The sequence below is a fragment of the Piliocolobus tephrosceles genome, chromosome 1 (assembly GCF_002776525.5).
Source record: "Piliocolobus tephrosceles isolate RC106 chromosome 1, ASM277652v3, whole genome shotgun sequence".
NCBI lineage: Eukaryota > Metazoa > Chordata > Mammalia > Primates > Cercopithecidae > Piliocolobus > Piliocolobus tephrosceles.
In genome coordinates, this window is record NC_045434.1 from 194,331,678 (window position 1) to 194,401,957 (window position 70,280).

General features: G+C 45.9%; 3 protein-coding genes across 4 annotated transcripts; 1 reads left to right on the forward strand and 2 right to left on the reverse strand.

The window, feature by feature from the left end:
* Positions 1-18,693: 18,693 nt before the first annotated feature.
* On the reverse strand, positions 18,694-20,745 carry ATP5IF1 (ATP synthase inhibitory factor subunit 1). Its single transcript, XM_023219467.1, has 3 exons — positions 20,543-20,745; positions 20,363-20,454; positions 18,694-18,957 (listed from the first exon to the last, which is right to left on the reverse strand). The coding sequence occupies exons 1-3, from the start codon at positions 20,627-20,629 to the stop codon at positions 18,816-18,818; spliced, it is 321 nt and encodes a 106-aa protein (XP_023075235.1). The 5' UTR covers positions 20,630-20,745; the 3' UTR covers positions 18,694-18,815.
* Positions 20,746-25,521: 4,776 nt separating this feature from the next.
* On the forward strand, positions 25,522-55,989 carry DNAJC8 (DnaJ heat shock protein family (Hsp40) member C8). Of its 2 annotated transcripts, XM_023219468.2 has the most exons (9): positions 25,522-25,642; positions 29,946-30,047; positions 39,924-39,980; positions 44,592-44,658; positions 45,168-45,262; positions 46,853-46,924; positions 50,548-50,639; positions 52,403-52,478; positions 55,169-55,989. In XM_023219468.2, the coding sequence occupies exons 1-9, from the start codon at positions 25,565-25,567 to the stop codon at positions 55,289-55,291; spliced, it is 762 nt and encodes a 253-aa protein (XP_023075236.1). In that variant the 5' UTR covers positions 25,522-25,564; the 3' UTR covers positions 55,292-55,989. The 2 variants fall into 2 exon arrangements, with proteins under 2 accessions (XP_023075236.1, XP_023075237.1); XM_023219469.2 differs by lacking the exon at positions 39,924-39,980 and having other exon boundaries at positions 25,530-25,642.
* Positions 28,103-28,390, reverse strand: LOC111547610 (40S ribosomal protein S27-like). Its single transcript, XM_023219470.3, has one exon. The coding sequence runs from the start codon at positions 28,355-28,357 to the stop codon at positions 28,103-28,105; it is 255 nt and encodes an 84-aa protein (XP_023075238.2). The 5' UTR covers positions 28,358-28,390.
* Positions 55,990-70,280: the final 14,291 nt, after the last annotated feature.

Here is a 70,280-nt window from a genome sequence, read left to right on the forward strand (position 1 = left end):
GAGTCAGTCTGTGCTTTGAAACTTGGAAACTAGGTATTGGCTTCTCTCTCTTTTTTTTTTTTTTTGAGATGAAGTCTCACTCTGTCACCAGGCTGGAGTGCAGTGGCATGATCTCAGCTCACTGCAACCTCCATCTCCTGGGTTCAAGCAAGTCTTCTGCCTCAGCCTCCCAAGTAGCTGGGACTACAGGCACATGTGACACGCTCAGCTAATTTTTGTATTTTTAGTAGAGATGGGGTTTCACTATGTTGGCCAGGATGGTCTCGATCTCTTGACCTTGTGATCTGCCCATCTCAGCCTCCCAAAGTCCTGGGATTACAGGCATGAGCCACTATTCCCAGCCTGGCTTCTTTTGTTTTGTTTTTTTTTTTGAGACAGAGTCTCATTCTCTGTTGCCCAGGTTGGAGTGCAGTGGCACGATCTCAGCTCACTGCAAGCTCCGCCTCTTGGTTTCACCCCGTTCTCCTGCCTCAGCCTCCCGAGTAGCTGGGACTCCAGGTGCCCGCCACCACACCTGGCTAATTTTTGGATTTTTGTAGTAGAGACGGGGTTTCACCGTGTTAGCCAGGATGGTCTCAATCTCCTGACCTCGTGATCCGCCCGCCTCGGCCTCCCAAAGTGCTAGGATTACAGGCGTGAGCCACTGTGACCGGCCCTGGCTTCTCTTTAGCTATGAAAGTCTTAGATGGCATCTTCTTCCAATAGAAGGCTGTTTGTCTACATGGCAAATCTGTTGTTTAGTGTATCCACCTTCATCAGTTATCTTAGCTAGCTCTTCCAGATAACTCACTGCAGCAGCTTGTCCATAAGCATGTGCTGCTTCGCCTTGCATTTTTCTGTTATTGAGAAGGTTTCTTTCTTTCAACCTCATGAAGCAAACTATGCTAGGTTTAAACTTTAGTACTGCAGCTTCCTCATGTCTCTCAGCTTTCCTAGAATTGAGGAGAGTTAGGGTCTTGCTCTGGATCAGGTTTTGGTTTAAGGGAATATTGTGGATGGTTTGATCTTCTATCAAAGTTTGAGACCGCTCAAACTTTCTTCCTATCAGCAATAAGGCTGTTTGCTTTCTTATCATTCGTGTGTTTATTGGAGTAGCATTTAAAATTATTCTTTAAGAATGTTTCCTTTGCATGCACAACTTGGCTATTTGGCTCAAGAGACCTAGCTTTTGGCCTATGTTGGCTTTCGGCATGCGTTCTTCACTAAGCTTAATGATTTCTAGGTTTTGATTTAAAGTGAAAGGCATGTAGCTGGGCTTAGTGGCTTATACCTACAATCCCAGCACTTTGAGGGGCCACGGCAGGAGCACCGCTTGAGCCCAGGAGTTTGAGATCAGCCTGGGCAACATAGCGAGACTCTGTCTCTACAAAAAATCAGAAAATTGGCCGGGCGCAGTGGCTCACACCTGTAATCCCAGCACTTTGGGAGGCCGAGGAGGGTGGATCACGAGGACAGGAGTTCAAGACCAGCCTGGCCAAGAGACCAGCCTGGCAAATTTGATGAAACCCCATCTCTACTAAAAATACAAAAATTAGCTGGGTGTGGTGGTGGGTCCCTGTAATCTCCGCTACTCGGGAGGCTGAGGCAGGAGAATTGCTTGAACCCGGGAGCAGAGGTTGCAGTGAGCCGAAGATTGTGCCATCACACTCCACCCTGGGGGACACAGCGAGACTCCGACCCAAAAAAAAAAAGAAAGAAAATTAGCTGGGCTTGGTGGTGCATGTCTGTAATCCCAGCTACTTGGAAAGCTGAAGCAGGAGGATTGTTTGAGCGAGGCACTCCAGCCTGAGCGACAGAGCAACACTCTGTCTAAAATAAATAAAGTGGGCCGGGCTTGATTGATTGCTTGAGCAATGCACTCCAGTCTTGGCAACAGAGTGAGACTCAATCTCAAAAAAAAAAAAAAAAAAAAAAAAATATGCAGTATCTACAAAGCATGATAAAGTGCAGTGCAATAAAACAAGATATGCTGGCCAGGCGCGGTGGCTCACGCCTGTAATCCCAGCACTTTGTGAGGCCGGCTGAGGCGGGTGGATCACAAGGTTGAGATCAAGACCATCCCGGCCAACATGGTGAACCCCGTCTCTACTAAAAATACAAAAAAAAAATTAGTTGGGCGTGGTGGCATATGCCTGTAATCCCAGCTACTCAGAAGGCTGAGGCAGGAGAATTGCTTGAACCAGAGTCTGAGTTTGCAGTGAGCCAAGATCGTGTCACTGCACTCCAGCCTGGTGACAGAGCAAGACTCCATCTCAAAACAAAAAGACAAAAAAACAAGATATACCTGTAGTGAGTTCTTTAGTGAATATTTTTGAATGAATGTGTATCAGTTACTCTCCTCTGTTGAATAACTCCTTAGAATCTTTAAGGCACTCACTAAATCATTCCCAAAGCTTCACTTACATAGTAACTTTGTGAGAAGAAAAAGCCAAAAATTATTGGATTTTGTTTTTTTCTTTTTTGAGACAGTCTCCCTCTACTCACTCTGTCACCCAGGCTGGAGTGCAGTGGTGTGATTATAGCTGACTGTAACCTCAAACTCTTGGGCTCAAACTATCCTCCCAAGTAGCTACAGGTGTGTACTATGCTGTCCGGCCAATTTATTTTTATTTTTTGCAGAGACAGGGGTCTCAGTATGTTACCCAGGCTGGTCTCAAATTCCCAGTCTCAACTTCCTAAAGTGCTGGGATTACAGGTGTGAGCCACTGAACCTGACCCAAAATTCTAATTTTTTTTTTTTTTTGAGACAGAGTCTTGCTGTGTTGCCCAGGCTGGAGTGCAGTGGCGCAATCTTGGCTCACTTCAGCCACTGCTTCCTGGATTCAAGCAATTCTCCTATCTCAGCCTCCTGAGTAGTTGGGACTACAGGCACATGCCACCAGGCCCAGCTAATTTTTGTATTTTTAGTGGAGACGGGGTTTCACCATGTTGGCCAGGCTGGTCTCAAATTCCTGACCACAGGTAATCCACCCAAAGTGCTGGGATTACAGGCATGCACCACTGTGCCCGGCTTTTTGTTTGTTTTTTTAAACATAGGGTCTCAGTCTGTCTCCCAGGCTGGAGTACAGTGGCACAATCACTGTTTACTGCAGCCTCAACCTCCCAGGCTCAGCCTCCCAAAGTGCTGGGATTATACGCATGAGCCACCGTGCCCGGCTTTTTTTTTGTTTTTTTTTTACATGGCACAATCACTGTTTTTTTTTTTTTTTTTTTTTTTAAGACAGAGTCTCGCTCTGTTGCCCAGGCTGGAGTGCAGTGGCACTATCTCGGCTCACTGCAAGCTCCGCCTCCCAGGTTCACACCATTCTCCTGACTCAGCCTCCCGAGTAGCTGGGACTACAGGTGCCTGCCACCACACCCAGATAATTTGTATTTTTAGTAGAGACGGGGTTTCACTGTGTTAGCCAGGATGGTTTTGATCTCCTGATCTCATGATCCGCCCGCCTCGGCCTCCCAAAGTGCTGGGATTACAGGCGTGAGCCACCGCACCGGCCAGCAATCACTGTTTACTGCAGCTTCAACTTCCCAGGCTAAGGTGATTCTCCCATCTCAGCCTTCCGAGTAGCTGGGACTATAGGTGCACACTACCACACCTGGCTAATTTTTGTATTTTTTTGTAGAGACGAGGTAGGGGGTGGGGGGGGCGGTTCACCATGTTGCCCAGGCTGCTATTGAACTCCTGAGCTCAAGCAATCTGCCCATCTCGGCCTCCCAAAGTGCTGGGATTACAGGTGTGAGCCACCACGCCCAGCCTTGATATTATCTTTTGTGACCTGGTCTCCAAGAAAGAAAAGCCAGGAAGAAGCACAGACATTAAGAGTTATTGAGCTCCAGCAAGAATTCAGGATACATCACTGTCTCCAGTAATTCTCACCACAATGTTGTGAAATAGGCTATTGTGTCTCCATTTGACTGATGAGAAAACTGAGGCTCAAGAGGTAACACGTGTGGGCCAAGGTCAGCTAGCTTAGTAATACGCTGAGTAAGGATTCCAACCCAGGCAGGAATGACTCCTATGCAGCAACTCCAGCACTCCATTGATGAGACAAGCACATGAATATGTAAGAAGCAGGCTGGCAAAAGGAACTGATGCTTAAAGCAGATATATTAATTGGGAGTGAGAAACATAACTGTCAAGTGACCTGCAATTGAGAGGCCAGGGCATTCCTCTTTGTAGGAGAGCCTTTACTGAAAGCCAAACTTATCATCTGCCGGTGGCTAAGGCAGCTGGAATCTGAGCAAGTGAAAAGACGAATTATTGAACTGCTCTACTCAGCAACTGTCTGCTGGTCGGGGCTCCAGTTCCTTCCTTCCTTCCCTCTTTCATTCAGTAAGTATTTATTTACCATCTTGTGTGTACCAGGCACTGTGCCTGGCTCTGGGAAATCCAGTGGTGAAGCTAGCAGCCCAGCAGGCCATGGCAGGGTGCCACTGGCTGGGCACATTCCTCCCCTCCCCATTGCCATGTATTTTTGGTTGGGTAAAGATCTTCTTCTTCTGTTGCCACACTCTCAACTCTTGCATCAGCTATGTTGAGGCCACTGATTGGCCAGCTATTTTTTTTTTTTTTTTTTTTTGAGACGGAGTCTGGCTCTGTCGCCCAGGCTGGAGTGCAGTGGCCGGATCTCAGCTCACTACAAGCTCCGCCTCCCGGGTTTACGCCATTCTCCTGCCTCAGCCTCCCAGGTAGCTGGGACTACAGGCGCCCGCCACCTCGCCCGGCTAGTTTTTTGTATTTTTTAGTAGAGACGGGGTTTCACCGTGTTAGCCAGGATGGTCTCGATCTCCTGACCTCGTGATCCGCCCGTCTCGGCCTCCCAAAGTGCTGGGATTACAGGCTTGAGCCACCGCGCCCGGCCTGGCCAGCTATTTTTATTCTTCAATCACCTTCCAGTTCCAGAGATACACCTGCCTAGACTGGATTTGAAATGTTTTTGAGATGTCTTCAGCCTTAGATCCTTATGACCCTAATATGATTCTCATCTGTTCTGTATTCATTCTTCCTGAATTAGTTTTCTAGTCTCAAATTCTGAGATCACTTTGCTATAATGACCTTGTAATGGGACCATTCTGGGGGCTGTGATTTATCACCCCAGATGTCATTTTCTGAGCTCTTCTTATTGTTTTCCTCCCCCACCCACTAATCTCAGATACAATTCCTGCCCAGGGGGAACTTTCAGGAAAGAAGTTCCACTCCAGTTGTTTTGATAAAGCCAAAGGAGACCCACCCTCCAAGGCTTAGTCACACATTAATTCAATTACTCATGAAGCCGGTATTATGCTAGGTGGGGAGGGAGGTCCTTCCTGCACAGAGCTGACAGGTGCCGAGCTGCCAAGCTACACAACCAAAATTGTCCTCTGGAGTTGTGCATTAGCAGGCTTGCTGTACTCAACCATGGACTCCCAGAAACAAAGCCAACTATCTCCTAAGAGCACTTCCCAGGAGTCAGGCAACCCGGGTGCCAGCTTTTAGCCAAGTAACCCAAACTGAATTTTTTTTCCAGCTCTTAGAATCTGTTTCCCTATCTGTAAAACAAAGAAATAGAAATTAGCTCTAAACTTCCAGAGCCACTATGGAGAGAACTGGTGCCACAGAGAACTGGCAGTGCCCATAATTCGTCTTCCTCGATTGCATACTGAGGACAGAATCTTCAGGTTTGGAAACGTTTACCCTTCTTAAATAAAATGCAAAAACTAACGCACTGGGTGCTTTTCGGCCAATTGCTTAGTTTAGTTTTGTCGGCCGAGTGGTTCCTCAACGCCCCCTGCAGGCCAGATCCTGCTATAGGTCAGTCAGAATGGAATGGGAAAGGGCTGGCCCAAACCGTTTTGAGTTTATAGGATTGTCAGGGTCCATGTAACCGCCTGAAGGTCTTGAAAAGAGGCCAGGCAACAGCTAAGTAAAGGTCTTGTGGTTGCTGAATATTCCCCCTGCTGCCAGCAAGGACCAGAGCCCTAAAATACTTCACAGGCCGAATGCACTTCCCATTGTTTTGGCTCACTACCTCTCCTACAAGGCAGGAAGCCTCAGGTCGAGAGAGAGGAAGGAATTTGCCCAAGAGCCCCTAGAAAGTTCGCCACGGAGTAGAGACTAGAATCTCGAGGTCCAGGGCTACCTACGCCTTAACAGGCTGCCCCAGGAGAGGAGCCTCACATTTTCAGAAACAACAACTCCCTTTCCTCTGGTCTCCCTTCCTTCCCCAACCCTTCACTCCTAGAGGCTCTATACATCCTATTCTCACTCTGAGGCTTGTCCCCGGAGCAACGCCTCTGGCCCGCTACCATCCTGTCCTACCTCTGCCTATCCCCAGCGGAATTCTGTACCCCGACCCCCTCTCTAAAAAGGCCACACTTGGAATCAGGATATCGGAGTTGAAGGTTCCAGTTCCAACCCTTTCTTTGGGAACCTCAGCAAGTCACTTCACTTCTCTGAACCCGTTTCCTGTTTTTTTGTTTTGTTTTATTATGTTTTTGTTTTTTTGAGACAGGTTCTGTTGCCCAGGCTGGAGTGCAGTGGCGCGATCATAACTCACTTATGTTTGGAGTTCCTGGGTCCTCCCACCTCAGCCTCCCGAATAGCTGGGTCTACAGGACTGCATGTTAAATGTCAAATGGGGCAATAGTTTATCTCCACCGTTCTGTTGTGAGAATGAGAGCTTACTCATGGAAACCCCTTAACAAGGCTTGATGCAGATGAAGTGCTCAATAAACTGTAGATTATCTACATTTTTACTATTATTTTGGAGGATCTGGCTCAGTGACTGGCTGGTAGTGGTGGGTGTTCAAGAAAGGTGACTACAACCATTAATATTAAAAGTTTGGCGCACATAGCCTGGCATTTAGTAGCAGCTTAATAAACTGTGGCGGGCCAGGTGCGGTGGCTCACGCCTGTAATCCCAGCACTTTGGGAGGCCGAGGTGGGCAGATCACGAGGTCAGGAGTTCAAGACCAGGCTGGCCAAAATGGTGAAACCCTGTCTCTACTAAAAATACAAAAATTAGCTGGGCGTGGTGGCGGGCGCCTGTAATCTCAGCTACTCGGGAGGCTGAGGCAGAGAATTGCTTGAACCAAGGAGGTAGAGGTTGCAGTGAGCCAAGATCACGTCACTGCACTCCAGCCTGGGCGACAGAGCGAGACTCCGTCTCAAAAACGACAACAACAACAACAACAAAACAAACTGTGGCTAGTATTGTTTTTTTTTGACCCCAGGACACCCAGTGCCGTTTCAGCGTTAACACCTTAGCGAAAACTGCAGAACAGACTTTTCGCTCAGCAACAGGCTCCTCTTACGTAAACCGCACCGGCCAATGAGCAGGAAGACGGGCGGGGTTTCTTGGCAGCCAATAGTAGCCCGCAGCGGCGTCAGGATAGGCCTAGGCTGGTTTCCAGGCTGCATACGGAAACGAATCCCCGTGGCTGTTTGACGGGGGTGTGTGTCTTAGAAGTCTTCAGGCTCTGCCTATCAGCCGGGTCCTGATTGGTGCAGGCTGTGGCGGCCCGCCCCTGACTCCGCCTAGCCCCGCCTCCGCGAGAAGAGGCTGGACTGCCCCATCTGGTTTTCATTTCTTTCTTTTTTTTCCCCCTCTTTTCCTTTTTCTTCTTTTAAATATACGTTTGGAAGTTAGCCGGGCGTGGTGGCGGGCGCCTGTAATCCCAGCTACTTGGGAGGCTGAGGCAGGAGAATCGCTTGAATCCGGGAGGCTAAGGTTGCAGTGAGCCGAGATCGCGCCACTGCACCGCAGCCTGGACCACAAGAATGAAACTCCGTCTCAGTCAGTCAGTCAATCAATCAATCAATCGTTTGGTTTTCGTTTTATGCTTTTACTTCCAAATTTATATTTATTGCAAAAAATGTGGAATATAAAAAAGTATAAAGGTGAAATTGAAATAACCCAAAATTATATTCCCCCCTCTGTGTGTGTGCGTTTTTTTTTTTCCTGTCTGTGTTTTTCAAGTTTTTCAGGCTTTCTGTCTTGAGCTGGCGTTACTGCTGTTCATGGATGTATTGTAAAAGCGTAAAACAGGCCACTGTGCCAGACTCTTGGGCTGGGCACAGAGGCTTACACCTGTAATCCTAACACTTTGGGAGGCTGAGGCGGGCGGATCACCTTATAGACAGCCTGGTCTATAAGAGCAAAATTCCATCTCAAAACAAAACAAAATCAAAACACAAAAGACTTTTTTTGGGGGGGGGGGACAGAGTCTTGCTCTGTTGCCCAGGCTGGAGTGCAGTGGCGCCATCTTGGCTCACTGCAAGCTCCGCCTCCCAGATTCACGCCATTCTCCTGCCTCAGCCTCCCGAGTAGCTGGGACTACAGGCGCCTGCCACCACGCCCGGCTAATTTTTTGTAGTTTTAGTAGAGATGGGGTTTCACCGTGTTAGCCAGGATGGTCTCGATCTCCTGACCTCATGATCCACCCGCCTCGGCCTCCCAAAGTGCTGGGATTACAGGCGTGAGCCACCACAAGACTCTTAATGCTAATTGTAAAACTTTTTTTTTTTTTCAGATGGAGTCTCCCTCTGTCGCCCAAGCTGGAGTGCAGTGGCGTGATCTCGGCTCGCTGCAACCTCCACCTCCCGAGTTCTAGTGATTCTCCTGCCTCAGCCTCCCGAGTAGCTGGGACTACAGGCACATGCCGCTAAGCCCAGCTAATTTTTTTGTATTTTTAGTAGTGAGGGGTTTCACCACGTTAGCCAGGATGATCTTGATCTCCTGACCTCGTGATCTGCCCGCCTCGGCCTCCCAAAGTGCTGGGATTACAGGCGTGAGCCACCATGCCCGGCCAAAACTTTTAAAAGTTTGTTTCTGTAGCTGGGCACGGTGGCTCAAGCCTGTAATCCCAAAACTTCGGGAGGTCGAGATGGGCGGATCATGAGGTCAGGAGATCGAGACCATCCTGGCTAACACAGTGAAATCTCATCTCTACTAAAAAATACAAAAAACTAGCCTGGCGAGGTGGCAGGCGCCTGTAGTCCCAGCTACTCGGGAGGCTGAGGCAGGAGAATGGCAAAAACCCGGGAGGCCGAGCTTGCAGTGAGCTGAGATCCGGCCACTGCACTCCAGTCTGGGTGACACAGCGAGACTCCGTCTCAAAAAAAAAAAAAAAAAAAAAGTAAACAGTGAACATTATTGATGCCTAAGATGGGCCTGGTGCTATCCTTGTGGGGGTGGTGGCGCGGGTGATAACAGAGTTGAGTAGTGGCCAAAATCTGCCAGGCTCAGACAGGTGACAAAGAGAGGCAAATATAAATAGCTCGGATAAGCAAAGATATCCAAAAATACTCTGACCCAGACACTTCCAGGCACAAAACTCTTTCTGCCTTGCATTGTCCTGGTTGTACTTGGACATGTGATGGGTCAGAATTTGGTTTACTTAATATGTATTATTCAGTCCTTGGGGTTTGAAGAATTTACCAAGATTTTAAAATCTCCAATTTATCATTTCCCTTGGAAAACAGGAAGATGTGGCAACACTGAGACTGCATTCGAGGGTCCCACAAACCAGACTTGGTTTCTCACTTCCCGTAACAGTAACCAATGGAAGACTTGATCATTTACATTACCTGCCTGGTCCCTGTAGCAACTTGAGTTCAAAACTCTTGGACAGGGTCAAGATTCCTTAACATGGTATTCAAAGCTCCATGATTGGCTGGGTGTGGTGGCTCACACCTGTAATCCCACCACTTTGGGAGGCCGAGATGGGTGGACCACTTGATGTCAGGGCTTTGAGATCAGCCTGGCCAACATGGTGAAACCCCCTCTCTACTCAAAATACAAAAAAATTAGCTGGGCGTGTTGGCAGATGCCTGTAGTCCCAGCTACTCAGGAGGCTGAGACAGGAGAATTGCTTGAACCCAGAAGGTGGAGGTTGAAGTGAGCTGAGATCGTGCCACTGCACTCTAGCCTGGGTGACAGGGCGAGACTCTGTCCCAGAAAAAAAGGAAAAAGGCTGGGTGCGATGGCTCACGCCTGTAATCCCAGCACTTTGGGAGGCCGAGACGGGCGGATCATGAGGTCAGGAGATCGAGACCATCCTGGCTAACACGGTGAAACCCCGTCTCTACTAAAAATACAAAAAAATTAGCCAGGCGTGGTGGCAGGCCCCTGTAGTCCCAGCTACTCTGGAGGCTGAGATAGGAGAATGGCGTGAACCCGGGAGGCGGAGCTTGCAGTGAGCCGAGATCACGCCACTGCACTCCAGCCTGGGGGATAGAGCAAGACTCCGTCAAAAAAAAAAAAAAAAAAAAAGCTCCATGACAGTCGTGTGCTTCATCTTTGCTTCCTTCCACTCTTGCTCACCCTTGCTCACACACACACTTCCTCAAGGTAAAAGTGTAAGGCAGTGGCAGAATGAGACTTACAACCAGCATTTCTTATCTCAATATCCAGCCTCTCTTAACTAATACATTTGCTTCTTCACTCATTAACTTGAGGCATTTATTTTTCTTGATAAGACCAGGCCAAAGTCAGCCAATTGGATCAAACCAAATGGAATGGAATGTCCGGAAGTAGAAATTTTGCTACAGGGTGTGCAGCTTCACATACACCTCTTGCCCCTTATTTCCTATGTCTCTCCCCCTTGCTCACTCTGCTCCAGCTATACTGGTCACTTTGCTGTTCTTTTATTTCTTATTTTAGACAGGTTCTTGCTTTGTTGCCTAGGCTGGTGTGCAGTTGTGCAATCATAGTTTACTGTAACCTCAAACTTCTGGGCTCAGGTTATACTCTTGCCTCAGCCTCTCGAGTAGCTGGGACCACATATGAGTGCCATCATGTCCAGCTACTTAAAAAAAATTTTTTTAAGGCCGGGCGCAGTGGCTCATGCCTGTAATCCCAGCACTTTGGGAGGCTGAGGCGGGCGGATCACGAGGTCAGGAGATAGAGACCATCCTGGCTAACACGGTGAAACTCCGTCTCTACTACAAAAAAAATTAGCAGGGCGTGGTGCCGGGCGCCTGTAGTCCCACCTACCAGGGAGGCTGAGGCGGAGAATGGCATGAGCCCGGGAGGCGGAGCTTGCAGTGAGCTGAGACTGAGACTCCGTTTCAAAAAAAAAAAGTTATAATAATTTTTTTTTAGGCCGGGTGTGGTGGCTTACGCCTGTAATTGCAGCACTTTGCAAGGCCGAGGCAGGCGGATCACTTGAGGTCAAGAGTTCAAGAACAGCCTGACCAACATGAAGAAACCCAGTCTCTACTGAAAATACAAAATTAGCCGGGCGTGTTGGCTCATGTCTGTAATCCCAGCTACGGGAGGCTGAGGCAAGAGAATCACTTGAACTTGGGAGGCAGAGGTTGCAGTGAGCCGAGATTGCACCATTGCACTCCAGCCTGGGCAACAAGAGTGAAACTCCGTCTCAAAACAAAAAAAGTTAAAAATTACAGGCTCACACCTGTAATCCCAACACTTTGGGAGACTGAGGCAGGTGTTTCGGTTGAGCTCAGGGTTAGGTTTTGGCCTAAGGGAATATTGTGGATGGTTTGATCTTTTATCAAAGTCTGAGATCACTCAAACTTTCTTCCTATCAGCAATAAGGTTGTTTTGCTTTCTTATCATTGGTGTAGCATTAAAAACGCTACTACAATAAAGGCTGGAGTGCAGTGGCATGACTGAACTCCTGAGCTCAAGGGATCCTCCCGCCTTAGTCTCCTGAAGTATTGGCATTACAGGCGTGAGCCACTGTACCTGGTCAGCTTCAGACTTTTCTTGTGCAGCCTCCTTACCTCTCTTGGCCTTCTTAGAATTGAAGAGATTTAGGGCTTTTCTCCATATTAGGTTTTGCCTTAACGGAATGTTGTGGCTGGCTTGATCATCTATCCAGATAACTCAAACTTTCTCCGTATCAGCAATAAGGTTGTTTTGCTTTCTTATCATTTGTATGTTCACTGGAATAGCACTTTTAATGTCCTTCAAGAACTTTTTCTTTGTATTCACAATTTGACTGGTGCAAGAGGCCTAGCTTTTGGCCTGTTTCTGCTTTCTTGTTTCTTTCTTTCTTTCTTTCTTTTCTTTTCTTTTTTCTTTTTTTGTGAGACAGAGTCTCGCTCTGTGGCCCAGGCTGGAGCGCAGTGGTGGCGTGATCTCGGCTCACTGCCAGCTCCACTTCCCGGGTTCATGCCGTTCTGCTGCCTCAGCCTCCTGAGTAGCTGGGACTATAGGCGCCCACTACCACGGCCAGCTGATGTTTTTGTACTTTTAGTGGAGACAGGGTTTCACTGTGTTAGCCAGGATGATCTCGATCTCCTGATCTCGTGATCCGCCCGCTTCAGCCTCCCAAAGTGCTGGGATTACAGGCTTGAGCCACCGCGCCTGGCCTTTTTTTTTCTTTTTTTTTTAGTAGAGACAAAGTCTCGCTCTGTTGCCAAGGCTGGTCTCAAACTCCTGGTCTCAAGTGATCCTCCTGCCTTGGCCTCCCAATGTGCAGGGATTACAGGCATGAGCCACTGTGCCTGGCCTAGTTCTGCTTTCAACATGCCTTCCTCACTATGCTTACTCATTTCTAGGTTTTGACTTAGAAGTGAGAGCACAAAAAAAAGAGGGAGACAAATGACTCCTTTCATCTAAACACTTAGAGCCTGTTGTTGGGTTATTAATTAGCCTAATACTGTTGTGTCTCAGGGAATAAGAAGGCCCAAGGAGAGGGAGACAGACAGCGAAATGGCAGGTTGGTGCCACAGTCAGAACATAAAAACATTTATCGATTAACTTCATGACCCCAAAACAATTACAAAAGTAACATCAAAAATCACTGATCACAATAGGGGGAAAGTCTGAAATATTGAGTGAATTGCCAAAATATGACATTGAGGCATGAAGTGAGCATATAATGTTAGAAAAATGGCACCAATAGACTTGCTGGATGTAAGGCTGCCACAAACCTTCAATTTTATAAAAGGCAGTATTTGTGAAGCTCAATAAAATGAAGCACTGCCGGGCGCGATGGCTCAAGCCTGTAATCCTAGCACTTTGGGAGGCCGAGACGGGTGGATCACGAGGTCAGGAGATCGAGACCATCCTGGCTAACATGGTGAAACCCCGTCTCTACTAAAAAATACGAAAAACTAGCCAGGCGAGGTGGCGGGCGCTTATAGTCTCAGCTACTTGGGAGGCTGAGGCAGGAGAATGGCGTAAACCTGGGAGGCGGAGCTTGCAGTGAGCTGAGATCCGGCTACTGCACTCCAGCCTGGGCGACAGAGAGAGACTCCGTCTCAAAAATAAAAATAAAAATAAAAATAAATAAAAAAAATAAAATGAAGCACTATGAAACAAAGTATGTTCACACCAACGCCCAGGCCTCACTCTTAGAGATTTGGATTTAGTTGCTCTCAAGGTTTTCTTTATTTTTTACATTTCTGGGAAGCAGAAGAGGTTTTTGTTTTGTTTTGTTTTGGAGACAGAGTCTCACTCTGTCTCCCAGGCTGGAATGCAGTGGCATGATCTTGGCTCACTGCAACCTCTGCCTCCCAGGTTTAAACAATTCTCCTGCCTCAGCCTCCCGAGTAGCTGGGACTACAGGCACATGCCACCATGCCTGGCTAATTTTTGTATTTTTAGTAGAGACGGGGTTTCTCCATGTTAGCCAAGATGGTCTCGATCTCTTGACCGCGTGATCCGCCCGCCTCAGTCTCCCTAAGTGCTGGGATTACAGGCATAAGCCACCGTGCTCAGCTGCAGAAGAGGTTTTATTTTATTTTGTTTTAATTTTTTATTTTTTTGAGACGGAGTCTCGCTCTATCGCCCAGGCTGGAGTGCAGTGGCTGGATCTCAGCTCACTGCAAGCTCCGCCTCCCGGGTTTACGCCATTCTCCTGGCTCAGCCTCCCGAGTAGCTGGGACTACAGGCGCCCGCCACCTCGCCCAGCTAGTTTTTTGCATTTTTTAGTAGAGACGGGGTTTCACGGTGTTAGCCAGGATGGTCTTGATCTCCTGACCTCGTGATCCACCCGTCTCGACCTCCCAAAGTGCTGGGATTACAGGCTTGAGCCACCGCGCCCGGCCAGAAGAGGTTTTAAAGCTCTCCACATATATCAATGTGCCACCTGTGCTGAGAACTACAACTTTATTATTTTATTTTATTTTACTTGTTTTTGAGTTGGAGTCTCCCTGTCGCCAAAGCTGGAATGCAGTGGTGCAATCTCAGCTCACTGCAACCTCCACCTCCCGGGTTCAAGTGATTCTCTTGCCTCAGTCTCCCAAGTAGCTGGACAGGTGTGTGCCACCATGCCTGGCTAATTCTTGTATTTTTAGTAGAGATGGGGTTTCACCACACTGGCTAGGTTGCTCTCAAACTCCTGACCTCAGGTGATACGCCTGCCTCGGTCTTCCAAAGTGCTGGTATTATACACGCGAGACATTGCGCCCGGCCTGAGAACTACAACTTTAAACTTACTGTCGTGAAAATCTCAAACTAGGCTCTATTGCAAACATGTGTTTGCATCATCTAGGCATGCATGGATATGCTGATGGGGTTTATGTCACAGCGAAAAAGCTAATGCCAACACCAACCACTGGCACTTCTATATTTACTTCCAGGAGCCCTTGCCTTTACCACCCATCCCCTGGTAGCCATGTACCTCCCACTTCCCCACATTGAGGAGGGAGCTAATAGGCAGCTGAAGCACTGGATTGGAACTGCAACTCAAGGTTGTAGGAGCAAGAGTACTGAAGTGAAGACCTTGATCAGCACAAACCTGATCATACAATCTTGTGAAAGTTGTTTCACAATTCCCTGCTTCGGTTACTTTGGTTATAAAATTAAACTAATGGAATGGATTTATTTGCTAAAAATATGAGATTTAATGAGCAAATAATTTTAAAGTGCTCCATTAATTCTGCAATTGTTAAATAACTTCACTGCATAAAATCCTATAGAACTCTTTCAAATATATATATATATATAAATATAAAAAGCACCCCAATGAGTCTTTTTCCTTTTTTTGGAAACAGGGTCTCACTCTGTTGCCCAGGCTGGAGTACAGTGCCATGATCATGGCTCACTTCAACCTCAGCCTCCCAGGTAGCTAGGACTGCAGGCCTGCACCACCACTCCTGGCTTTTTTTTTTTTTTATTTTTCATTTTCTGCAGAGACAGGGTTTGGTCACGTTGCCCAGGCTGGTCTTAAGCTCCTGGGCTCAAGTGATCCATCTGCCTTGGCCTCCCAAAGTGCTGGGATTAGAGGGGAAGCCACTGCACCCAGCCCAGACAGCACGATTCTGACACAGAGGGTTTGGAAGTTTCTTAGACCTGCTCCTGTAGTTCACAGAACTCCTCTGACTACTGCGGTCCCTTTCTTTCCTGAGTCTAGTTTGCTGAAGTCTTCTTCAGATTCTGTGAGACAATAGCCCCTATTTCCCACAGTAAATTACTCTTTTTCTTCCCCCTTAGCCATTGCTGGTTTCTGTTACATGTAAACAAACAGGATTTTATTTTTTATTTTTTCAGGCTAGTCAAGTGAAGCAGTGGGAGGTGGAGGACAAAAAGAATTTTGACTAAGGCAATAAATATATTATACAAGTGAAGTATTTCCCAAATTGTATTCTGTGTAATGCTATGTTCTCAAATGTTAACAAGCTCCATACAAGAACCATTTATTTCTAAATTCTAAAGTCACAATCATATTATGAACTACATTAAACTATATAGTTACTTTTATTATCCCTAATAATCTGTCTTTATTTTATTTTATTTTTTTTTTGAGACGGAGTCTGGCTCTGTCGCCCAGGCTGGAGTGCGGTGGCCAGATCTCAGCTCACTGCAAGCTCCGCCTCCCAGGCTTACGCCATTCTCCTGCCTCAGCCTCCCAAGTAGCTGGGACTACAGGCGCCCGCCTCATCGCCCGGCTAGTTTTTTTTGTATTCTTTAGTAGAGACGGGGTTTCACCGTATTAGCCAGGGTGGTCTCGATCTCCTGACCTTGTGATCCGCCCGTCTCGGCCTCCCAAAGTGCTAGGATTACAAGCTTGAGCCACCGCGCCCGGCCTAATAATCTGTCTTTATAAAAGTGTTTACCCAAAAATGCCAGCAGATTCCATGAGAAACTACCTGTACTACAATTATTGTCAAACTTCAGTGCATACGTAACAGAACCAACTGGAGGGCTTGTTAAGGGATTGTTGAGTCAAACCCCCCAGTTTCAGCAGGTTTGTGGTGGGGCCTGATAATTTGCATTTCTTTTTTTTTTTTTTTTTAGACGGAGTTGCTCAGACTGGAGTGCAATGGCGTGATCTTCGCTCACTGCAACCTTCGCCTCCCGGGTTCAAGTGATTCTTCTGCCTCAGCCTCCCGAGTAGCTGGGACTACAGGCGCCTGCCACCATGCCTAGTTAATTTTTGAATTTTTAGTAGATACGGGTTTTTACCATATTGGCCAGGCTGGTCTCCAACTCCTGACCTTGTGACTCACCCACCTTGGCCTCCCACAGTGCTGGGATTACAGGCATGAGCCACCATGCCCTGCTGAGAATTTGCATTTCTAACAAGTTCCCAGGTGATGCTGACGCTGCTGGCTTATGGAACCACTGCTGTAGTACTTTCCAAATTATCCTGATTCTAAGAACCACCTATGACCTGTGCTATCTTTTCTGTGGTTACTGGCTCATGTCACATAAATTTTTTTAGGATTCAAACATGTTTGTGACATTACTCAGGATTTACATCTTGCTTTTACTGCAGCATGATAGAAAAATTAACCACAGGTATATCAAAACAAAAGGTCCATGAATTACCATTTTCGCAAAGTTCAGATATATTTAAATTAGCCTATTTAATCTTTTTTTGGTTGTTGTTGAGATGGAGTCTCACTCTGTCTCCCAGGCTGGAGTACAGCAGCACAATCTCAGCTCACTGCAACCTCTGCCTCTCAGGTTCGTGATTCTCCTGCCTCAGCCTCCCTAGCAGTGGGGATTACAGGCGCCCACCACCACACCCGGCTAATTTTTGTATTTTTAGTAGAGATGGTGTTTTGCCATGTTGGCCAGGCTGGTCTTGAACTCCTGATCTCAGGTGATCTGCCCACCTCAGCCTCTCAAAGTGCTGGGATGATAGGCATGAGCCATCGCGCCCAGTCTATGGTACAACTTTACTGAGGAAACAATTCAGGAACATCACTCTTAGTAAGGCAATTGTTGATTATAAGTCAAAAAAACACTATCATGTACAAAGTAGGGTATTTTGTATACCTTGTTTTTTTGGTTACAAATATGCAAAATGAAGGATGTTTGCTAATACTTGTTTCCAATTTTTAAACTTTTCAAGTGTTGTACTGTTAATAATGTTAAAATAAAAGGCATTTGATTTAGTATGTTTTTTGAACTTCATCTTTTCAGGTTATTTTGTTGCTGGCCACTTGCAAGGCACTACTGAGGCTTCAGTAAGTACTGAGATTCAGCAACATTATAATCATTATAATTCAAAGTTTAGAGTTTCTTTTTTTTTTTCTTTTTAAAAAGAGATGGGGTTAAAACGCTGCCCAGGCATGTCTGGAACTCCTGGGCTCAAGCAGTCGTCTTGCCTCAGACTGCCAAGTAGCTGAACTACAGGCACACACCACCACACCTGGCTGTGTTCAGTTTCATGGGCAGGTCGAATCATCTAGTGTTTTGTCTGTACGGACAAGGTCAATGCGACTTCTCCAAGCTTTTATCACTCAATGGCCCTACAGGCCCCTGTGAGATAGATAGGGTCTTAGAACAAATAACTCATTACAATCCTCGGCAAATACTCTACTGAACTGGTGAACTGAAAATGTTTTGCTAATGGCCCAAATGTCACCTTAAAAACACAACTAGTTTGTATAGTAATTTAGTTATACTAGGCCCTCAAGTCTAATTTGAAACAAAAACATACTTGGCAAAGCAAAATATAACTTATATAAATATAAGAAATAATTCTGATTTTCTGCTAATAACAGACTTGGTTTAGGAGTCAAAAAACCTGGACACAAGTCTTACTGCCAAGGTGCTGAGTGACTGTATAAATCACATGATTTCTAATTCCAGTTCTCTCAATCTACAAAATTAGAACATGGATGCCTAGCTCATATTAGGTGTCCTCTAAACTATTTTAAACATGCAAAATGCTGTTTTAACTGATGGTACTTTCAATTGTATTTTTTTTTTTTGAGACAGAGTCTCATTTTGTCACCCAGACTGGAGCGCAGTGGCACAGTCTTAGCTCACTGCAACCTACACCTCCCAGGTTCAACTGATTTTCCTGCCTCAGCCTCCTGAATAGCTAGGACTACAGGTGCGTGCCACCACACCTGGCTAATTTTTGTATTTTTAGTAGAGATGGGGTTTTACTATTTTGGCCAGGCTGGTCTTGAACTCCTGACCTCAGGTGATCTGCCCACCTTGGCCTCCCAAAGTGCTGGGATTACAGGCTTGAGCCACTGCGCCTGGCCCAATTGTATCTTTTGAAGCAATGACTCCTTCGGATCTCCAGGCTCCTCCTGATCTTTATGCTTTAGATTGGGATTTATCCTTCAAGACGCTTTCTCTGAACACTTCTAATTAGACTGGGAGGGGTACTTTGTCTGTGTCACACCTATCCCCCCAACTCGTGTTGTTTCATAGCACTTATCACACTGTGCGTTTCTGTGGGCTCCTGGATGCAGGGACCCCTCTAATCCATTTCAGCAGTCCATTAGTGTCTTTCCGTCTATCTCTTCCAGATAGAAGAAGGCATCAAACACAGTTCACTGCTGACAATTTATTATAATCTGTTGGTAGCACACAGACAAATATTAATTAAACCAGAACCATGTCTACACAGAAGTGGGCAGTGACATGTGCCATTCTATGGGGAACTGTGTGCACTTAATCATCATGCTTTAGCGTTTTGATCTTCTGTTTATGCCGCTCAATTTCTTTCTGCAGACGCTCAATCTCCTTCTTATGATGAACAATTTCTTCTTCATGGTGTTTTTTCAAAGCTGCCAGTTGTTCTCTACTCTGTGTTCTACAAGGACACAGTGGTTCAGGATTTAATTTCAATCCTTCACCCCAAAGGGATCTCTAAGCATAACCCGTAATGTCTAAGCAAGGAATAGGAGTCCCAGTTCCATGGGAGTCTGGCTGGTCATCCTCTTCTACTCCTCAACTAGTGAAAGAATACCTCATCTTAAAGTGAGGTGTAGCCATCTTAAGAAGACCAAAATGATTTCACTGGTGCTAGTGGCTTAAATTCCATCATTAAGATCTTATTGCTTTCAGATTCCTCTTTAAAATAGAAAACTCCAGAGAGATGTGACACAAGTCCCTAATACCTTATGAGGGGAACAACCCAGAGAACTTGACTCCCCTTTAGGGGGGAAAAAAAAAGGAACAAAATGGGGACAAAGGGGTGTGGTTAAAAGGCAAATATCCATTTCCTATTTCAATCTGTCTAGAGCTTTCTTTGCCTATAGAAATAAATGGCCCACTGTAAGGCCAATAAAAGGTCTCCTGCATGGGCAGTATTTGGCAGTTCAATTTAGGTACCAAGAAGGGACTGGATTACAATGTTGGTTTGGCCACATTTAGGCCTCAGTTTTCCTTAACTACAAGATGAAAGGGATCAATTAGATAGCCTCTAACAGCTGTACCTTGGCTCTCTATACAGTATGGCAGGTGTCATGGTGATAATTCTCAACAGAAGGCAGAAGTGAAAGGCCAAAGGACAAGCAAAAGCAAGATTAATTCCTCACTTCTCTCCAGAGTGGACAGAAGTCAGTTAAAGATAACTCAGGGCTGGCAAAGGGAGGCCCAGCCCACTCCATACTCCTAAGCAGGAGAGGGAAATCTACAGATCTAGGCTGGGCTGAGTAGGGCAAAAGCCTTTAGGAGATGGTGTAGTCTAACCCTAAGTAGCTCCCATGATCCTCACTCTTGCGGAGTCGGGGGTCTAGAAACATCTGAGAAGCCTGAATGCATGCAGGCTTGCAAAGCTAAGGCGTGCTGGGGAGGAAGGAGAGCGTAGAGGGGGTGACAGGTGGGTGAGGGCCGAGGGAGTCAGGCTGGGAGACAAATGTTAAGACGGTCGGATCTAGATACTGTGCGAAGAATCTGGGGGCGTTTCGCACGACCAGAGGAGAACTCCACGCGGGAGATGGTAATGATAAAGGAGGAGTTGAGCCGTGGGACGTTTTGGAGACCCGCCGGTAGAAATGGTTTGGGGGGCTGAAACTGTTGTGCAGGGAACTGGGAGTGCCCTATAAGTGGCAACTTGGGACATCAAGGGTTAGGGTATACCAGATTGGGGCCCGGGAGCTCTGTTGGGGGATGGGGCGCCCAAGGCACCAAGGAACAGGTGGGGCGACTGCCAGTTTAAGGATTGGAAGGCCCTGGGAGATCTAGGGCTGGACTTGGGACCCGGTGAGCCTCACCGGAAATATCGTTCCTCTTCAGCCTGCTCTCTCTTTCCGAAGGCCCCACCGGCTTCCCGGATGGCGCCCGCGCCCCGGTCGACATTCTCGGACTGCAGAGACAGGGACATGGATAAAAGTAGGGAAGCGAAGATGGGATCCGCCCTTGGGGCTGGAGCAGCGGACACTGCCGCAGCGTACCTGATCCGAGCCGAAGCCTCGGGCTTGGATGGTCCTCACGCCCCACACGCCAAGCCACGTCCGCGCCACCAACGCCGTTACTGCCATTGCTGCTGAAGCTGCACCTCTGGCGTCTCTGCCGCAGCAAGCTGTACCTCGTTACGCGCTAATGGCGCGGGGACTGCCAAGCACCCAATCTGGTCGACGGAGTGGCGGATGAACACAGGAGTAGCGAATCACGGGAGAGCGGAGGCGGGCTTCCCGGAGCTCACAGCGAATCCCGAGCAAGAGACGGATTTATTCTTAGCCAACTAGCAAGGGCTCAGGGCCAAAGGACTGGAAAGAGGAATGATGGAGGAGTTTGGAGAGCTGGTTGAGGAGAGTGCTAGAAGCCGAAATTTCGGCTCTTGGACCCATCAGAATGAGTCGTGACATTCACCTCCAACCCACGATTTCAACCCTTAAGTCGTTAATATTCAAAGCCCAAAGGAAGTTTTTCCCTTCCCTGGCCTGCTAGCATCAATAAAATGGGGGAATTTGGGGTTTGGGAGCTGTGTCCAGGATGCTGATATCCGGGATACCGACGTCCAATGTGCCGCGGCTTAGATATACATAAATCGCGTTCATTTGTTATGAGAAGTATCAGTGTTCTGGCCGGGCGCGGTGGTTCACGCCTGTAATCCCAATACTTTGGAAGGCCGAGGTGGGTGGATCACCTGAGGTCCGGAGTTCGAGACCAGCCTGGCCAACATGGGGAAACCCCGTCTCTACTTTAAAAAACAAGTATCAGCCGGGTGTGGTGGCATGCGCCTGTAATCGCGGCTACTCAGGAGGCTGAGACAGGAGAATCGGCCTGAACTCGGGAGGCGGAGGTTGCAGTGAGCCAAGATCCCGCCACCACTGCACTCCAGCCTGGGCCACAGAGTGAGACTCGTCTCAAAAAAACCCAAAAAACAAAAAACTGGGCCGGGTGCGTTGGCTTATGCCTGTAATCCCAGCACTTTGGGAGGCCGAGGTGGGTGGATCACAAGGTCAGGAGTTCGAGACCAGCCTGGCCAATATGGTGAAACCCTGTCTCTACTAAAAAATACAAACATTAGCCAGGCGTGGTGACACGTGCCTGTAGTCCCAGCTACTTGGGAGGCTGAGGCAGGAGAATCGCTGCAACCCGGGAGGCAGAGCTTGTAGTGAGCCGAGATCGTGCCACCACACTCCAGCCTGGGCAATAGAGTGAGACTCTGTCTCAAAAACAAAACAAAACAAAAACCCCAAACAAAGAAAACCAAAAAAACTGAATTTCCAGCCATGACAGTAAGGGAGGTTAGAAACACATCTTGTTATGTCCCCTCCCTTTGGGTGTTTAAGCACACCAACTGACCAGCATTAATGTTCAAATAAAGAGCATAAGTTTAAAAATGCACTCTTTGTGCAAATAAAGTACCAAATTATAAACAGGACTTAAGGCTATGTCACATGACAGTTAAGTCACACACCTTTAGAGGTCACTCCAACCCAATGTATTGGCTAACAGACTTCCTTGTCTTAAACATCTTAAACATTTCTTCCTGCTGACTCCAATTTTTTTCTTTTCTTCTTCTTCTTTTTTTTGTTTTGAGACAGAGTCTTGCTCTGTCGCCGGTCTGGAGTGCAGTGGCACAATCTCCGCTCACTGCAACCTAGACCTCCCGGGTTAGTGATTCTCCTGCCTCAGCCTCCCAAGTAGCTGGGACTACAGGCCCACGGCACCATGCCCGGCTAATTTTTGTATTTTTATTAGAGACGGGGTTTCACCATGTTGGCCAGGATGGTTTCAATCTCTTGACTTTGTGATCTGTCCACCTTGGCCTCCCAAAGTGCTGGGATTACAGGCACTGCGCCCCGCCCGCTGACTCCAAATTTTTAGACTAAACTTTACTCCTTTAACCAATTGCAAATTAAAGAATCTCTGAATCCACCTATAACCTCTGATCCCGTGCTTCAAGGTATCCTGCCTTTTTGGGCCAAACCAATGTATACCTTTCATGTATTTGTTTATGTCTTTGTCCGTAACTCCTATCTCCCTGAAACATATGAAACCAAACTGTGGGCTGGGCTCAGTGGCTCATGCCTGTTATCCCAGTATTTTGGGAGGCCAAGGCAGGAGGATCACTTGACGCCAGGAGTTTGAGACCACCCTGGGTGATGTAGTGAGACATCATCTCTAGCCCCTTTTCCCCCCAAAATTAGCCTGGCTTGGTGGTACATGCTTTGTAATCCTAGCTACTTGGGAGGATATCTTGGGCCTAGGAGTTCAAGATGATAATAAGCTATGATGGCACCACTGCACTCCAGCCTGCCGGGTAACAGAGCAAGATTCTGTCTCAAAACAAAAACAACCCTCAAGAAAAACCAAATTATAGGTGGGACGCGGTGGCTCATGTCTGTAATCCCAGCACTTTGGGAGGGCAAGGTGGGCAGATCCCGAGGTCAAGAGATTGAGACCATCCTGGCCAACATGGTATAACTCCATCTCTACTAAAAATACAAAAATTAGCTGTGTGTGGTGGCATGTGCAGGAGAAGCTCTTGAACCTGGGACGCGGAGGTTGCAGCGAGCTGAGATAGTGCCACTGCACTCCAGCCTGGTGACAAAGCGAGACTGTCTCAAAAAAAAAAAAAGAAAGAAAACCCAAATTATAACTTGACCACCTCAGGCACAATTTCCTAGGACCTCTTAAGACTGTGTTTCCCCAAGCTATGGTTACTCATATTGGCTCAGAATAAACCTTTTAAAAATATTTTAGTTTGTTTTTTTTTGTTGTTGTTAACAACATATTGTTGAATGGGCTTAATAACTGCACTTTCGGCAATGTGGTGCAACGCAGTAGAAAAGAGCAGGCTGGCCACGGTGGCTCACACTTGTAATCCCAGCACTTTGGGAGGCCGAGGCGGGCAGATCATCTGAGGTTGGGAGTTCGAGACCAGCCTGACCAACATGGAGAAACCCCACCTCTACTAAAACAAAATACAAAAAATTAGCCGGGCATGGTGGCACATGTCTGTAATCTCAGCTACTCGGGAGGCTGAGGCAGGAGAATCGCTTGAACCTGGGAGGCAGGGATTGCAGTGAGCCAAGATCACGCCATTGCACTCCAGCCTGATCAACAAGAGAGAAACTGTCACAAAAATAAATAAATAATAAATAAATACAAATAAAAAATAAATTAGCTGGGAGCAGTGGCATATGCCTGTAATCCCAGCTACTGGGTAGGCTGAGGCAGGAGAATGCTTGAACCTGGGAGGCTGAGGTTGCAGTGAGCCAAGATCAAGCCATTGCACTCCAGCCTGGGCAACAAGAGGGAAACTGTCTCAAAAAAAAAAAAAAAAAAAAAAGGATAAGTAGGATTCTGTCTAGGGAAAGCTTAACCTTGACCTCCCTTCATCCATCTAATGAATGTGAACAAGACAATAGTAGTTTTTACTTTCATGAAGTTTATAGCTCTTCTCTAAGTCATTTTCTCTTCTCTGTTTCTTCTTTTTTAGATGAGAGAATTGGGCCAGATTATCTACCTGATTGATGATTATAAAAATACCTTCTTTGGGGCTGGGTGTGGTGGCTCATACCTGTAATCCCAGCACTTTGGGAGGCCGAGGCGGTAGGATCACGAGGTCAGGAGTTTGAGCCAGCCTGAGTAACCCCATCTCTACTAAAAATACAAAAATTAGCTGGGTGTGATGACACGTGCCTGTAATCTCAGCTACTCAGGAGGTTGAGGCAGGAGAACCACTTGAACCTGGGAGGCGGAGGCTGCAGTGAGCCAAGATCATGCCACTGCACTCCAGCCTGGGCAACAGAGCAAGACTCTGTCTCAAAAAAACAAAACAAAACAAACCTTCTTTGTTTTGTATGAAATAGTAAAACTGGCTTTATTGATCATATTTTAGTTAAGAAAATAGCAGCCCTGCCTGGTATTTTGTTTAATTCCATTTACGTGAAATATCTGGAATAGGTAAATCCATATAGATAAAACACAGATTACTTGTTTTCAGGGACTGGGGAGAGGGGGCAAATAGGGAGTAACTGCTTAATAGGTACTAGGTCTCCTTGGCCAGGCGCGGTGGCTCACGCCTGTAATCCCAGCACTTTGGGAGGCCAAGGCGAGTGGATTACCACGTCAGGAGATCGTAGACCATCCTGACCAACATGGTGAAAATCCGTCTCTACTAAAAATATAAAAATTAGCCGGGCATGGTGGTGTGTGTCTGTAATCCCAGCCACTTGTGAAGCTAAGGCAGGAGAATCACTGGAACCCGGAGGCGGAGGTTGCAGTGAGCCAAGATCGCGCCACTGCACTCCAGCCTGGGTGACAGAGTGAGACTCCGTCTCAAAACAAAACAAAACAAAAAACAAACAAAAACAAAACAAAACAAAACAAAACCTTGGTACTAAGTCTCCTTTTGAGGTGATGAAACTATTTTGGAACCAGATAGACATGGTGGTTGCAGAACATTGTGAATATTCTAAAGACCACTGAGCGCAGTGGCTCATGCCTGTAATTCCTGTTCATCCGGAGGCCTGGGCAACATGGCAAGACCCGGTCTCTACAAAAGTACATAAAATTAGCCAGGCATGGTGGTGCGTGCCTGCAGTCCCAGCTACTTAAGGCTGAAGTGAGAGAATCGCTTGAGCTTGGGAGGTCGAGGCTGCAGTAAGCTGTGATTGCACCACTCGACTCCAACCTGGACCACAGAGATCCTGTCTCAAAAATAAATAAATAAATAAATAAATAAACAAACAAACTTACTGAATTATTCACTTTTTCTTTTATTATTTTTTACCTAACAACAATAAATTAAACAAATAATTTACTTTAAAGTGGTTAATTATATGTTATGTGTAATTCATTTAAATGTTAAAAAGCCCACCTAGGTTTAAAGTGCGTGGCTGGGCTGCGAGCCCTTTAAGAACCTCTCAGATGGGAGGCGGGGCTAGAGGGGCGGACCCGTAAGAATCACGTGGGGCGACGCCTGCGCAGACGGGTCACGTGGTGGCTGGGCCGGGGAAATGGCGGCTTCAGGAGAGAGCGGGACGTCGGGCAGCGGAGGCAGCACCGAGGAAGCCTTCATGACCTTCTACAGTGAGGTGAACACAGAGTGAGGAGGAGTAGTGGCACCGGGGCGACCTCTCCCAGATCTGCTTTCCCAGTGGACAAAGGCAGTGGCCGCCTGGCCTGGACCGTTGGGCGATTCCTTCAGTCCAGTCTTCGGGGTGGCGGGGGTCTGGGGGTGTGTAAGCGTCTCCCACTGATAGCTGCTGGGAGATCCCCCGGGCAACGAAAGAGGGGATGGTGTTCGACCTATCGAGGGAGGTGGCGAGTGCGTCCAACGTAGTGCGGGCGCGCGGGCAGAGTGCCCCAAGTCCGCGGAGTCGGGGGCTGGCAGAGGCTGGGCCCTTCCTGGGAGTGACTTAGCCTTCTTGTCCCCCAAGACGTTTCTTAGTCCTCTGTAATGAGTTGTTTTAGTGGTTGTTTCTGCCATTCACTAACGCCAGGCACTGTGTATCATGCCAGTTAGGCATTATATTACCCCCCCTTTATAGATGACGAACCTGAGGTTTAGGGAGGTGAAATAGTTTGGGGCCTTACAGTAGGTTACAGCTTGCTTGGTGGTATGTTAGGACAGCACTGGGCTTGTTCTGAGCCTCCTTTACTATCGCATCTCCAGCGCCTAGTATTTAGTGGATGCTCAGTAAATATTTGTTGAGTGAATGAATGAATAAATGAAATAAAAGCATGCCTTTTGGAGTCAGAATCTCAGATTAAATTCTTGCAAGGGGCTGGGCACAGTGGCTCACATCTGTAATTCCTGCACTTTGGGAGACCCAGGCGGGAGGAACCCTGGAGCTTGAGGCTGCAGTGAGCTATGATCGGACCACTGCACTCCATCCTTGGCGACAGAGGGAGACCCTCTCTGAGTTAGAATCTCACATTAAATTATTGCAAGGGGCTGGGCACAGTGGCTCACATCTGTAATCCCAGCACTTTGGAAGGCCCAGGCGGGAGGAACCCAAAAGCTCGAGGCTGCAGTGAGCTATGATCGGACCACTGCACTCCATCCTTGGCGACAGAGTGAGACCCTGTCTCTTTAAAAAGAAGAAAAAAAAAGGGTAGAAAAAAAAAATTCTTGGCGGGCGCGGTGGCTCACGCCTGTAATCCCAGCACTTTGGGAGGCCGAGACGGGCGGATCACGAGGTCAGGAGATTGAGACCTCGGTGAAACCCTGTCTCTACTGAAAATACAAAAAATTAGCCCGGTGTGGTGGCGGATGCCTGTAGTCCCAGCTACTTGGGAGGCTGAGGCAGGAGACTGGCGTGAACCCGGGAGGCGGAGCTTGCAGTGAGCCGAGATAGTGCCACTGCACTCCAACCTGGGCGACAGAGCGAGACTCCATCTAAAATAATAAAATAAAAATTCTTGGAAGACAGTTAACCTGACTGGACTGGGATTGAATTCTTCTTCTTCTTCTTCTTTTTTTTTTTTGACACGGAGTTTTGCTCTTGTCGCCCAGGCCTGGAGTGCCGTGGCATGATCTTGGCCCACTGCAACCTCCGCCTCTCGGGTTCAAGCGATTCTCCCGCCTCAGCCTCCCAAGTATCTGGGATTACAGGTACCTGCCACCACGCCTGGCTAATTTTTGTATTTTTGGTAGAGACGGGGGTTTCACCATGTTGCCCAGACTTGCCTCAAACTCTTTATTTATTTATTTTGAGACAGAGTTTCACTCTTGCCCAAGCTGGAGTGCACAACCTCTGCCTCCTGGGCTCAAGTGATTCTCCCACATCAGTAGCTGGGACTACAAGCTCGTGCCACCATGCCTGGCTGATGTTTGTATTTCTTTGTAGTAACAGGATCTTTCTGTGTTGCCCAGGCTGGCCTTAAACTCCCGGGCTCAAGCAATCCTCCCGCCTTGGCCTCCCAAAGTGTTGGGATTACAGGCGTGAGCCACTGTGCTTGACAAGAGAATTAATTTTAAAATAAACATTTTCATGAGTACTAAAGTTATTGTATAAGAAAGCGTTTCATAAAAAAAAAAAAAGCGGAAGCATCTTTCTCAGGGTTCAACAAGGCAGAAGATGGGATCTCTAGGTTGGCATGGGTTTGAGATGTGGAGTTGCCCCCCAGCAGGCTGTGAGCTATTCAGGGTTAAGGACCGTATCACATTCATCTTTTATTTCTTGCGTTTGTAACAGTGCTTGTTACATAGTAGTTTCTCCAAAGTACTAAATTTAGGTTTAGACACCTGGCAGGCGCTACCTGTAGTCTCAGCTGCTCTGACGGCTGAGGTGGGAGGATTGGAGGATCACTTGAGCCCAGGAGGTGGAGGTTGCAGTGAGCCATGATCTGTCTTCTGTCACTGCAGTACACCCTGGGTGACAGAGCAAGACCTCTTCTCAAAAAAAACAAAAGCAAACAAAAAACCAAATAGCAATCTTTGTTTGAATTGGATGGGAAAAAATATCTAAGGAAGGATGCTTCGGTCATTTTTTTTTATCCAAAATGTGTTTATTGAGATGGTTTCCCACTCATCTTGATTCAGAGTGCTTTTAGTGCTGCTTCCTCCTAAAGAAACATCCTTCTGTAAGCCTTGCTTTTCCTCCTGTAGGCTGGCAGAGGACAGTGGAACAGCCAACACACAAAACTACCGTTTGTGCGTGGCTGAAGACCATGGTGATTTTATAGCATCCTGGGCATTTCACATCCATGAAGCAGGAATTGGGGCTCTGCACCAGGCGTTTCTTCTTGTGTTTCCTCTTCTCCTCTTCTGGGGAGGGATGAAGGAGATCCTTTGCGAGAGGCATGGTCTTGTGTGGGTAGGTCGTCACCGCTGGAAAAAAGGCTTCAGTCATTTTTTAAAAAAATAGAGACAGGGTCTTGCCATGTTGCTCAGGTTGGTCTTGAATTCCTGCGCTCAAGTGATCCTCCTGCCTCAGATTCCCAAAGTGCTGGGATTACGGGCATAAGCCACCACACTGGCCTCATTCATTTAACAGATGTTTATTGAACATTTGAAATGTACTAGTGTGCTATTTAGGTGTTGGGGATATGGTAGTGAACAAGAGAGGAAAAAAAATCCTGTTTTCATAGAGTGAAGAGGGAAGATGTCTAGAAGGAATGATTTTTTATGTTAATGAAGTTCTTTCCAACCTTGTTTTGGCCATAGGAATAAAGATGACATATAGCATACCAGAGATTCATTCCAACTAGCATTCCAACTCTGACAGTGACACCAAGAATGTTTTCCTGGGACTGCCTGGTGCTTGTTCTCCCTGGCATTGTCTTCAGGTCAGGGATTTTTCTTTTTTCTTTCTTTCTTTTTTTTTAAATTAAAAATAGAGATGGGGTTTCGCTGTGTTGCCCGGGCTTGTCTCAAACTCCTGAGCTCAAGCAATCCGCCCACCTCAGCCTCCCACAATGCTGGGATTACAGGTGACAGCTACTGCGCCTGGCCAAGTCAGGGATTTTTCCTAACACTATTAGAATTAGGTGGTGGAGTTATTTGTTCCCTCCCATCAACAGTTTTAAATGCTGCTCATAGTTTATGTCTTACTGTGATTGTATTTTTCCTTTTTTTGCTCTTTAAATTTTTTTTTTCTTTTTTTTCTCCCACAGAGAAATCTCTTTTTTTTTTTGAGATGGAGTCTCATGGTGTCGCCCAGACTGCTGGAGTCCAGTGGTGTGATCTCAGCTCCCTGCAACCCCTGTCCCTGGGGTTCAAGCGATTTTCCTGCCTCAGCCTCCCGAGTATCTGGGACTACAGGCCATGCCACCACGCCCGGTTAATATTTTGTAGTTTTAGTAGAGATGGGGTTTCACCATGTTGGCCAGGATGGACTCCATCTCCTGACCTCGTGATCTGCCCACCCTGGCCTCCCAAAGTGCTGGGATTACAGACATGAGCCACTGCACCCAGCCTATTTTTTTTTTTTCTTAAAATTAAAAGCTGTAAATGAAGTATAACCACACACAAGCATATCTTCTATCATTAAAGTAGAAGTTCTTTAAAGGCTGTGACTTATTTATCTTTGAATCCTCTTGATGCCTGCTGTGGGGTCAAACTGTTGGTGTTAAAATTCTGGCTTACAAGTTGGGTAATTGGGAACAAGTCAGTTATCTTCTCTAAGCCTCAGTATTCTTATCTGTGAAATAGGTACAATAGCAGTATCTACAACATAGGGTTGTTGAGATTAATAAATACATGTAAAGTTTTTATATTAAAATTCAACAAATGGTAGTTTTAATTTCTCAAAGCGTTTATCAAAATGTCTTGCACATGGTAAACACACAAATAAATGTTTGTTGAACATATCAGTGAACGTTGTGTTAAGATAAACAATTCAGTTTGTTACTGATTTCTATTAATGAAGTTTTTAATCCTCATAATTTTAGGTGAAACAAATAGAGAAGAGAGACTCGGTTCTAACATCGAAAAATCAGATTGAAAGACTGACCCGTCCTGGTTCCTCTTATTTCAATTTGAACCCATTTGAGGTAAGCTGATTGGTGTTGCTAGGACCTCTGTAATGGAGGATATTTGCATAGCTGCAGGCATACCTACATCAGAATACATACCTAATTTATATCATAGTTAGGATTGAGAAAAATGGTGGAGTAAAGTGATGGAATCTGTATAGTACAAAATTGAGTATTCCTTATCCAAAATGCTTGGGACCAGAAGTTTTTTGGATTTTGGATTTTGTGGGGATTTTGGAATATATACATCCATTCTACTCACTTACTGGTTGAAGCATCCCGAATTAGAACATTCAGAATGTTAATGAGCATTTTCTTTGGGCATCAGTTGACTCTCAAAAAGTTTCAGATTTTGGAGCATTTTGGATATTGCGTTTTTGCATTTAGGGGTACGTAACCTGTATGTAGATTGTCTTTAAACTTGGTTGGTTTTACTGAGCAGAACTGGAGAGACAGCATGTTAAGAAAAGTGAGATGGTCACATACCTTTCATCATCTTTTAGCAACCCAAATATATAAGGATTTAATTTCAGATGTGAAGGGGTGGCTAACTCTGATAAATTTAGGATTCTTTTTTTTCTTTTTTTTTGAGATGGAGTCGTGCTCTGTCCCCCACGCTGGAGTGCAGTGGCGTGATCTTGAGTCACTGCAACTTTCTACTCCCGGGTTCAAGCAATTCTCCTGCCTCAGCCTCCCAAGTAGGTGGGATTACAGGTGCCCCTCCACTGCGCCTGGCTAATATTTGTATTTTTAGTAGAGATGGGGTTTCACCATGTTGGCCAGGCTGGTCTCGAACTCCTGACCTTGTGATCCGCCCGCCTCAGCCTCCCAAAGTGCTGGGATTACAGGCGTGAGACACCACTCCTGGCCTAGGATTCTTGATTTAAACTACTTGTTAAAACTTTTCTGTTTCATTATAATAAATACCAAAAACCCAACAACAACAAAACAAAGATCACAGGATTTTAGGTAAGTGAATATACTTTTTGATTTTCTTAATTTTATAACTTTAAACTTTTCCTGGTTATAAAAGTAAATCATATTTGTTGTAAATGTACAGAAAGCAAGAAAAATCACGTATAATCCCACCTAAGAGAAATAGCCACTCATGTTTACACTCAAACTGGTTTGCTTAAAAACAGGGAGCATCGGCCGGGCGTGGTGGCTCAAGCCTATAATCCCAGCACTTTGGGAGGCCGAGACGGGCGGATCACGAGGTCAGGAGATCGAGACCATCCTGGCTAACACGGTGAAACCCCGTCTCTACTAAAAACTACAAAAAAACTAGCCGGGCGAGGTAGCGGCGCCTGTAGTCCCAGCTACTCGGGAGGCAGAGGCAGGAGAATGGCGTGAACCCAGGAGGCAGAGCTTGCAGTGAGCTGAGATCCGGCCATAGCACTCCAGCCTGGGTGACAGAGCGAGACTCCGTCTCAAAAAAAAAAAACAAAAACAAAAACAGGGAGCATCATACACTTAGTCCTTTTTTTTTTTTTTTTAAAGAAAGAGATGGGGCTTCATTATGTTGCCCAGGCTGGCTTAGAACTCGTGGGCTTAAGTGATCTCCTTGACCTGCTCAGCCTTTGGAGTAGATGGGACTACAGGCTTATGGCACCACGCCTGGCTCAGCTTAATACGGTTTTATTTTATTTTGTTTTATTTTTTTTGAGACAGGGTCTCATTGTCACCCAGGCTGGAGTGCAGTGGTGCAATCATGGCTCACTGCACCCTTGAACTCCTGGGCTCAAATGATTTGCCCACCTTGGGCTCCCAAAGTGCTGGGATTACAGCCATTCACCACTATGTGCAGCCTCAGTGCTGTTTTAAATGCTTTTTTTTTTGAGATGAAGCCTCACTCTGTCACCTAGGCTGGAGTATAATGATGCGATCTTGGCTCACTGCAACTCCACCTCCCAGATTCAAGTGATTCTCCTGCCTCAGCCTCCCGAGTAGCTGGGATTACAGGTGCCTGCCATCATGCCTGACTAGTTTTTGTATTTTTAGTAGAGACGGGGTTTCGCCATATTGTCCAGGTTGGTCTCGAACTCCTGAGCTCAGGTGATTCACCTGTCACAGCCTCCCAAAGTGCTAGGATTATAGGTGTGAGCTGCTGCCTGGCCAAAAAAAAAAAAGAAAAATTAATTTTTCTTTTTATTTTTTGCAATTCTTGACAAAATATTAACGTCTTTAATCATAAGTGAACTCTTCAGAAATCAGTACAAAGAGACTAACATTAATGGGAAGTGAAAATAAAAGGAATAGAGGAAAATGGAATAGCACAAATGAGTTATAAGGCTATATGAAGATGACATATAGTTAATACTAATAGTTGAGAAAGCAATTTCATTATAAGTTACATTATCAATGCTTACAAATATTGATATCTGATGTTTGTACAGCTTTAGGAAATGAAGAGTTCTCAGATACTCAGGAAACTTACTCTAGTCATGAGGAGTTTACTCAAAAATGTAGATTTTTGCATAAACTTGGCCCCAGCAATTCCAAATCACAGGACTCACTCTGATGAAGTAGTTGGATACACACACATATACATACATTTTTACTACATGGTAGATGTGTAAGTAATATATCATCCCCCAAGAAACTATTTATGAACTGGTTATAAAATAATAGCCTGGGGGGTAAAAAAAAATTCTGTATAATTTATTTAATCATTTCTTTATTGTGGAATAGTTTAGCTAGTTTATTTCTTTCTAGATTTTTTTTTTTTGAGATGGAGTCTCACTCTGTTGCCAAGGCTGGAGTGCAGTGGCGCAATCTTGGCTCACTGCAACCTCCGCCTCCTGGGTTCAAGCGATTCTCCTCCCTCTGCCTCCTGAGTAGCTGGGATTACAGGCATGTGCCACCACGCCTGGCTAATTTTTGTATTTTTAGTAGAGATGGGAGTTTCACCATATTGGCCAGGCTTTTCTCAAACTCCTGACCTTGTGATCTGTCTACCTTGGCCTCCCAAAGTGCTGCAATTACAGGCGTGAGCCATCACACCTGGCTCTTTAAAAAATTTTTTTAGCAGGCAGCCCTCTGAACCAGAATAGGTTCAGAGAGACTCCCTAAACTACTTTTTAATTGTTCACATTTACAAATAATTTTGAAGCGAATATTTTTGTATCTGTTAAATAATAGAAACAACACTTATGGGGCACTTAGAAAAAACTCCCCTCACTTTTTTTTATTGTGGAAAAATATATATAACATAAAATTTGCCATTTTAGCCAGGTGTGGTGGCTCACGCCTGTAATCTCAGCACTTTGGGAGGCTGAGGTGGGAGGATCCTTTGAGGCCAGGAGTTCAAGACCAGCCTGGCCAACATGGCGGAACCCCGTCTCTACAAAAATAATACAAAAATTAGCTGGGCATGGTGGTGCATGCTTGTAATCTCAGCTACTTGGGAGGCTGAGGCCCAAGAATCACTTAAACCCAGGAGGTGGAGGTTGCAGTGAGCCGAGGTTGTGCTACTGCACTTCCAACCTGGGTGACAGAACAATACTGTCTCCAAAAAAAAAAAAATTACCATTTAAATTATTTTTAGTTTTACAATTTAGTGGCATTAAGTACATTCACAGTGTTGTGTAACCATCACCACTGTTCATATTCAGAAATTTTTCGTCACCCCAACCAGAAACTTTGTATCTGCTAAACAGTAACTCCTCATTTTCTCCCTGACCTCTGGTAACCTCTACTGTATCTACTTTGTCTATGAATTTGCCTCTTCTAGGAAACCCTTATAAGTGGAATCATATTGTATTTGTTACTTTGTGTCCGCCAATTTCACTTAGCATGATATTTTCAAGGTTCATCGATTTTCTGTTTTTTGAAGAGTAATTTTTCAAGAATTTTTTCATTTTGAAACAATCTCAGATTAACAAAGATTTCAAATATAATATGAAGACTTTTCCTTGAACTCTTTGAGAATAAATTGTTAGAATGATGGTCCATCACCCTGATATACTTTAATGTGATTTTTCTACAACTGTCCTCTTACTGAACCACAATATAAACTATCAAAATCAGTAAATGAACATTGAAACATTGTTACTTTGTAAATCATCAGACCCCATTCAAATTTTACTAATTGTCCCCAAAAAATCTTTCTCAGGGCCTCTCTGAATACATTGTTACTATATAATCATCAGACCCCATTCAGATTTTACTAGTTGTCCCAAAAAGGTATTTTTCAGAGCCTCTCTGTTGCTCAGCTCACTGCATAGCTCACTGCAACCCCGAACTCCTGGGCTCTGGGCTCAATTGATCCTCCCACCTCAGTTTTTCAAAATATTGGGATTAAAGGTGTGAGCCACTGTGTTTGGCTCTTTGGTTTGTTTGTTTGTTTGTTTTGAGACAGAGTCTAACTCTGTTGCCCAGACTGGAGCGCAGTGGCAGGATATCGGCTCACTGCAACCTCTGCCTCCCTGGTTCCAGTGATTCTCCTGACTCAGCCTCCCAAGTAGCTGGGATTACAGGCACCTGCCACCATGCCTGGCTAATTTTTTTTTTTTTTTGTATTTTTAGTAGAGACGAGGTTTTGTCCTGTTGGCCAGACTCGTCTCAAACTCCTGACCTCAAGTGATCTTCCAGCCTTGGCTTCCCAAAGCGCTGGGATTACAGGCATGAGCCACCGTGCCTGGCCTCTTCTTTTGATTTAACTTGTAAGGCCCTGTCAGGCGAGCACTGTAGACTTTTCCTGTTTGTTTTGTTCAGCACCTTGGAAGGAAAGGTGCTCATCTCACAGGACTCTGGAAGTGGCACATCATTAATAGGTCAGAGAGTTCAGGTGTGACCTAATACTGGATTCCTTTTTCAAGCAGAAGATCCTAAAGGAGACTGCTGTTATATTTTGAGTTCAGGAACTTACCTGAATGCAACAGTTAAGCATTTTTGTTTCTGTGTGATGATCAATTAGCTCCCTGAGGTTCAAGACTGTAGGTCTCTCCCTCCATACCCTCAAAGCCTGAGACACAACAGGTGTTCAGAAAAACCTTCCAAGAATCTGAACAGACCTGTGTGTTTGCAGCCGTGTTGGTAATAAGGCATTTATCATTTTTGTCAGAAATACTGATTACTTGTCTCTCCCTTATCTACTGTGAGAACAGTAATTCTTAAATTCTGTGAGGACAGTAGAGCTGTGGTTAGAATGTGTCCCTCAAATTCATGTGTTAGAAACTTAAGGCCGGGCGCGGTGGCTCAAGCCTGTAATCCCAGCACTTTGGGAGGCCGAGACGGGCGGATCATGAGGTCAGGAGATCGAGACCATCCTGGCTAACACGGTGAAACCCCGTCTCTACTAAAAATACAAAAAACTAGCTGGGCGAGGTGGCGGGCGCCTATAGTCCCAGCTACTCCGGAGGCTGAGGCAGGAGAATGGCGTGAACCCGGGAGGCGGAGCTTGCAGTGAGCTGAGATCCGGCCACTGCACTCCAGCCCAGGAGACACAGCAAGACTCCGTCTCAAAAAAAAAAAAAAAAAGAAACTTAATCCCAGTGCAACAGCTTTGTGGGGTAGGGCCTAATAAGAGGTGATTAGATCACAGGGACTCTGCCCTCACACATGGATTAATGTTCTCAGCTTGGGAGTGGATTAGTTATCTCAAGAATGGACTTGTTATATACATGAGTTTAGCCCCCTCTTGCCCTTACCTGATGACGGCCCCTCAACCTTGAACTTCCCAGCCTACAGAAGTATAAGAAATACATTTCTTTTCTTTATAAACTGCCCAGTCTATGGTATTCTGTTCTGGCAACACAAAACAGACTAAGAAAAGTAGTGAGCACAATATCTAGCTATCTTAGAAACTTTTTGTGCTCTAAAAGTTGGTACTGAATATATAAAGCTGGCTTCAAAGAGGACCGGCCACAGGTAAAAGTCCATTGTCTTCACTGTGCCACATGTGGCACCTCCAACTCTTAAAGACAAAAGAGGAGTTGGATTGGCTTTGAAGGCACTCAGTGAATATTCGTTCTCATATAACTCTTGGAAAAATAACTTTTGGAGTGTGTGTTTGTATGTGTATGTAGGTATATATACTGTCTTCTTTTTTGCCCAATCATGTGGTGAAAGTAAGCTCGAGATGTTAACACTTAATGCCTGAATACTTTAGCGTGCATCTCCTTGAAACAAGAACACTTCCACGTAACCTCAACACCACTATCACCTATTGGAAAATAACACTAAGAAAGAATAGAAAGGCTGGGCACAGTGGCTCACGCCTGTAATCCTAGCACTTTGGGAAGCTGAGGTGGGCAGATTGCCTGAGTTCAGGAGTTTGAGACCAGCCTGGCCAACATGGTAAAACCCCATCTGTACTAAAATACAAAAAATTAGCTGGGTGTGGTGGCACACGCCTGGAGTCCCAGCTACTCAGGAGGCTGAGGCAGGAGAATTGCTTGAACCCAGGAGGCGGAGGTTGCAGTGAGCCAAGATTGCTCCACTGCACTTGACAGAACAAGACTCTGTCTCCAAAAAAAAAAAAAAAAAAAGAAATCGTCCCACCTTCACAAAAAAAGCCTCTAATAAAATTAAAATTAGAGCTTAGGAAACTTAAGCCGTAGGAAAACAACATTAAGTAACTTTATCTATTATACAGTTGACATGCAGATGGGCCCAGCTGTCCCCAAAATCTCCTTTATCGCTATTTTAGGTTTTTTTCTAAAAACTCAAGAACCACGGTAACCATTTTACTATCTGTATATATCCCATAACATCATGTTGTAATGCCCAAATACAGCAAAATTTATTTTTAAAAAAGAAATCAGGGTTTATGAATTACATTTGGCGTGATTAGTTTAAGCTATAACCTTATCAGAGGCTTTCTTTGTGAGGGTGGGACAATTTCTGTTCTTTTTCATTTATTTTAGGCGCCTTCTGGGATTTGTTGGACTTTGGTTTGCCCCTAGAGATTCCTTTTCCTCAGAACTAGTGACTTTCTTACGAATATTTTTGTATGAACAGTTACCGCCCCTTGTCTGTAAATCTTATGGGACTTGGCTCTTCCTATTGAGTGACTTTCCCAATTCCTTTCTCCCTTGGGAAGGTGTGAGAGTGGGGCTCACTGACTTGAAAATTTTCATTTTCATGCGCCACCACGCCTGGCTAATTTTGTATTTTTAGTAGAGACGGGGTTTCTCCATGTTGGCCAGGCTTGTCTCAAACGCCTAGCCTCAAGTGGTCTCCCTGCCTTGGCCTCCCAAAGTACTGGGATGGCAGGCGTGAGCCACTGCACCCGGCCAGGGAGACCCCATCTCTAAAAAAATTTTAAAGTCACCGGGCATGGTTGTGTGCTCCATGCGCTTATAGTCCTAGTTGCTCAAGAGGCTGAGACCAGAGGGGCCCACTTGAGCCCCAGGGCTCGAGACTGCAGTGACCTATGATTATGCCACTGCACTCTAGCCTGGGCAACGAAGTGAGACACTGTCTCAAAAAAAAAAAAAAAAATTATTTGTTTAAAGAAGTGTTGCTTAAGGCCAGGTGTGGTGGCTCACGCCTGTAATCCTAGTACTTTGGGAGGCCGAGGTGGGCGGATCACCTGAAGTTGGGAGTTGGAGACCAGCCTGACAACATGGAGAAACCCCATCTCTACTGAAAATACAAAATTAGCCAGGCTTGGTGGCGCATACCTGTAATCCCAGCTACTCGGGAGGCTGAGGCAGAAGAATCACTTGAACGTAGGAGGTAGAGGTTACAGTGAGCCAAGATCACACCATTGCCCTCCTGCCTGGGCAACAAGAGCGAAACTCCGTCTCAAAAAAAAAAAAGAATAGAAATCATCCCATCTTCACCAAAAAAGTCTCTAATAAAGTTAGAGCTTGGGAAACTTTAGCCATAGGAAAACAACATTAAGTAACATTATCCAGTATACAGTCCACATGCAAATGGGCCCAGCTGTCCTCAAAATCTCCTTTATAGCTATTTTAGGTTTTTTTTTAAACTCTAACCACTGTAACCATTTTACTATCTGTATATATCCCATAACATCATGTTGTAATCCCCAAATACACACAGCAAAATTTATTTTTAAAAAAGAAATCAATCAGGGTTTATGAATTACATTTGGCTATAAGCTATAACCTTATCAGAGGCTTTCGTTGTGAGGGTGGGACAATTTCTGTTCTTTTTCATTTATTTTGGGCGCCTTCTGGGATTTGTTGGACTTTGGTTTGCCCCTAGAGATTCCTTTTCCTCAGAACTAGTGACTTTCCTATGAATATTTTTGTATGAACAGTTACCGCCCCTCATCTGTAAATCTTATGGGACTTGGCTCTTCCTGTTGAGTGACTTTCCCAATTCCTTTCTCCCTTGGGAAGGTGTGAGAGTGGGGCTCACTGACTTGAAAATTTTCATTTTCATGCGCCACCACGCCTGGCTAATTTTGTATTTTTAGTAGAGACGGGGTTTCTCCATGTTGGCCAGGCTTGTCTCAAACGCCTAGCCTCAAGTGGTCTCCCTGCCATGGCCTCCCAAAGTACTGGGATTACAGGTGTGAGCCACTGCACCCGGCCAGGGAGACCCCATCTCTAAAAAAATTTTAAAAAGTCACCGGGCATGGTTGTGTGCTCCATGCGCTCACAGTCCTAGTTGCTCAAGAGGCTGAGACCAGAGGGGCCCACTTGAGCCCCAGAGCTCGAGACTGCAGTGACCTATGATTATGCCACTGCACGCCAGCCTGGGCAACGACGTGAGACACTGTCTCAAAAAAAAAAAAAAATAATTATTTGTTTAAAGAAGTGTTGCTTAAGGCCAGGCGCAGTGGCTCACGCCTGTAATCCCAGTACTTTGGGAGGCCGAGGCGGGCGGATCACCTGAAGTCAGGAGTTTGAGACCAGCCTGACAACATGGAGAAACCCCATCTCTACTAAAACTACAAAATTAGCCGGGCTTGATGGTGCGTGCCTGTAATCCCAGCTACCCAGGAGGCTGAGGAAGGAGAATCGCTTGAACCTGGGAGGAGGAGGTTGCGGTGAGCCAAGATCATACCGTTGCCCTCCAGCCTGGGCAACAAGCGCGAAACTCCGTTTTAAAAACAACAACAAAAAACAATTGTCATTGCAGTGGTTTATGCTTGTAATCCCAGCACTCTGGGAGGCCGAGGTGGGCAGATCACCTGAGGTTGGGAGTTCGAGACCAGCCTGACCAACATGGAGAAACCCCATCTTTACTAAAAATACAAAAAATTAGCCAGGCGTGGTGGCGCATGCCTGTAATCCCAGCTGCTTGGGAGACTGAGGCAGGAGAATCGCTTGAACCCAGGAGGTGGAGGTTGTGGTGAGCCGAGATCAGGCCATTGCACTCCAGCCTGGGCAATAAGAGCGAGACTGTGTCTCAAAAAAAATAAAAAAGAGTTGTTCCGGCTATTGACCCTATCCTTGCTCTACGGGGTTGGAATCAGACTTTCTAGAGTGGGCCAGCCATTGTGCACAGGTTCCACAGGTGATTCTAATATTCACTCTAATTGAGAATCATTGGGCCTTGTAAATTATAAAGTGTCCGTTGGCCTAATTTTTTTCTTTTTGAGTTACTGTGGTTTCTTGACATTTGCAAAAATAAAGGGAGGGAGGAGTTAAACTTTTTTAATGAATGGAGGAGAAATGCAAAATTTTCTCATGTAGAACACGTCTCTGGGTGTAAAATAAATTATTATTTTTCTGATGAAGAGAAAATAAGCGTTATGTTAATTGAGAACCATAAGACAATATAATTGTTATTCTGTTGATTTGATCATTCATATTTCTTTAGCAATTTCTAGAACTGTGTGCCAACCTGTGTTCTGGAACATGAGGTACTATTCTAGATGCTGATTATAATGTATATAATTACTGAGCACCTCTTAAATATACATATAATTTATTTTCACCTTTTTCGTGGTTTTGATTGTGATACTTCCAGGTTCTTCAGATAGATCCTGAAGTTACAGATGAGGAAATAAAAAAGAGGTTTCGGCAGGTACAGTACTATTTCCCTGTTTGAACTTTTTGAAAATGTATGAAGGACATGATTCTTTTACCACTTGCTATTGTTGACTTGATATGTTTGGGCCAAAATTTAACTTTTTTTTTAAGGCTGTGTAACCATTTTGTAAAAAGAGCTCATAATAATATATAAAACCTTAAATTAATGACCATAGCTTACCTATGAATAGAATGAATTTTATATCCAAATAGAATCTCTGCAGCTCCTTAATTAAGAGGGATAAGTATAAAGCACAATAATAGAGCTTGCACGGAGTTATAACTACCAAACCCCCTGTCTTCTAGGAGGGAACATGTCACATGATTCATAGCACATTTTTATCTTTAAGACCCCATTAGTCTGTAATTTTATCTTTTATTTTTATTCTTATTTTTCGAGACTGAGTCTTGCTCTGTCACCCATGCTAGAGTGTAGTGGCATGATCTCGGGTCACTGCAACCTCCACCTCCTGGGTTCAAGCGATTCTCCTGCCTCAGCCTCCCAAGTAGCTGGGATTACAAGTGCGTGCCACCACACCCGGCTAATTTTTGTGTTTTTGTTAGAGACAGGGTTTCACCATGTTGGCCAGGCTGGTCTTGAACTCCTGACCTCAAGTGATCTGCCTGCCTCAGCCCCCCAGAATGCTGGGATTACAGGTGTGAGTCACTGCACCCGTCTGTAATTTTATCTTTTGCCAACTTATATGAATACTCAAGAGTTAACTGGTATAATATAAAGAGGGCTTTTTGAAAGTTCTCCAGGAAAGGAGATCTATACCTTCTGATTCTTGCCCATTCTTATATTTAATAACTGGAACTACAAAGTGTTAAACTTAAAAAAAAACCTTCCAGTTTTGACAGCTGAGTAACTCCTCCCCCAGCCTTTTTTTCTTAAAATTATTATTATTATTATTTGAGACGGTCTCACTCTGTCACCTAGGCTGGAGTGCAGTGGTGTGATCTTGGCTTACTGCAACCTCTGCCTCCTGAATTCAAGCAATCCTCTCTCCTCAGCCTCCCCACTAGCTGGGACTACAGGTGTGCATCACCATGCCCAGCTAATTTTTGTATTTTTTGTAGAGACAGAGTTTCGCCCTCTTGCCCAGGCTGGTCTCAATTCTGGGCTCAAGCGATCCGCTGGCCTTGGCCTCTCAAAGTGCCGTGATTACAGGTATGAGCCACCGCACCTGGCTGCCTTTTTTTCTATGAGTTTAATAATCATAGTCCTTATAATTTGTCTTTGCAAATTGGATTTTCTGTATATTCCATGTCTTTTAAAAAAACTTTCCTTAGCTTCTTTATATTCTTATGTACTTCATATTTTAATAGGGTCTGACCAGTGCTGAATGTAATTTTCAGCTTCTGCATGAGATACTTGTTAATATCCAATGGTGTGCTTGTTTCTTCAGTACAGTAATTTTCCCCATATTGCTGACTCATAGTCATTTTCTGATCTGCAGTTAAGCCAAGATGTTTTTTATCTTGGTCTACGTAATCATATCCCATTATATAACTTTATAGCTTTTTTTCCTTCCTAAGCTCTCTACTCTATACTTATATTTAGCTTTTTTCCTTTTTCTAAAATTTCATATTTTCTAATATAATCATTACTAATCATTCCCATATTAGTAAGCATTTAAGTTCACAGTCAAAACAACTTTTTATGTAGCTACATAAAGAACTTAATAAGAGTTAAGAACTCTTAATAAATCATTAATATGGACTGCTAGTTAAGAGTGTGCATATTGGAGCTATATAACTAGTTTAAATATTTACTGTACCACTTAACAAGCAGTGTAAACTTGAGCAAGTTACATTCAACCTTTCTGTGTCTGTTACCCTGTTTGTAAAATGTAATTATGGTGTCTATCCCATGAGTTTGTTGTAAGGATTTAAATGACGTATTACACAGAAGGCATTTAGAGTAAGTCTTGATACGTAATATATCCTCACTGTATGCTAACTATTGTCAGCGTGTGTTAGTCTGCTAATTTCTTTACTTGCATTGTTTGTTTCATTCTTGTAACAGCCCAGTTAGATATAGGTACCTAGTATTATCTCATTTACAGAGCAGGAAGCTGAGGTAGAGATAGGTTAAGTGAGTTGCTCGAGGTTTCATAGCTAGTAGGTGATTGAAGTTGGAATTAGAACCCAGCATAATGGTTCCAGTAATGCTGAACGTAGCGTTAGATTCCCATTGTTGTCATTTCCCAACATAGGTCCCTGCGTTCCAACTAGTTGGTTTCTGTCAGTGACAGTATGTCATGGTTTTTAACTGTGAGTATCTGAATTACCTATGGAAGTTCTTTTTTTTTAGCTGGTTTATTATAAAAATTTTATATAGAAAAAAGAGTGGACTAGCACAGTGGCTCATGCCTGTAATCCTGGCACTTTGGGACGTTGAGGCAGGCAGATTGCTTGAGCTCAGGAGTTCGTGACCAGCCTGGGCAATATGGTGAAACCCCGTCTCTACAAAAAACCGGAAACAACAACAAAAACCAAAAATTAGCCGGGCATGATGCTGCGTGCCTGTAGTCCTAGCTACTCGGAAGGCTGAGGTGGGAGGATCACTTGAGTCCAGGAGACTGAGGCTATAGTGAGCTGGGATAGCACCATTGCACTCCAGCCTAGATGATAGAGCAAAACTCTGTCTCAAAAAAAAAAAAAAAAAATAGAACAATGAATATTCATATATCCCCCATCTATATTGAACAGTTAATTTCATTAAAATATATGTAGTATTTATTTATTTATTTTATTTTATTTTATTTATTTATTTATTTTTTGAGACGGAGTCTCACTCTGTCCCCCAGGCTGGAGTGCAGTGGCTGGATCTCAGCTCACTGCAAGCTCCGCCTCCCGGGTTTACGCCATTCTCCTGCCTCAGCCTCCCGAGTAGCTGGGACTACAGGCACCCGCCACCTTGCCCGGCTAGTTTTTTTGTATTTTTTAGTAGAGACGGGGTTTCACCATGTTAGGCAGGATGGTCTCGATCTCCTGACCCCGTGATCCGCCCGTCTCGGCCTCCCAAAGTGCTGGGATTACAGGCTTGAGCCACCGCGCCCGGCTGTAGTATTTATTTATTTATTTATTTATTGAGACGGAGTCTGGCTCTGTCACCCAGGTTGCAGCACAGTGTTGCGATCTCGGCTCACTGCAGCCTTCACCTCCCGAGTTCAAGTGATTCTCCTGCCTCGGCCTCCTGAGTAGCTGGTATTATAGGTGTGTGCCACTGTGCCTGCCTAATTTTTGTATTTTTAGTAGAGACAGGATTTCACCGTGTTGGCCAGGCTAGTCTTGAACTCCTGACCTCAAGTGATCTGCCAGCCTCGGCCTTCCAAAGTGCTGGGATTATAGGTGGGAGCTACCACTCCTGGCTGACATTGACTATATATTTAACTATATATTTTTGGCTGGATCATTGTAAAGTAAATTGCAATAAGCCATGAGGCTTTACCCCTAAATACTTCAGCATGTACCCTTCCCAAAGAAAGGACATTGTCTTGCATAGCCACTTATCCCACCTAACAAAATAAGGGCTAATTCCCTCCGATCATCTGAAACCCAGTCTAATAGAGGTTTACAAAGTGCAGATGCCAAAGACTGACTCAGAAGGTCTGAGTGTGGAAATTAGAATGCTGTTTTTTTTCAGAACCTTCACAGGGTTGGAGCACAGCCAGAATGAGAAACTGCTTTAGATTAGAAGTTCTTTTAGGAGAGAGATGATGTCTCATACCTACTTTAGCCACCTTAGTGCTCAGTACAGGTTGAGTATCCTTTATCTGAAATGCTTGAGACTAGAAGTATTTCAGATTTCAATTTTTTTCAGATTTTGGAATATTTGCAGAATGCATAATGGTCAAGCATCCCTAATCCGAAAATTCAAAATGTTCCAATGAGCTTTTCCTTGGAGCATCATGTCAGCACTCAGAAAGTTTCAGATTTTTGAGCATTTTGGATTTTGAGTGCTCAACCTGCATAAGGAACATAATAGGAACTTGATACTTTTCAGTCTCCCTCCTGCCCCAAATTATTACAACATTTTCATAGTGCTAGGCTTCCATTTGTTTTTGCTTTTTTTCCTGGAGACAGGGTCTCACTTTGTTGCCCAGGCTGGAGCGCAGTGGCACAATCTCAACCTCCCAGGCTCAAGTGATTCTTCCACGTTAGCCTCTACATAGCTGGGACTACAGGCGACCACGACCATGTCTGACTAATTAAAAAAAATTTTTTTTTGTAGAGGTAGGGTCTTGCTATGTTGCTCAGACTGGTCTCGAAGTCCTGGGCTTAAGTAATCCTCTCACCTCAGCCTCCCAAAGTGGTGGGATGACAGGCATGAGTCTCTGTGCCTGGCACGTTTGTTCTCAACTTTGTGATTGAAACCCGAGATGTTTCCTAGTTGTACCTTTACCTTTTGGTGCTTGAATTTTGTTAAAGATCAATATTTCTGGGCATTTAAAGAGATTTGTTAATTTTTTAAAATGCTTCTTGCTAAGAGTCTCTTTTTGCAGTAGGACCTTAGAGCTTTTGATTGTAATGAGACAGGGCAGGCTGAAAGTTAGTAAATGTTTCTCTTATTGACAACCCAACTTTTCTCTTATTGTAGTTATCCATCTTGGTGCATCCTGACAAAAATCAAGATGATGCTGACAGAGCACAAAAGGCTTTTGAAGGTATTTGTAAATTTACCTGCTTCTGAGTATTAGATTGTGAATGGCAGGGCCTAACTATTCCTTGTCCTAGATCAAGCAAAGACTGTTGTAGTTTTGTCTTCTGGTCACCAAGAAGCTGTGGTTTTCAGTAGAGCAGTTGCCATTTCAAAGCAGAATGTTTTGTTTAAGAAGTAGACCTTAACTTTGCTTTGTTAAAACTTTTATATGCCAACAAAGACTGTTATTGCCTAGGACCATTTTTTTTCTTTGAACATAAAGAATTTTATCACTGAATTAAATCCAGATGTGGTGTATTTAGCCTTGAGTATATATTTAATTTTTTCCAAGGCTCTCAAGGAAAGTCATTGCTATAGTTGGAATGTTTTTTTTTTTTTAAATTAGTTTAACAACAGTAAATAATTAAAGTAGGGAATGCTTTAGACAGCACAAGTCCATTTACACTGCCTGAGTATAGTTCAGACTTTCAGAGGGTATTTGCAGAAACAGTTAATTTCAATGTTTTGCATTAGCTGTGGACAAAGCTTACAAGTTGCTACTGGATCAGGAGCAAAAGAAGAGGGCCCTGGATGTAATTCAGGCAGGAAAAGAATACGTGGAACACACTGTAAGTATTTATAGTGCTGCTGTGTTTACAGGAAGTATCAGCAAGCCTTGGGCACCTTGTAGGAGGGTACATATTAACATAGTGATGCCTACTGGCACAACTTGTGGATGCTTATGTGCTCTCCACCACTTTGCTGTGGTGGTCATGAATAGTGTGTGCCTAAAGCTGTAATTCACTCCTAAGAGAAGAACTCAGATGAGGAGTAGCTAGGACACTGCTCCTACCTGTTTCTCTGCCAGTCCTGTGTTGGGGAGAAAGGGTTGTTCTCTCCCTCTCATCACATATTGCCATTTACTCCATTCTTAGAGTGGAAATACGGAGCAGCCTGTGACCCTTGACTCTTGATTTTTATTCTTGTCCCTGGTGAAGGGTTTGGAACAAGGCTTGTCTAAGGCTAGCAAGAGGATAGGGGTAAACTTTTTTTAAAATATGAGGAGGTTTATGCCCATCTTAATAACAGAGTTGGGAAGAACTCAATTGAAGGAAAATGAGTTGTAGCTGGTGTTATTTTTGTTTGCTCTTGAGGGCCTACATAAATCTCCCATGTGGTGGGAAATGTCAGTATGGCTTTCCTGAGGTAAGAAACGTCTTTTAACTTTTTGCTTGCTGGGGCAAGAATCTTGAGGCCATGTATAAGAGCTGTTTCAATTGTGATTGGATATGACTTTTCACATGGAGAGCTTTGAAATGTGAAACTGAACTTTATAACTATAATAATGAATCCAGTTTAGGTGAGGAAAATCGATAAGAAGAGGAGACAAAGGGCCCATAACTATGTCCTGCCGGTCATGTGTTGGAAATGGCACTTGTAGGCCCTATCCTTGTAGAAATAGGAAAAGTGCCTGACAGTTGCTCCTTAAATCATTGTGGTAGTTACCATTCTTATGTCTTTACCTGTAAGAATGTCATCCTTAGGCTTCCTGACCACAGGGTGGCAGTAGGGCCTTTCTGAGCTTAGAGGGCACTTGGCTTTTGCTGGTATAATAGACTGGTTAGTTCATGGAGTAGTGTCATTCTTGTATGAATGGGTATATTTAATTTTTTTTTTTTTTTTTTTTAATCTCAGTAGTGGCCAAAGTGATAAAAATATCAGTTAATATGATGTGTGGTTTAGGGAGGTTCCACGGCGAAAATGATCAAGAATGTAGTTATCGAAATGCCAGAAAAACTACTTGGACATAATGCCACAAATTCTGTAGCTTCTTCTAAAACTTGACAAATATATTTTCTTTGCTCTAAACACATAACCACAAGAAAGCCAAGAAAGGTAAATTAGTAGTCTGTTTATTTCATCAAAAACGTTTTGGACCTGATGAGTTGGGGACAACCTCCCGTTGGTCCCCTTTCATCTTTCATTCTTCCTGGTAGTTTGGATTTTAGATGAGATTAGAAAAAGGACTTGTGGTTCCTAATTTTCCTTGATTCCGTTGTTCTTTTGAGGAGGGAGGAGAGGGGCTTGTTTTTTTTTTTAATGGAAACTTTTTGGTATACCTGTGCCTGCAGAAAGTTACATATATTATATGTGTACAGCTCAGTGGATATTCTCAAAGCACAGGTGCTCGTCTTTTGATGAAAAAAAATTCTTTTTAGGTGAAAGAGCGAAAAAAACAATTAAAGAAGGAAGGAAAACCTACAATTGTAGAGGAGGACGATCCTGAACTGGTGAGTTAAATATGGGAAACACCACTGTATCTTGTGTGACTGAGTCTACGAATTGGTGAGTTACAGAGACAGAAGCCAAAAGAATGATGAATATATGCTATTTCACATTTATTTATTTATTATTTTTGAGACTGAGTTTCACTCTTGTTGCCAGGCTGGAGTGCAATGGTGCAATCTTGGCTCACTGCAACCTCTGCCTCCCGGGTTCAAGCAATTCTCCTGTTTCAGCCTCTCAAGTACCTAGGATTATAGGTGCATGCCACCACGCCCGGCTAATTTTTGTATTTTTAGTAGAGACGAGGTTTCATCATATTGGTCAGGCTGGTCTCAAACTCCTGACCTCAGGTTATCCGCCTGCCTCTGCCTCCCAAAGTGTTGGGATTACAGGCATGAGCCACCACGCCCGGCCTTATTTTTTTATTTTTTATTTTTTGAGATGAACTTTTACTCTTGTTGCCCAGGCTAGAGTGCAATGGTATGATCTTGGCTCACCACAACCTCTGCCTCCTGGGTTCAAGTGATTCTGCCTCAGCATCCCGAGTAGTTGGGATTACAGGCATGCACCACCACGCCCAACTAATTTTGTATTTTTAGTAGAGACGGGCTTTCTCCATGTTGGTCTCAAACTCCTGACCTCAGGTGATCTGTCTGCCTTGGCCTCCCAAAGTGCTGGGATTACAAATGTGATGTACTGTGCCTAGCTGTCACATATTTTTAATTTTAATTTTAATTAATTAATTAATTAATTTTTTGAGAAGGAGTTACACTCTTGTTGCCCAGGCTGGAGTGCAATGGCGTGATCTCAACTCACTGCAACCTCCGTCTCCTGGGTTCAAGCGATTCTCCTGCCTCAGCCTCCCAAGTAGCTGGGATTACTGGCATGCACCACCATGCCTGGCTAATTTTGTATTTTTAGTAGAGATGGGGTTTCTCCATGTTTTTCAAGCTGGTCTCGAACTCCTGACCTCAGATGATCCGCCTGCCTTGGCTTCCCAGAGTGCTGGGATTACAGGCTACAGGCATGAGCCACCGTGCCCAGCCTCCGGCTAATTTTTTTATATTTTTAGTAGAGACGGGGTTTCATCATGTTGGCCAGGCTGGTCTTGAACTTCTGACCTTGGGTGATCCACCCGCCTTGGCCTCCCAAAGTGCTGGTATTACAGGCATGAGCCACTGTGCGTGGCCTCATTTTTATTTTTTTAAAAAACATTTTATTTGGCTGGGTGCAGTGGCTCACGCCTGTGAGCCCAGCACTTTGGGAGGCTGAGGCAGGCGGATCACGAGGTCAGGAGATCGAGACCATCCTGGCCAACATGTGAAACCCCGTCTCTACTGAAAATACAGAAATTAGCTGGGCATGGTGGTGCATGCCTGTAATCCCAGCTACTTGGGAGGCTGAGGCAGGAAAATAGCTTGAACCCGTGAGGCAGAGGTTGCAGTGGGCCAAGATCGTGCCACTGCACCCCAGCCTGGCAACATAGCAAGACTCCATCTCAAAACAATAACAACAACAACAAACATTTTATTTGAACTTAAAATGTATAAATATACATTTATTTATGTATTTGAGACAGGGTCTTACTCTGTTGCCCAGGCTAGAGAGCAGTGGTACGATCTCAGCTCACTGCAACCTCTGCCTCCCAGGTTCAAGTGATTCTCCTGCCTTAGCCTCCTGAGTAGCTGGGATTACAAATGCCCACCACCAAGCCTTGCTAATTTTTGTATTTTTAGTAGAGACAGGATGTCACCATGTTGCTCAGGCTGATCTCAAACTCCTCACCTCAAGTAATCTGCCCGCCTTGGCCTCCTGAAGTGCTGGGATTACAGGCATGGGCCACCGCACCTGGCCCAACTTTCTTCAGTTGTTTTTTTTTTCCTGATTATAAAAGAACACATGCTAATGATAGAAGATTTGGAAAAAGCAGAGAAATATAAAAAATATAAAATCACCAGTGTCTGTCTGTCCAGTGTTTGGAGCTTTTAAAGATGTTGAGCTATTCATTACAGACTCCTTTATACCTTTGATGTTTGTCTTTATTAGGGACTGGAGTTTGAAGCATTTCTTTTAGTGAGCAGTGTCTAGTAGGTAACAGGATAAAAGAAAAGTCACAGAAATTTAGGGACTTCTTTATTTTCCTTTCTCTCCATATATCACTCTTTGCTCCAGTGTCTGATTTTAGAATTTAAGCACTATTCAATCTGCATGACAGATTCCTTTTGTACTTACATGTCTATTTAAAATACATTATATCTGGAGAAAAATATTTAAAAGTAGAATAACATAAGCTTTGTTCTTAAGAACTCTTGAAAATAAAGAACTAAAAACTGGTAGGGAGGGGATTGTAATTTCATTAACTTGGTGTGACATTTACCTTCATTTTTTTTTTGTAATTCTTTTTAGAGCTAGGGTCTCCCTTTGTCACCCCGGCTGGAGTATAGTGGCGTGATCTTAACTCACTGCAGCCTCGACCTCCTGTGCACAAGTGATCCTCCCACCTTAGTGGATATTATATATTATACATTCTAATAATAACCTCTGGTGGCACATACCTATAATCCGAGTGCTTTGGGGGCTGAAGTGGGAGGATCTTTTCAGCCTAGGAGTTTGAGGCTGCAGTGAGCTATGATCACATCACTGCACTCTAGCCTGGGTGACAGATTGCGACAAAAACAATAATAATAAATAATAATAGCTTCTGTTCCTATCTTTGTAAGACTACCATGTAATATACTTTTTTTTTTTTTTTTTTAAGACATAGAGTCTTGCTCTGTTGTCCAGGTTGGAGTGCAGTGGCATAGTCATAGCTCACTGCAGCCTTGACCTCCTGAGCTCAAGCAGTCCTCCCACCTCAGCCTCTAGAGCTGGGGACTACAAGTGTGTGCAACCATACCTGGTTAATGTTTTATTTTTAATATTTTTTGTAGAGATGGGATCTCACTATGTTGCTCAGGGTGGTCTCAGACTCGAGGGCTTAAGTGATCCTCCTGCCTCAGCCTCTTGAAACGCTGGGTCTACAGATGTGCACCACCATGCCCTGCTAATTTTTGTTTGATTTTGAGATGAAGTTTCGCTCTTGTTGCCCAGGCTGGAGTGCAATGGCATGATCTTGGCTCGCTGCAACCTTCGCCTCCTAGGTTCAAGTGATTCTCCTGCCTAAGGTTCAAGTGATTCCCCTGCCTAAGTCTCCCGAGTAGTTGGGATTACAGGCACACACCGCCATGCCTGGCTAATTGTTGTATTTTTAGTAGAGACGGAGTTTCACCACGTTCAGGCCAGGCTGGTCTTGAACTCTAGACCTCAGGTGATATGCCCTCCTTGGCCTCCCAGAGTGCTGGGATGACAGGTGTGAGCCACCACTTCTGGCCTGCGCACTAGTTTAAAAAAAATTTTTTTTTGTAGCAATAGAGTTTCGCTATGTTGCCCAGGCTAGTCGAGCTCTTAGCCTCAAGCGATTGTCCTCCCTTGGCCTCCCAAAGTGTTGGAATTACGGGTGTGAGCCACTGTGCCCAGCCTGTGCCAGGTTTTAATCTGCTTTATCTTAGGCTCCAAGTGAAAGTACATGGTTCAAATTGCTGGTAAAAATATTTACTCTGATTTTCTTTTGTTCTTGATTTTCTTGTAGTTCAAACAAGCTGTATATAAACAGACAATGAAACTCTTTGCTGAGCTGGAAATTAAAAGGAAAGAGAGAGAAGCCAAAGAGATGCATGAAAGGTACATATCAGTATATTCATTAAACCATATTTAAATACCTAGTTAACTAACATTGGTCTTTGGTGATTTTCCTAATGAAGGAATTATGTGGTATATCATTAAAGAGACTATAAAAATAGTTACCTAAAAACAATCAAGCTTTTTATTTTTTTTTTTTTTTTTGAGATGGAGTCTTGCTCTGTCACCCAGGCTGGAGAGCACTGGCGCGATCTCTGCTCACTGCAAGCTCTGCCTCCCGGGTTCACGCCATTCTCCTGCCTCAGCCTCCAGAGTAGCTGGGACTACAGGTGCCCGCCACCTCGCCCGGCTAGTTTTTGTATTTTTTTAGTAGAGACGGAGTTTCACCGGGTTAGCCAGGATGGTCTCGATCTCCTGACCTCGTGATCCACCCGTCTTGGCTTCCCAAAGTGCTGGGATTACAGGCTTGAGCCACCACGCACAGCCACAATCAAGCTTTTGAATCACCAGGGTAAGAAGTTTTTTTTCTTTGACTTTTGGGAATTATTGAATAGCTCTGTCCTTAGGGAGTGTATTTTGTATTTATTTTTTTGATACAGTCTTGCTCTGTCGCCAGGCTGGAATGCAGTGGGGCAGTCTTGGCTCACTGCAACCTCCACCTCCCAGGTTCTAGCAGTTCCCCTGCCTCAGCCTCCCAAGTAGCTGGGACTACAGGTGTACGCCACCATGCCCGGCTAATTTTTTGTATTTTAGTAGAGACGGGGTTTCACCATGTTGGCCAGAATGGTCTCGATCTCCTGACCTTGTGATCTGCCTGCCTTGGCCTCCTAAAGTGCTAGGGTTACAGGCGTGAGCCACCACACACTCTCAGGGAGATTATTTATAATCAAGAGCCTTGTGTGTGTTCTTTCTGATGTCCTGGAGTGAAATAAGCAGCTGTTAAGGCCACTGTTACTGAGACCAGAACCTTTTGTGGGACTAGTGGCTACAGCTTTGGTGAGTGTATAGTACTGTACAGTGTCATTGGTAACAAAATGTTTAATGTTCTAAAATATGATTTCTCTTGGACATCAGAAATGTTAGAGTTTTGCTCTTGTTGCCCAAGCTGGAGTGCAGTGGTGCAATCTCAGCTCACTGCAACCTTCACCTCCTGGGTTCAGGCGATTCTCCTGCCTGAATTCTCCTGCCTGGCTAATTTTTACATTTTTAGTAGAGACGGGGTTTCACCATGTTGGTCAGGCTGGTCTCGAACTCCTGACCTCACGTGATCCACCCACTGCAGCCTCTCAAAGTGCTAGGCTTACAGGCGTGAGCCACTATGTCCGGCCAAGTTTTGTTTCTCTATGTATTTTATATTGTTGTTTGGTATGTACCAGTAACTAAAATTTGCTAGTTGAGGTTGTGTGAAATGTCTTTGTTTTGGGATAGGGTTTTGTCCAGAGATCTTAAGAACTTTGGGTTTATAATGGTCATTCTGCTGAAGTAAGGTGGCCTGTGTTCTCGCATAGCTTTGTCACTGAAAGAGCCCAAAACCTCACATTGCTCTTGGCTGGGCTTTGGTTACTTTATCTGTGTAACGGAGATATTTATGTCTTTCCCCACAGCCATGCCCACAGTCTGATCTGCGTGTTTTAGGATGAGACATTCATGAAAATGCTTTGAGCCCTTTCCAGACAGCCATCTTTGTAGACTTCTAGGGGAACTGATTTACTATATATGCTTGCTTCTGTGGGGAGATGCCATCTTGTATGGTTAATTCAGTCTATAAGGATCATATAAATAATATGATCTGGTTTTCCTCCTAGGAAACGACAAAGGGAAGAAGAGATTGAAGCTCAAGAAAAAGCCAAACGGGAAAGAGAGTGGCAGAAAAACTTTGAGGTAAATTTCTAAGGTGGCCAGGGATTCTAATTCCAGAGTAAGGCAGCTTGGTTCCTGCGGCACTCCCAGGACTGAATTGGGTAGTCAGAGGGAAGTGGGATATGTGGGGAAGAGTGGGAGCTGTGAAGAATGAGGCTGGTCCTGGTTCAGCCTCCTGTAAGCTCTGTAGCCTTGGCAAGGGCAATGAGGATCCCGGAATGGCTTTTTAAAAAATTATTATTATTATTTTGAGACAGAGTCTCGCTCTGTCGCCCAGGCTGGAGTGCCGTCGCGCAATCTCAGCTCACTGCAAGCTCCGCCTCCCGGGTTCACGCCATTCTCCTGCCTCAGCCTCCTGAGTAGCTGGGACTATAGGCGCCCACCACCACGCCCGGCTAATTTTTTTGTATTTTTAGTAGAGACAGGGTTTCACCATGTTAGCCAAGATGGTCTCGATCTCCTGACCTCGTGATCCGCCCACCTCGGCCTCCCAAAGTGCTGGGATTACAGGCGTGAGCCACCGCGCCCAGCCTAAAAAATTATTTTTTAAAATTATTGTTTAATTTATTTTTACAGCACACTAACAGTTTGACCCTGAATGGTTTTTCAGATTGTAGTAGGCACAGCTGCCCAGTGGGCTCAAGGAAAATGGATTGCACTTTTAATTTAGGGGGTAAACATAGAGTATTGCCCTGCTTGGAGATCTGTTAGTAGATGCTGAAGTTCTTGTGGCCCCAGTGTCCTGCCTGCACTTTAGAACTTTAGTTAGAACTTTTGAACTTGACTCTTCTTTGACACCCTAGTTATATCCTTCAGGTGGCTGGCCAGAAGGATTGTGGCAACATTTGGTCTTTTCTACTATAGGATTTAGGACTCATGGTTAGGGGCTGGCTAATCAGAGTTGATGGCTTTGTTTCTATTCCGCTTTATGTAGGGAAAGAGAAAAAATGGTAATGAGATAGAGGTCCTAGTGGCCATCCCTACACAACTGGCTAGGCATTTTACTGGCTTTGGGGCAGCCATCCAAGTTTTGGGGGGCAGCAGAAAGATGTAGTGGAAAGAGTAGCTGTACTGCTAGCTAGCTCTATGGCTTTGAGAAAATCATTTAACCTTTTTGAGCCTTAGTGTTATTTGTGAAGCACTGGTAGCAGTACACACCATAGTCGGGTTTGGGGAAGATTAGAAGTACCATATGCTGTCCAGGCACAGTGGCTCACGCCTGAAATCCCAGCACTTTGGTAGGCCAAGGCGGGTGGATCACGAGGTCAGGAGATCGAAACCATTCTGGCTAACATGGTGAAACCCCGTCTCTACTAAAAATACAAACAATTAGCCAGGCCTTGTGGTGGGCGCCTGTAGTCCCAGCTACTTGGGAGCCTGAGGCAGGAGAATGGCGTGAACCCGGGAGGTGGAGGTTGCAGTGAGCCAAGATTGCGCCACTGCACTCCAGCCTGGGCGACAGAATGAGACTTCATCTCATAAAAAAAAAAAAAAAAAAAAAAAAGAAATACCATATGCTAAACGTCTAGCCTTGAGGTCCCCAACAAATAGGGCCTCAGTGTTGTGATGATTATTACTCATTTTGTCCTCCTCTTCCAACCTGCAGCTCATCCTGCTTTCTAGGGGGTGCTGTGACACTTTCTTGTGCCCATGGGAGTGGGAAGAAAGCTCTATTGTACTCTTTTTTTTTTTGAGACGGAGTTTAGCTCTTGTTGCTCAGGCTGAAGTGCAATGGTGTGATCTTGGCTCACCGCGACCTCTGCCTCCTCGATTCAAGTGATCTCCTGCCTCAGCCTCCCAAGTGCTGGGATTACAGGCATGTGTCACCGTGCCTGGCTAACTTTTTATATTTTTAGTAGAGATGGGGTTTCTCCATGTTGGTCAGGCTGGTCCTGAACTCCCAACCTCAGGTGATCCACCTGCTGTGTGAGCCACCATGCCCGGCCTATGCTACTCTTTTTTCTTTTTTTCTTTTTGATATGAAGTCTCGCTCTTGTTGTCCAGGCTGGAGTGCAGTGGCATGGTCTCGGCCCACTGCAACCTCTGCCTCCCAGGTTCAAGCGATTCTCCTGCCTCAGCCTCCTGAGTAGCTGGGATTACAGGCACTGGCCACCATGCCCGGCTAAGCTTTGTATTTTTATTAGAGACAGGGTTTCACCATGTTGGCCAGGCTGGTCTTGAACTCCTGACCTCAGGTGATCTGCCCGCCTTGGCCTCCCAAAGTGCTGGGATTATAGGTATGAGCCACTGCGCCTGGCCAGCTCTATTCTACTCTTGGATTATTCCAGGGGACTGAACTGAGCTGGGCTACAGGAGGTTGGATGGATGGCAGAGCAGGTTTAGGCCTTTCCACTCATTTTTTTTTTTTTTTTTGAGACGGAGTCTCGCTCTGTCGCCCGGGCTGGAGTGCAGTGGCCGGATCTCAGTTCACTGCAAGCTCCGTCTCCCGGGTTTACGCCATTCTCCTGCCTCAGCCTCCCGAGAAGCTGGGACTACAGGCGCCCACCACCTCGCCCGGCTAGTTTTTTTTGTATTTTTTTAGTAGAGACGGGGTTTCACCATGTTAGCCAGGATGGTCTTGATCTCCTGACCTTGTGATCCGCCCGTCTTGGCCTCCCAAAGTGCTGGGATTACAGGCTTGAGCCACCGCGCCCGGCCGGCCTTTCCACTCATTAAGTGGTCTCTTCACCTCAAACTTCTTTTGTACTTAGGAAAGTCGAGATGGTCGTGTGGACAGCTGGCGAAACTTCCAAGCCAATACAAAGGGGAAGAAAGAGAAGAAAAATCGGACCTTCCTGAGACCACCAAAAGTAAAAATGGAGCAGCGTGAGTGACCAGCTGGGGTCACAGGCACAGAACCTTCCCCCTGCTATCTCCCTTCCTGCTTCGAAGGACTCATTCTTTCCTCCCACTTCCACCCCAACATAGAGTAGAATTTGCTTTTTAGTCCATTTTGTTTTGAATACAATTTAATATTGATCAGAATAATTCTTTTGTACATTGAAATGAGGGGCTTGGTTTAAAAAAAGACCTTCCCCTCTCCCTGCCCCTGGAATAACCAGGATTAGAAGGTGCCACCATTGGTGCTGCCTTCTCTTCCCACAGCCTGTAACTCAGTGTTTTGTACTTCACTGAATTGTGATGGTTAGAAACTTCATGGATAGTTTGTGGAAATCATCCGATTAAACATATTGCTTAAAATGGTGTTGCTGTGACTTCAGAGACAAGCCTGGAAGGGGCACCTTAGGAAGCCCCTTCACTTCAGTTGCTCGCTTCTGGGTGTGCTCCCTTCGAAGGCCCAGATAAGACAGGGAACACTTGTGGGCACACAGAGCGGCATCTGATGCCCTGATGCCCTGTGGTGTTTGGCATGTGCCCCCGTCTACTGACCAATCAGTGTGGCATGAGGTCCACGCCACCCAAACCTTTCACTTTCCAAAGAGCTAGCCGTCCTCCACCCAGTACCATGTCCTAGCCTGTCTGCATTTGTTAGTGGTAATATTCTTTATGTATAATAAATTTTTATACCCAAGCCATTGATGTACTCTTCCTTGTACTCTCCCTTGTGGGTCCCTTATCTGGCTTGGCCCAACCCCAAAATGCTTTGGGGTTGGACAGACCTGGCCGAACCTTAGTTTGTTCATCTGCAAAATGGGAATATAAATTACTGTCGCAGCTTTTAGGGAGGATTTGCCATGGCATATACAAGGTAGCTACCACAGTGCTCCTTGGGTATTGCCAATATACTATTATTTCTGTGTAAAGTGAAGATACTGATTATTTTGAGGATTAAATGAAGTAATATATGAAAGCGTGCCTAGATGTCCTGCTTGCTTTCAGGGACAGAATCAGCCCTTGGGAGGGGCCGAAAGTAAGAAGTGGAAAGGTGACACTTGAAATGTGAAGATAAAGGAAACTAGGTGACTCAAAACTAGACTTTGCTTTTTGCAATGTCTTATAGATGAGTAAACAGGCACCATGACTACGAAAGGCACCATGTCTTTTAGTATCATGAGAAGCGCGACTTTCATTTCTCTGTGGGAGAGGACAGAGGCTTGGGTGTCTTACTGTCCTTCCAAGTACAGCTGAGCACATCCAAACCACACATGAAGTAGAGCACAGAGGCGGGTGGGTGGGTGGGCAGGTGTGCCTCTGGCTAAACTGGACCAAGGCAGAGGAAGGACATGTTTAGTTGCCCTGCAAAAGTGATACATGCTGTGAGGTAATGCAGGCTATCCTGCCAAGGGGGGCAGTGATTATCTCTTTTAGCCAGGCAAAGCAAAGCGACCCCCGTTTCAGTCCAGGATGTGGGTGCACACACCCCTTCCTTAGAGATTAAGTGGTGGTTGTTCAGTTCAGCCAGCTACAAACTTACCTTTACCCTCAAGGAGGCTGTGCCAGCAATTAGCTATGGGTGTTAGTTCTCACACTGCTATGAAGAACTACCTGAGACTGGGTAGTTTATAAAGAAAAGAGGTTTAATTGACTCATGGTTTTGCAGGCTGTACAGGAAGCGTGGCTGGGGAGGCCTCAGGAAACTTAGAGTTGTGGCAGAAGTGAAGAGGAAGGAGGCACATCTTACATGGCCAGAGCAGGAGGAAGAGAGTGCAGGGAGAGGTGCTACACACTTTTAAACAACCAGATCTCACTATCACCAGATAGTGATAGACAAGGAGAACTCACTATCAGAAGAACAGCAAAGGGGGCGGCCCTTATGATCCAATCACCTCTTATCAGGTCCCTCCTCCAACATGGGGGATTACAACTGGGCATGAGATTGGGGCGGGGACACAAATCTAAATCATGTCAGGTGTGTTTATTCATTGAACAAATGTGCTGGTTTAGAAATAAAATGGTGAACACCGCAGGACCCCTGTTGCCTGCCTCACAGCTGGGGCACACGGGCAAGGAGACTGTGTCCACTGCTCTGAGAAGGGGACCCTTGATCTCATTTTTAGCAGCCAGGGAATGTTTCCTGGAGAAAGTGGCCATTTTAAAAGCTGGAACCCAGGGGCTGATGCATCAGTTAGGAATGTTTTGGCTGCAAGGAACAACTGGCAAAAAGAGGAATATTTTACTTCCATAAGTGGAGACGGGGTTTCAGGTATTGTTCATGGTGGAATCATTCATTCAGTAATACCTCCAAGGAAACAGGCTCTTGCTATGCTTCTCCGTCCTCTCTGGAGGGTTTGGCATCTCACAGTTGCAAGAAGGTTCTAGCACCACATCTTATAACAACTACCAAACAGAAATAAGTCATCCAGGAAGCAAAATTTTTCCCAGAAGATGTCACTGGTTAGAAAATGGGTCACATGGACACCTCTTGGTAAGTTTGGCTAGGAGAGTTGTGAAGAACAGACAGGCAATACACCAAGCCTTACTCCTTGGGACTGGGCACGTGTTTCCAATAAAAGTTGGTAAAGATGAAAGAATTCTGCCGGAAAGTCTGGGCGCAGTGGTTCATGCCTGTAATCCCAGCACTTTGGGAGGCCAAGGCGGGCAGATCACGAGGTCAAGAGATCAAGACATCCTGGCTAACACGGTGAAACCCTGTCTCTACTAAAAATACAAAAAATTAGCCGGACGTGGTAGCAGGCGGCTGTAGTCCCAGCTACTCGGGAGGCTGAGGCAGGAGAATGGCGTGAACCCGGGAGGCGGAGCTTGCAGTGAGCCGAGATCGTGCCACTGCACTCCAGCCTGGGTGACAGAGTGAAACTCCGCCTCAAAAAAAAAAAAAAAGAATGCCTGCTGGAAACAATGAACAGTGTCTGGCGCAGAAGGGGTGGTACTTGAAGGAAAGGTGTTTCAGTCAGAGGGAATGGCGTGTGCAAAGGCCCAGAGGGTAAGAGAATAGCTCATTCATGGAACTGAACAACATTTGTTATGCCTGGAGCACAGACTGTGAGGTGAGATGAGACCAGGGAGATCATAATGGCATACTGAGGAATTTGGGTTTCGGTCAGTACATCCTATTTTCCTAGATGGACCAAAGTCTTCCCACTTCCTTTCTGTCGCATTTTAGTGACAGACCCACTGGACAGATCAGCAATGGTCCCAGCCCATTCTCATAACCCTGCTTGGAGCAATCTCTGTGATGACCTGGCTGGGGAGAGGGGTGTGTGCTGGGCATTGACTTGAGGCAGTACAGTCAAGACTGGCCTCCAAGGCAGGGCTGTGGCTATGGCAGTGCCATCCTCTCCCACCCCTTCATCCATGAATAGGTTAAGGGGCACTCACTAGGTAGGGAAGGCTTGCCGGAGGAGTGCCAGGGCCCAGAGAAAAATGAAAAGCTGGATGGGCCACTTTTCTTGTTTTCTGTAAATAATGGAGCAGATAGGCTCCCCAGCTGTGGAGCCAACTGCTGGCAAGAGGACCTTTGTGGACAGAGGTGAGGTGGAAGGAGCCAGCCAGATATGGTTAGAAACCCACCATGTGGGCCGGTAACATCAACTCTGAGCCTCAGCATCCTAGTATGTAAAGTGGGAATTGCACCTTTAAAATGAAGTGTAGGCCGGGCACGGTGGTTCACACCCGTAATCCGGGCACTTTGAGAGGCCGAGGCAGGCGGATCACTAGAGGTCAGGAGTTTGAGACCACCCTGGCCAACATAGTGAAACCTCGTCTCTACTAAAAATATAAAAATCAGCTGGGCATGGTGGCACAGGTGTGGTGGCACTTGGGAAACTGAGGCAGGAGAATCACTTTAACCCGGGAGGTAGAGGTTGCAGTGAGCCAAGATCTTGTGCCATTGCACTCCAGCCTGGGCGACAGAGACTCCGTCTCAAAAAAAAAAGAAAAGAATTGTAACCACTGAAAGAAAGCATCAGCTGTTGCCTTTGGCATTCCAGTCACCTGAACCCCCACACCCTATGGCTGTGGTTTCTCAGCTGCTTCCTGGAGCAGCCACAGCCAGCTTCACTTTCTGGCCCCTCCCGCTTCCCTGGGGCCCCAGTGGCAGTAGGAGGAAGTGTGTGGGACGTTGTGGATGGGTCTGGGCCTGCTCTGAAGGTGGAACCTCAAGGAAACAGGATTTTCCCCTCTCCATTTCCTTATCCCGCTCCCCAACCTCAACCTAGCACATCTGGATCACCTGCCCCTTGCTGGAGGTTATCAGTGCTTCTCACGTGAGAACTGGGGGCTCAGAGCTCGACAAGGGCACTGTGAAATGAGTGTAAAAGCGATGTGAAGTCACCCACCTCCTTGACTTTCCTGCTCTGCCACTCACTGGCATCGTGTCTCTGGCAAGTCATTTCCCCTCTCTGGACTTTGGCTGCCTCCTCTGGTAAAATGAGGGTAAAAACACCTTCTCCATTCCTGTTCTGCAAACTAGTGAGATTCTGTTCATTATAAAAAGCAAAAGGAGGCAAACCTTCCAAATGGAGACAATATGCCTGCATTTGGCATCAGACAGACTGGAGTTTGAATCCTGACTCTGCTGTGTTTGTTACATCCTGAGGGTTGAGGTCAGGGAAGCCAGGTGCCCAGCACAGCGGGGTGCACAGTGGCTGTTCCTCCCCGCCCCACTCCTGCTGGTTGTTCCCTGCTTTAATAAAGGGATGAAAGAGCTGAAGATTGAGGACACACCTGGGAAGCTTGTTAAAAAGACATTTCCTTTTTTTTTTTGGGGGGGGGGAGGACAGAGTCTTTCTTTGTTGTCCAGGTGGCAGTGCAGTGGCACGATGATCATGGCTCACTGCTGCCTCAACCTCCCGGGCTCAAACTATCCTGCCTCAGCCTCCTGAGTAGCTGTGACCACAGGTGTGCACCACCATGCCCCACTAATGTTTTAATTTATTTTTTGTAGAGACGAGGCCTATGCTGCTCAGGCTGGTCCCAAACTCCTGAGTTCAAGCAATCCTCCCACCTCAGCCTCCTACAGTGCTAGGATTATAGGCATAAGTCACTGCACCTGGCCTACAAGAACATTTTCTGATCTCCCTGAAGGTTCTGATTCAGGGTAGGGTATGCGTGTGTGTGGTAGGGAGACAGACAGCTGGACCTTTAACAAGCTCCCAACTTAACCTAGCCAGGGCTGGAGCCATCAGGCAGGGACAGCCAGTCCTCCAAGAGGTGGGAGGGTGGGTGGAGCTTAGGGTTCTCTGTCAGTGATGCTATTATCCTAACCACACACCTGTGGCTTAGTGGGCTGCCATTCCCCTGGTGGGAGATAGGCAAGCATAGCTAGAAACAGCCTCTAAAGGGTTGAACTCTCCTCTCCTTGGCTTCCTCCGGAGTCCCTCCAAGCCTGTATTGCTGTATGGGCTGCTACCTTGCAGTTGCCTTGATGCTTGTTAAAATTTCACTTCCTGGCCCCATCACCAGCACTGCTGTACCAGAATCTTTTTTTTTTTTTTTTTTTTTGAGACGGGTTCTTGCTCTATCGCCGAGGCTAGAGTGCAGTTGTGAGATCATGGCCCACTGCAGCCTCAATCTCCTGGGCCTGAGTGATCCTCCTACCTCAGTCTCCCAAATAGCTGGGACTGCAGGTGCGAACCACCACACCTGGCTAATTTTTTTTTCTTGGGAGAGATGGGGTCTGGATTTGTTGCCCAGGCTGGTCTCAAACTCCTGGTCTCAAGTGATCCTCTGCCAGCAGCCTCCCACAATGATGAGATTACAGACATACACCACCACGCCTGGCCTACCTTTATTTAATTAATTAATTTTATTTTATTTTTTTGAGATGGAGTCTTGCTCTTGTCACCCAGGCTGGAGTGCAATGGTGCGATCTCATCTCACTGCAACCTCAGCCTCCTGGGTTCAAGCGGTTCTCCTGCCTCAGACTCCCAAGTAGCTGGGATTACAGGCACTCGCCACCACACCTGGCTAATTTTTGTATTTTTAGTAGAGATGGGGTTTCACCATGTTGACCAGGCTGGTCTGGAACTCCTGACCTCGGCTGATCCGCTCACCTCAGCCTCCCAAAGTGCGGGGATTACAGGCGTGAACCACCCCGCCCGGCTAAAACTTTATTTTTAACAAGTTATCCAGCTGAGTCTGATGTGAGGAAAGGAATTGACCCCTAACCTTGGGACACTCGACAGGAGCTTCGCTAAATAAAGTGATTTTCATTTACTGAACTCTTGGTACGTACCACTCATCATGCTCAGTGTGAGGGAGGGAGTATGTGTTGCTGTTACAGACTCAGGAAACAGGCTCAGAGAACATTCACTGCAGGGCTCAAGCTGAGGACCAGAGGTGATGATTAAACCCTGATCTGGCAGATTCTTAGAGTTGGCATTTGAGAATGTCCACCTATGCCTTGGCCCAGTTTGCTTTCCTCTGTGGTCTGACACCTCTGCTCCCTGCTAAGCCCAATGTTTTGGTTGTGGTGGGGGGTGGTGGGGAGAGGTATTAATAGAAATAGAGTAACTTTCAGTGCAGAACGGGCAAAGCTGCAGCCCCGGGTGCAGTCCTAGAGGTTTTTGCCAGAACTCTGGTCCTTTGCCTTGGTCAGACAAGGGACTCCTCAGTGCAAGGGTTTGTCTTCTCCCTCAGCCTGGTGGCTACGGAGACAGGGATAGCTTTGTCTCCTTCTCAGCCGGATATGGCTTCAGAAGGCAGAATCTTCTCTTTCCTAGAGGCTGGGCATTTCTGAAGGCAGGTCTGTCTCCTCTTCTGTTGAGGGCACCTGTAGGCAGGGCTTTGTCACACCCACTGTACTGGCCTCCTGTGGGCAAACTGGCTGTGTGTCCCCTCAGACAGGGGCGCCTTCTGAAAGCAGCTTTGGGTCTTTTTCATCCACTTGGGGCTCTCTGGATTCGGGGCTGTACCCACTGAAGCGGGGGCTCCTGAGGACAGGGCTGTGCCCCATCTCCCCCCAGGCTGGGGACTCCTGAGGACAGGGCTGTGCCCCATCTCCCCCAGGCTGGCGGCTCCTGAGGGCAGGGCGGGGACTTTCTCTGGGTCAGGGCTCATCTCCCCCTCAGTCAAAGGACCCAGTTCCTCTCTCCTCTACCAGCCCAAGCTCAGCCCTTCCTCCCAGAAGGGCGCAGCATCAGAGGGGTCCAGCCCAGTACTGTGGGATGAGCTGGTGTGCCTGGCTGGATGTGGGTATTCCCGGTAACCTTGGTGTAGGGGCCGCACCCCAGGAGCTGGCTTCCTGGTCTCAGCTGCCCTGCCCACCCAGCAGAGTCCGGGGCAGGCCTTTCCTAATCCTTCGTCCTGCTGCTGCTCATTGGAGGGTAGAGCAGAGTGAGTCACACACCTGCGTCTGGGCCCGTCCTCTGCCTCCTCTCCTCTCATTACCTGCTTCCTGAGCTCCCTGCGAAGTCATCCAGGAGCTCCCCGAGACGCCGTCCGGGAAACATGCTCTCAGGGCCCCCCATCTGCTTCAGCCTCTTTGTCACCGCCTGGACCACCATCCCTGCTGTTTCTCAGGTAAGAGGCTGGTGATCTAAGGGAAGGGCTCAGTTTCGGCCGCTTTGTCTAGCTGCCCTGCAGAATCCTCAAGGCTGCTCAGATTCTGGAAGGGTCCGCAGAGCTAGGTAATGTCTGGTTTCCCTCCTGTTGGCACCCCTCAAGGACACGTGGCCCGTCTTCGTTGCCCACAGACACAGCACAATCCTCCCACCCCTCAGGGTCATTCACACATACTCACTAACAGACGCGGCATCCCTCACTCACCACACAAAACACATCCGCGTCACCCGCAGAACCCCTTCACAACACACAACGGACCCTCATCATCCACAGATACAACCCATGACCCTCCCTACACACATACACGAACGGCACCAACGGACGATATTGCCTCACGTGATGCAGATCCTAACCCAGGGGAAAACATCCTTACAGACACACAACATGCACAACCGCACGGACAGACGCACACCCCAGCCCGGAAGACCCTCCACCCACTCACTGTAAACAAACTTACTCCGCAAGGTCTCACAAATATCTTCCTACACACACAAACACACACACACACACACACACACACACACACACACACAGAGCAATGCAACCACCTGTACATATCACAGAACTCCCCTTCCCCCAGATGCGCCCGCCCTACTGTTCAGTCAGTAGGTCAGTAACCCCATCCCCACTTCTCACCCTCTCGAGCTCATGCACTGGCAGCCAGGGCCACACAGCGGAGCAAGAAGGGCAGAGCTGAGCCAGGGGTCCCAGTCGCACCAGAGAGCATGACAGGAGAGGCTAGTCCTCCCAGCTGTTTCAGTCCTGCTTCCTATAGCCCTAGGACTTAGAGCACTCTGATGATAAAAACACTCTGAAATAAAAATCACCTGAGGTCAGGAGTTCCAGACCAGCCTGGCCAACATGGTGAAACCTTGTTTCTACTAAAAACACAAAAATTAGCCGGGCATGGTGGCAGGTGCCTGTAATCCCAGCTACTCAGGAGGCCGAGGCAAGAGAATCACTTCAACCCAGGAGGCGGAGGTTACAGTGAGCTGAGATCCCAGCACTGTACTCCAGCCTGGGCACAGAGGGAGACTGTCTCAAAAACCAAAACCAAAACAAAAACAAAAACAAAAAAACTCCCAGCTACCAGCATTTACTACATGCCTCCTGGGAGCCAAACACCATGCTCAAGGCTTTTACAAGCATTATCTTTTCTTTTTTTTCTTTGAGATGGAGTTTTGCTCTCATTGCCCAGGCTGGAGTGCAATGGCGCGACCTTGGCTCACTGCAACCTCTGCCTCCCAAGGTTCAAGCGATTCTCCTGCCTCAGACTTCCAAGTAGCTGGGATTACAGATACGTGCCATCATGCCCGGCTAATTTTGTATTTTTGCAGAGATGGAGTTTCTCCATATTGGTTAGGCTGGTCTCGAACTCCTGACCTCAGGTGATCCGCCCGCCTCAGGATCCCAAAGTGCTGGGATTACAGGCGTGAGCCACCGTGCCTGGCCATAAGTATTATGCAGTTGTGTAAAACCTTTATGAAGTAGGTATTATTATCTTCATTTCACAGCTATGGAAATAGGCTCAGAGAGGTTAAGTAACTTGCCTAATGTACCACAGCTAAGAGGCTGTAATGAAATTTAAACTTAGGTGAGTCTGGTCCCAGAGTCCACCTTTCTTTTTTTTAAATGCTTTACTATTTACTTATTGAGACACGATCTTACTCTATCATCCAGGTTGGAGGGCAGTGGCGGCACGATCTCAGCTCACGGCAGCCTGGACATTCCAGGCTCAAACGATCCTCCCGCCTCAGTCCCTTCATGAGTAACTGGGACCACAGGCACGCACCACTATGACCAGCTAATTTTTATATTTTTTTGTAGAGACAGGGTTTCGTCATGTTGCCTAGGCTGGTTTTGAACTCCTGAACTCAAGCAATCTTCTCACCTTGGCCTCTCAGAGTGCTGGGATTACAGCAGGCATGAGCCGCCGCACCTGGCCTCGTGCTTCTTTTTTTTAATTAAAAAAAAAAAAAAAAAATGAGAGGTAACAAATTAGCAAGTTAAAAGTTCAATAGATATAAAAGAGTACATAGAGAAAAGACACTCTCCTATCCTTGTTCTCCAACCACCCTCTCTCCCTCTTGGAGGAAACCTGAGTTACTCTAGAAGAACTCTCTCTCTCTCCGTCTCTCTCTTTCTCTCTTTTTTTTCTTTTTTCTTTTTGTAGAGATGAGGTCACACTATAATGCCCAGGCTAGTCTCAAACTCCTGGCCTCAAGTGGTCCACCCACCCTGGACTCCCAAAATGCTTGGACTACGGGAGCACACCACTGCGCCCGGCTGGAGATCTGTCTTTTAACCACTGAGTTAGTTGGTTATGACAGTTACATTTCATACCAATGTCATAGCTTTCTAGTCTATGAAGAGTGCCCAGGCTCTGTGGGCTTTCCCAGGCCCTCCCCTGCCCAGGCAAAGCCAGTGGCCTCAACTAGGCTTCTTCCAACGTAAGTCCTCTGCTGCCCTAAAGCTCTAGGGACCTCTCTTCCTTTGAATTTCCTGGTCTGGATTGTTCTCCCTGTCAGACCTCCCCCGCGAGGCCTGGCCACATCTCTGAGGCTTCTTCTCAGGATACAGTGCATGCCAAGGCGACCTTTCTTACAAGATAGGGAGCGGAGCAGTTCTTGCTTTGCTCCCGAGCTGAAGAGGGAGGGCCGGCAGGACTCAGCCCTGAGCAAGGGAGGGAAAGGATGAAGGAGAGGAAGAGGAGAGGAGAATGATAGTGGCCAGGCGTTGTCCTTTACTGGCCTAATCCCATTGTGAGGGTGGCGGTGCTTCACAGATGAAGACTCTGAGGCTCAGGGAGGCCCAGGGACTTGTCCAGGATGACACCGTTGTGAAGTGGCAGAGGTGAGATTTAAACTCCCAGAGTTTGAGGAAAGATGTGAGAGAGAGGGAGAGAGAGCCCAAGAGAGAAGCTGAGGTTGTGGTGAGGAGGAAGAGAAGATTCGGGGCCGTCCATCCCCAGGAGTCTCCCTGGGAACTTGCTGCCTAAGTAACTTTTGGGCTCTCAGAGACCTCTGGTTTTAGAGCAGTCCCCTTCCTCCCGTGACTCTTTCTCTCTTCTGTTCTTTTGCACTATTATCTGTCCTTGGCATTGTCTATACCACCCCTTCTTAACTACTACAGCTTAATGGCAAGCCCAATAGATGATGTGGCATATTCCTGGATTTTTCACTTTCTCATTCTCCAGATTCTCTTTGCCAATCTCAGGCTTATGTATTTATCTTATAGAATACAAGATAAATATAATCTATAGAATAATATTACAAAACACTTGTGTATCCACTGCAGTGTTAAATATTACAGATATAATAGAAGCCTCCTGGCCGGGCGCGGTGGCTCATGCCTGTAATCCCAGCACTTTGGGAGGCCAGGGTGGGTGGATCACGAGGTCAGGAGATCGAGACCATCCTGGCTAACAGGGTGAAACCCCGTCTCTACTAAAAATACAAAAAAAAAAAAAAAAAAAAAAAAATTAGCCGGGTATGGTGGCGGGCGCCTGTAGTCCCAGCTACTCAGGAGGCTGAGGCAGGAGAATGGCATGAACCAGGGAGGCGAGGCTTGCAGTGAGCCGAGATCGCTCCACTGTACTCCAGCCTGGGTGACACAGTGAGACTCCATCTCAAAAAAAAAAAGAAAAAGAAGAAGCCTCCTGTGTATCCACACTCATTCCACCCCCTTTCTCAGAGGTAATCATATCTTGAATTTGTCTTTATATATGGATGCATGTGTATTGCATTTTCCAACATAATAATGTGTTAAGGATTGTTATCTGGCCAGGCACGGTGGCTCATGCCTATAACCCCAGCACTTTGAGGCTGAGACGGGCGGATCACCTGAGGTTGGGAGTTTGAGACCAGCGTGACCAACATGGAGAAACCCTATCTCTACTAAAAATACAAAATTAGCCAGGTGTGGTGGTGCATGACCGTAATCCTAGCTACTTGGGAGGCTGAGGCAGGAGAATCGCTTGAACCCGGGAGGCGGAGGTTGCGGTGAGCTGAGATTATGCCACCGCACTCCAGCCTGGGTGACAGAGTAAAACTCCATCTCAGTGGTGTGCGCCTGTGGTCTTTGCTACTCAGGAGGCTGAGGTGGGAGGATGCCTTGAGCCCAGGAGGTGGAGGTTGTAGTGAACTGAGATCATGCCACTGCACTCCAGCCTGAAGTCCAAGAGCTTGTCTCAAATACATGAACTTGTATCAAAAAGTATAATTTATCCTCTGCAATATGCTTTTTTAGTATCGCATTATGTTTATTTATATTTACTTATTTATTTAAAATGGAATCTCACTCTGTTGCCCAGGTTGGATTGCAGGGGCACCATCTTGGCTCACTGCAACCTCTACCCCCTGGGTTCAAGCAATTCTCCTGCCTCAGCCTCCTGAGTAGCTGGGACTACAGGAGTGCACCACCATGCCCGGCTAATTTTTGTTTTAAAAAGTAGAGACGGGGTTTTACCATATTGAACAGGCTGGTCTCGAACTCCTGACCTCGTGATCTGCCTGCCTCGGCCTCCCAAAGTGCTGAGATTACAGGCATGAGCCACCGTGCCTGGCCGCATTATGTTTATTATCCTTGTTAATATACACAGCTCTTTTCATTTTAATATATGTGCAGGATCGCACTGAAGAACCATACAAATGTCTGTTTCCTTATTTCTGTGTTTAATATTTTTGGTAAATACCTAGGAAAAATGTACACATTTTCAACTTTATTATACAATTATTATTTTTTATTATTTTATTTTTCTTTTAATTGGCATGTCATCTGGCAAGCATTTATTATGAAAGTAACTTCCAAAATAGTAGTGGCAGTTGCGCTGTCTTTTGGCAGGGTAGTAAGAGTTTCCATTGCTCTGTATGCTCTCCAGTATTTGGAATTGCCAGACTTAAATTTCTTCCATTCAGGTGGGTGGTGATTGTTTTAACTTAGGCTCCTGATTTCCTGAAATGTTGACTATATTTTTATATTTCTTGGTCATTTGGGCTTTTCCTTCTGTGAATTGCCTATTCCTTTCTTGACTCATTTTTCTATTGGGTTTTTCTTCAGTTGACTTATAAAATTTATATTATATAATGCCTGAAAATTCTTTGTTGTATGTGTTGCAAATATCTTCTCCTGTTTTGTGACTCTTCATCAATTTTTGTTTTTTGGTTTTTTTTTTAGATGGAGTTTCGCTCTTGTTGCCCAGGCTGGAGTGCAAAGGCGCGATCTCCCGGGGTCCTCCACCTCTAGGATTCAAGTGATTCTCCTGCCTCAGCCTGCCGAATAGCTAGGATTACAGGGGCCTGCCACCACGCCCAGCTAATTTTTTTGTATTTTAGTAGAGTTTCACCACGTTAGCTGTGCTGGTCTTTAACTCCTGACCTCAGGTGATCCACATGCCTTGGCCTCCCAAAGTGCTGGGATACAGGCATGAGCCACCATGCCCAGCCTGTTTGTTTGTTTTTTGAGACAGAGTCCCCCTCTGTCACCCAGGCTGGTGTGCAGTGGCAAAATCTTGGCTCAGTGCAACCTCTGCCTTCTGGGCTCAAGTGATTCTCATGTCTCAGCCTCTTAGGTAGCTGGGATTACAGGCCTGCTCCACCGCACCAGGCTAGTTTTTGTATTTTTAGTAGAGACGGGGTCTTGATATGTTGTCCAAGTTGGTCTCGAACCCCTGAGTTCAAGCAAACTGCCGGCCTCATCTTCCCAAAGTGCTGGGATTACAGGTGTGAGCCTCTGCTCCCGGCCATTTTTGTATTTTTAGTAGTGATGGGGTCTCACTATGTTGCTCAGGCTGGTTTTGAACTCCTGGGCTCAATTGATCCACCTGCCTCAGCCTCCCAAAGTGCTGGGATTACAGGTGTGAGCCACTGCACCTAGCTTTCATCTGTTTTACAGTGTCTTTTAATGTACACAGTTTTCAAATTTCTATGGTCAAATTTATCCAGTTTTTCTTTATTATGTGTGATTTCCATGTCTTAATTTAAGAAGTTTTCTTGGCTGGGCATGGTGCTTCACACCTGTAATCCCAGCTCCTTGGGAGACCGAGGTGGACAGATCACTAGAGGCCAGGAGTTTGAGACCAGCTTGAGCAACATGGCGAAATCCTACCTTTACAAAAAATACATGGTGCTTCTATTCCTAGCTACTCAGGAGGCTGAAGTGGGAGGATCGCTTGAACCCAGAGACAGAGGTTGCAGTCAGCTGAGACTGCACCACTTCACTCCAGCCTGGGTGATGATAGTCCCAGCTACTCGGGAGGCTGAGGCAGGAGAATGGCGTAAACCCGGGAGGCGGAGCTTGCAGTGAGCTGAGATCCGGCCACTGCACTCCAGCCTGGGCGACAGAGCGAGACTCCGTCTCAAAAAAAAAAAAAAAAAAAAAAAAAAAATTGGGGGCTGGGCATGGTGGCTCACGCCTGTAATCCCAGCACTTTGGGAGGCCGAGGAGGGCAGATCACAAGGTCAGGAGATTGAGACCATCCTGCCGAACACGGTGAAACCCCGTCTCTACTAAAAATAGAAAAAATTAGCCGGGCGTTGTGGCGGGCGCCTGTAGTCCCAGTCACTCGGGAGGCTGAGGCAGGAGAATGGCGTGAACCCAGGAGGCGGAGCTTACAGTGAGCCAAGACTGAGCCACTGCACTCCAGCCTGGGCGACAGAGCGAGACTCCGTCTCAAAAAAAATTTTTTTTTTCTCTCACCCCTAGATCATAAAGATATTCAACTCTATTTTCTTCCAACATTTTGCGTATTTTGTTTTTCATAGGTTGTTATTCCATTTGGAATTTAATTCTGGATATGATATGAGAGATCTGATTTTATTATTATTTTTTCCTTAATGGATAGCTAATAGCTTGCACTATTAGTGGCTATTAGTAGCTAATATCTACTCTTCTTGATCTGTAATGGCAACTCTGTCTGTCAAGTTTCCATAGATGAGCTCTTTATTTATGGAGTCTCTGTTTTGTTCCTTTGCTCTGTTTATTCCTCCTTGCTTCAGTGAGTAGCCCTTTTCTCATCAGTAAAGGGAGGACAGTGTGGGTGGAAGAATACCACAGGGAAAAGAACATGGGTTTTGGAATCGCTATGATAATATCACTCTGAGGGCCAGGCGAGGTGGCTCACGCCTGTAATCCCAGAAATTTGGGAGGCCAAGGCAGGCAGATCACTTGAACTCAGGAGTTCAAGACCAGCCTGGGCAACAGAGCGAGACCCCGTCTGTATAAAAGAAAAAAATACCACTCTGTATTTTATTTATTATTTGTTTATTGATTGATTGATTGACATGGAGTCTCCCTCTGTTACCGAAGCTGGAGTGCAATGGCACGATCTCGGCTCACTGCAATCTCTGCCTCCCAGGTTCAGGCCATCCTCCTGCCTCAGCCTCTGCAGAAGCAAGGATTACA

What these genes read in the sequence shown, in the direction of transcription:
- ATP5IF1 (XM_023219467.1), bottom strand. Translation starts at nt 20,629, where the DNA reads ATGGCAGTAACGGCGTTGGTGGCGCGGACGTGGCTTGGCGTGTGGGGC. An exon ending in GAGGCTTCGGCTCGGATCAG is followed by an intron (nt 20,455 to 20,542) that starts GTACGCTGCGGC and finishes CTGTCTCTGCAG; the next exon opens with TCCGAGAATGTCGACCGGGG. An exon ending in GAAGAGGAACGATATTTCCG is followed by an intron (nt 18,958 to 20,362) that starts GTGAGGCTCACC and finishes GTGTCCTTGTAG; the next exon opens with AACACAGAGTAGAGAACAAC.
- DNAJC8 (XM_023219468.2), top strand. Translation starts at nt 25,565, where the DNA reads ATGGCGGCTTCAGGAGAGAGCGGGACGTCGGGCAGCGGAGGCAGCACC. An exon ending in AGCACAAAAGGCTTTTGAAG is followed by an intron (nt 44,659 to 45,167) that starts GTATTTGTAAAT and finishes GTTTTGCATTAG; the next exon opens with CTGTGGACAAAGCTTACAAG. An exon ending in AGTGGCAGAAAAACTTTGAG is followed by an intron (nt 52,479 to 55,168) that starts GTAAATTTCTAA and finishes TTTTGTACTTAG; the next exon opens with GAAAGTCGAGATGGTCGTGT.
- LOC111547610 (XM_023219470.3), bottom strand. Translation starts at nt 28,357, where the DNA reads ATGCCTCTCGCAAAGGATCTCCTTCATCCCTCCCCAGAAGAGGAGAAG.